The sequence below is a fragment of the Uranotaenia lowii genome, chromosome 2, assembly GCF_029784155.1.
Source record: "Uranotaenia lowii strain MFRU-FL chromosome 2, ASM2978415v1, whole genome shotgun sequence".
In the NCBI taxonomy this organism is placed as follows: domain Eukaryota; kingdom Metazoa; phylum Arthropoda; class Insecta; order Diptera; family Culicidae; genus Uranotaenia; species Uranotaenia lowii.
Window position 1 is genome coordinate 364,006,956 of NC_073692.1, and position 55,209 is coordinate 364,062,164.

At 35.6% G+C, this 55,209-nt stretch overlaps 2 protein-coding genes across 2 annotated transcripts; one reads left to right on the plus strand and one right to left on the minus strand.

The window, feature by feature from the left end:
• Nucleotides 1-1,362: 1,362 nt before the first annotated feature.
• Nucleotides 1,363-8,365, plus strand: LOC129745334 (F-box/SPRY domain-containing protein 1). The gene is made up of 3 exons (XM_055738337.1): nt 1,363-2,127; nt 6,885-7,082; nt 7,159-8,365. The coding sequence occupies exons 1-3, from the start codon at nt 1,644-1,646 to the stop codon at nt 7,251-7,253; spliced, it is 777 nt and encodes a 258-aa protein (XP_055594312.1). The 5' UTR covers nt 1,363-1,643; the 3' UTR covers nt 7,254-8,365.
• A 7,786-nt stretch (nt 8,366-16,151) lies between these two features.
• Nucleotides 16,152-31,703, minus strand: LOC129749184 (uncharacterized). Its single transcript, XM_055744109.1, has 2 exons — nt 31,359-31,703; nt 16,152-17,119 (listed from the first exon to the last, which is right to left on the minus strand). The coding sequence occupies exons 1-2, from the start codon at nt 31,417-31,419 to the stop codon at nt 16,551-16,553; spliced, it is 630 nt and encodes a 209-aa protein (XP_055600084.1). The 5' UTR covers nt 31,420-31,703; the 3' UTR covers nt 16,152-16,550.
• Between the last annotated feature and the right edge of the window lie 23,506 nt (nt 31,704-55,209).

A 55,209-nucleotide genomic window follows, 5' to 3' on the forward strand; every position in this document is an offset into this window, starting at 1 on the left:
TTCTTCAATAAAAATTAATTTAAAAAAAACACAATTCATGAAAAAATTGGTATTTATTTGAAATAAATAGAGACTGTTACCTAAAATTTATTTTTGAAATATATCACCGTGTTCTTTAAAAATTGTTGAGTCAAGTCCTTTGTTCGCCAAGCTTGTCAGGTCCGGCTTTTCCGGAATAATATCTGAAGGCTGACGGGAATACAACACGAAGCTCTGCGGGCCGATCTGAAACAAAAGCAAAGTATTATGAAGAGAACCAGCACAACTAAATGAAATCTTAGAAAACACTTACCATTTTGTTCCGATTTTCACATATTGTGCACGAAGCAAAACTTGTTCCTAAACGGCAAAACAGCTTAACCTCAATAAACGGATTCGTCAAATGGTTACTTTTTTTCGAGATGATTTGTACCGTTTTGTTTAGCTCAATCCAAGTCAACTTCACCTCGCTACGAGGTAGGTTTTACCTTATTTGGATTTACCTTTCTTTCAAGGTGGATTATACTTTTTGATTCAGCTCAATTCAGGTGAACTTCACCTCGCTACGAGGTAAAATTTACCTTTTTTGGATTCACATTTTTTCTCGGTGAATTGTACCTTTTTTCATTCTTCGTTTCAGGTATATTTTACCTCGCTGTGAGGTGAGTTTCACCTCGAATAGGTAGAAGTTACCTTTTTGGCTTTTGCGAGCGTTCACCTCTGCTGTCTCGGTAAATTTTACCTTTTTATTATTTTCCGTGTCATGGTGCCTCAATTCAAGCTCTGTAATGAGAAAGAGAAACAAAAAAAAAAAGTTCATATTCGAACAGATTCGAGCGTAAAAGAAGACAATATTATATATGATTCATGCATTAAAATAATGTAATAAAATTTTGGAAATAATTTAAAACGATCCTATTGAAATTTGAAAAATTCAGCCAAAAAAATATTTTCAAAAGAATCATACTCGCTTTCTATTTATGTGGTTCCCCTTATTATTTGTTGATCCAGTCCTCCAATTTTAATGATCAAATTTTCGCAATTGATAATGCTAAAAATAAAATAAAAATGTTTTGATTAACACACATGACTCATAAAATGATTAAATTTAATTAATATTTAATGTTTTAAGAACTACTTACGATTTTTCGTACGATTTTCCTTGAAAAAAATAGACTTGCACCAAATACAAACGGCATGGCGCCAACAAACGAAACAAATTCCGAACGATAAAATTTTGGGTCTGTCAGTTCAGGCTGCGAACTTTTTTTTTGGGGTGTTGACAGCAACCCAAAATTAAGAACGTCAGACGAACTTTGTTTTGCTGCCCTGCCGTTCTTAATTTTGGGTTGTTTTGTTTCTGAGTGTAAAAAGTTTTGTTCGAAACTTTCGAACACAATCAGCTGTCAAAACAATTTTCAGTCGTCCCCGCATAATTTTTCCCGGAGCAGAAGCAGTGGAGAAAAGTGGAAAAATTATCCTCCAACTAGGATTAGTGAAGTGTTACAAATGTTCAGCTGAAAACATAGCTTGTGCTTTTTATTATCAATTTATGGCATACTATCCGGCGCTTCGCTAAGTTATCGTTTAACGCCGAAAACAGTTCCAGCTAAGTCGGCCACCAGCTCGGGTCCTGGACACGGGCAAATCCCGTCCTCGCTCGAATGGATGACGATTTGACCGAGTACGCACCGGACATTCCGGACAATGTTCTGGAGCTAATATTCTCCTACCTGAAGCTGCAAGATCTGCGTAACTGTTCGCTGGTGTGCAAAAGCTGGAACCGCTTCCTGACGGACGAAAACAATGAAGTGTGGAGGGCCCAGTGCATGCAGAAGCTTTCGCCCGAGGCGTTCAAGACGGATCTTCTTTCGGTGGTGCCGACCTACAAATCGAAGCTGAGGGCGTTCTATCATGCCTGGAATCCGTACGACTGCAGCCGGCATGTGTATATCAAACCGAACGGGTTCACTCTGCACCGGAATCCGGTGGCCCAGAGCACGGACGGATCCCGCGGGAAGATTGGCTTCCAGCATGGGCGGCACGCGTGGGAGGTCAGATGGGAGGGCCCACTCGGAACGGTGGCCGTCGTCGGTATCGCCACCAAAGATGCTGCCATCCAGTGTCACGGATATTATGCTCTTTTGGGTAAGTGTGATGTGAATTATTGGTAGCCCGAGTATACTTTAGCCACAAACTGACCCTTCAAATCTTAGAATACCGAGTCAAATCGAAACGATTTACAGAGGTTTACACAGAATCTGATAAAGAAAAGATATTAACAAAATTCAAAATGCTCCATGTGGTACAAAGAATTGTGGATTCAACTTCGATAATTTAGATTTATGTCTCTTGAAACATCGGTCTCATGAGAACTACAAAATAGACCTTGAAAATCGTAAAAACGATATAGGTACTTATCCTAGAAGGATTCTACTATCATTCCTTGAAACTGAACAGAAGTGAATTTGGGTCTCATTCCCATTTGTGGATGCAAAAGTTATGCCAAGTGCCAAGTTTTCAATTGATACCTTTATGATATCTCGTTCAACGTGGTACCTTTATGATACCTCGTGGCATCTGTGATCCCAATTTTGCTTATAGTGAAACCAAAATTTGGCATAGCTATGCTATCCGCATCCAATTTATGGCTGCACCATAATATTATTTTTTCGTGCAAAAATAATACAAAAGTTTGATAAAAAAAACAAAATACCAAAATTTGTTTATCATTTTATGGTTCTCACATTACATCAGGGGTTTTTTCCCAACATTCTATATTTAAAAATTTTATTATATTCAATTAATTTTTTTCCTGATATGGTTTTGTTTTAGTTGGGTTTAAGTTTCTATAAAATCAACAAAGGAGTTTTTTCTTCAAATGTAAGTTATTTGTTGTAAATATTTTACCTTTAAGCTTTAATTTATATAACTTTCAACAAAAAATCACGTGAAAAAATAAAACCATCAAATCAGCGGTGATAATCTGTTAATACAAAATTATTTGGTACAGAAAAGGGAGGGATTACTTGGCAACTGCTCGGAGGTTGTTCCAGCCAAATTAAAATTTGTTTTTGCCGACAAATTTGCACGAAAATTTATTATTTGACAGGGCATTTACAGCTATGGCAAAAAAAATAACAAAAGTTTTCGTTACAATTGAGACAATGACGTCGGGAACTATACCAGAAAGAGTGTCTCCAAAAACGAATTTAACCGTTCATTTGATCCGACGACCAGTGTTCCGAAAATCACTCAATTCTCATGAGAGACACTGAAACGTTTTCAACAGCGAAAGCAAAACTTAAATTGTCGGTTGGTTTATCTCCCAGCGGGACAAATATTGTGTTCGACAGCGCTGCTCCGAGAATCAAAGAAATAAAATTTGAAAGAGAGATGAAGATGAAGAGTATACAGTTCCTTCTCCAGTTGGAATTCTCAACCGAGTGAGGAGCTACCTGATTTTTAGTTTCTTCCTTCAGTCAATATAACTTTTCTTGCTCAATCACTCACTCGTTTACTGATCGATGATCGTATGCTGTCTGCCTGTTACATCTTGCTTTGTTGTTGCTGTTGTTGGGGAGGACCAAAATAGCCATTCAAACACGCAGGCAGTATGTATATTCATATGTATCTGCCGCTTTGGCAGAAAGTACGCAGGCAGTATGAACCGATGCAAGGCCGCATTGATTGAGTTTGAGTGAGTGAGTGAGTGGATTTTCGGATTGGATCTTGTATCAGTAAGTGTCTCAATCACTTCTGATACACCAGGCAGAGAGCTTGAGAGATCGACATTGATGCGAATCCGCTCTCGCTTTTGAATCTTGTTTACATTGACTTCGCATTGTCGCTCTGCCGACTCTCTAGGGAACTACAGGCAGCAGCATTCGGCTTTGAATTTTTCCAACTAGAAACCTATCATGAGCGTTTCTTCCGAGTGATTTTCGGAACACTGCCGACGACCATCCCGTAATGTTTTGGCCAGATTTGGCAAGTTGCAAAGTCGTTCAAGAATAGTATCTATATAGTAATGGTGGTAATGGCGGTCCAGTTTGTTCCAAAAAACCCTAATCTATCCAACTGCCCTCAGTTGCACCTTATTGAGAAATACTGGGCAATCATGAAGTCTCCTCTTCAAGGCAAAGGGAAAGGTTGTCAAAGACATAAATCAGATGAAGACCTGGTGGAATTAGTTAGTTGAAACAATGGACGAAGAAGATGTGCGCCGCCTAATGAGCCGTGTTACAGGAAAAAGGATCTTTAATTCAATATTGGTTGGGAAGAATGACCCTTGTTGTTAAATTCCCGGAAAAAATCATTTAATTCAATATTAAATAACTAAAATACAGGCAATTGTTTTTGTTAGAATTCTTTCTGAAGCAAGCTTAATTTTAAAATTTGAAAAAGAAAATGGGTCAGATAGTATTTTTTACAGGCAACAAAATGCTGTCAAAATGTTGCGTGTCTGATAACTACACACAAAATTTTCGAGGCCGGAAATTAGCAAAATTTTGCTCAAATTTGACCAGCTAGAAACTTAGCAATCATTTTAGCAAATTTTTCGAGCTGAAATTTTAGCAAACGAGAGAAAAAATTAGCCGCCGCAATTTTTGCTCACTTTTTTAGCAAAAACCGGTAGAAAAGATCTTATTGGATTTGAAATTCAATATTTTTTATTTTTTCGTTGGAAATTCGGGAGAGATATCTGTTTTTAAAATAGAAAACCAAATGTTATTTTCACTTTTTTATTTGACAAATTATTTTTCAAATTTCACTACACTTTCGGCACTTGAGAAACAAAACAGCACTTGACCGCAGTAACTGGACCATCCGCCGAGCAGAAAACAGATGAGGCCAGATCGGCTTACTTCTTAAGTCGGTCATCCTGATGGCAGCAGCAACCTGTAGAAAAAAAAAACCAATGAATTTTTCAAATTCAAATCCGGACTTTCCATTGGCGAAATCGGTTCTTACCTGTCTGCTCCCGGTGTCAATCTTCATCCAATTGTCCATCACATGCAGCGATGTCGACCTGGCTTCCATTCCGTCGTTGTCAGCCCAGTCTTTGCAGGTTCCGCCAGCATCTAATTTGTTCAAAAGCACTGATTCGCGTCGAACTATTTTTTTCTCGAAGCCGGCGGCTGCTGTCTAAACGAAGCGGCTAGGTAGGCTGATTTTTTACTAGAACCAAGCAAAATAATTATTTTGCTATCGCGTTAGTAAAACAACTCTTTTTGCTAATCGAAAGTAACACAGTATTTTTGCTAAGTGGAGCCTCGAAAGTTTTGTGTGTATATGAAGTTAGCTATCAGCAAAAGAAAGTGTCTTATTTTTAAATGAACTAAGCTCTACGTATACTTTTGGCTATACAATTTTGCTTTTTTAAAAGTTTTTGAGGTTGCCCGCTTTTTTCGTGAAAACATTTGAAAATCTCCTCGGGATTTGTACCAGTGACTGTCCTGTCAGTCTCTTATTGAGCTCAGCATTAAACCATGGGCAATCACTCACAGTCTGTTGGGTATTCCATGCTTCCGATAGGTGCTGGTGGCTCCAGGGAGCTGGTGCTCGCGCTAAAATAAAATTATTCTTCTTATAAAGGGTGTCCACGATGAAATTGCCACATTATAAAATTGCTAACTTTTTAACCACTGGGTAGAACTTAAGGAAAATTTGGGTAGATTTAGTTTATAGTACATTGTTTACATCCTGCAAGTTTTAAATTTCTGTGATCAAAACTCGCGGAGATGGAGTCGAAAGAGCGTAGTTCGTTCGTGATAAAATCTTGCGCAATCATCACGAGAACAGGGATCTCTCCACCGCTAAATTGTTGGGAATCGCGAATTCCACGGTGTCGCGAGTGATTAAGCGGTTCGAGGAATGACTCATCACGGATCGGAAGCCCAGAAGTGAAGAAAAAAATATTCCGTATAACACCAAAAATCACAACCACGTAGTTGGGGCCTTCAGCCGAAACCCGAACGCCGTTCGGGATGTGCGTAAGAAGATGCACCTAAGCCGAAGTTTTGTTCAGAAGGCCAAAACCAAGGCTGGGCTTCGAACGTTCAAGGTACAAAAGGCCCCTAATCGCGACGAGAAGCAGAACATGTCCGCCAAAACCCGTGCCAGCAAGTTGTACCTCAACATGCTGACGAAAGTTGAATGCTGCATCATAGGTTGACTTCAAACAGATCCCCGGCAACCTGTTTTTCACGGCCAAGGATAAGATCAGCGTTTCGGAGCATGTCCGCACTCAGAAGATGTCTAAATTTGCGAAGAAATTCCTGGTTTGGCAAGCCATCTACACGTGCGGGAAGCGGAGTGCACCTTTCGTGACCCAGGACACGATGAACGGGCAGGTGAACAGGAAATAGTGTCTCCAGAAGCGGCTGCTTCCTCTCCTGAAGGCCCAAATCGTCTAAAAAATCTTCTGGCCGGATTCAGCCTCATGCTACTACTCCAAGGACGTGCTGAAGTGGTATGCGGACAATAAGGTCAATTTCGTGCCGAAAATGTTCGACCCTCCCAACACTCCGGAGCTCCGCTCCATCGAGAAGTACTGGTCGATTATTGAGCAGCACTTTCTTAAAAGGGTAAGGTAGTGAAGACAGTTGAGTAACTGAAGAAAATATGGGTTTACATGCAAAGTATGATAAGAATGTCTACAAAGTTCCAACTAAAACCAGATTTTTTAATCATGAATTAGCGAAAAACTAAGTGTAGATCTCTTAAATTCCCAGCAAATTTGTAACTGTCAAATTTCTAAATTAATTAAGCTTGATTAGCCGACTAATTGTACCAGTGGTCCTAAAGTAGCTCAATACGGTATCAGGGCTTTGTAACAGTTTGAATTTTTAGTTTTAACGTACAGTCGACCGTATTCACTGAGCGTTTCGTTTTCCCATCAGGTGCCGACGATCAGAGCTGGGGCTGGAACCTGGTGGACAATCTGCTGCTGCACAATGGGGACGCCCACGGGATCTACCCGTTGCTCAACAACGCTCCCAAGTACAAGGTGGGGGAACGGATCCGGGTCATATTGGACTGCGACGACCACACGCTGTCCTTCGAGAAGAACTACGAATTCCTAGGAGTGGCTTTTACCGGTAAGTAGATGTTCAACCTATCAATCCCAGTCGGTTCATTAATATTGGTCTTAAACTATTTGTTGGTATATCCCAGATTTACCGGATAAGGTGTTCTTTCCAACGGTGGCCGCCGTTTACGGCAATACCGAGATCTCGATGGTCTACCTGGGCCCACCGTTGGATGGTTAGCTAGAAGAAAATTTGGGAGAATGTTGTAATACCTACTGTGTGATTGCCCGAGGAATCTTTTTTCCTGCCCCGGTTCTAGTCCAGGAAATCTTCAAAGCTGCGTAAAACAATTATTGTGTTCGATATACCGAGTACTGCTTGGTTCAGTGTAAACTAGAGGATACTCTCGAGCCTTCGGTCTCTTTCTTCCGGGGTATGCGTGTGGCGCCATTTCGCGAGTGGCCGTCGGTTGTTTGTTGCAAATTAGGTAATGAATGTTCTTGCGTCCAATCAAACGGGAAACAAGGGAAAACACAGGATGAGAAAATTGTGTGGCAGAAGCTGTAGATGATCCCGAAACTCAGATTGTAAACCACAATCGTTCTTTGTAGACCTCTATACCTTATGCTAGCTAGAGCATATGATAATAATTCATTGTTCATTTTTTGTGTAAGCTTAACACATTGATGGGTAGATTTTTCTAGGATATTATTAGTGCAAAAGTTCGTACTCTGTTAGTTGCCATAAAAGTATTAAGCTCATGAGATTTCCGTTTCAGTTTCGATTTATGTTTAACTTTTAAGAACATTGCTAGACTAAGACAATTTTACGAGGCTGTTAAATTATAGGTTTTTTTTTGTTTTAGTTTTTAATTTTTTACGATTTGATTGATTTTTGTTCAATCGTACCTTTATAGTCAGTCAGTCCAAAGAGTAAAGAAAAAAGAAGTTACTATCTTATAGTCACAGCAATAAAAGGCAGTTATTATTTGAAAATGCCCCACTTTTAGACACTCCCGCCCCCCCACACACACGAACACTTTCTAATACTCTTTTACAAAATTACACACATCACGAACACGCGTACACTTAACATAAAGAGAATGGATACACTTTACTTATTGAAAAACAAAAAAAAAACTATATATACTCTATTTGATGAATACTTGAAAAAAAAAAAGCCGTGATGCAGTGATATGGGCAATGAAATATCAATTGTACAGGAATATTCTGCGTAACTCGAAGCCGGTAGAGGCGTGGCGTGGCTATGAAAGTGAAAAATACATCAATGTGCAATTGGCAGCGTGCTTTCGACCCTAGAGAAAATCATTCGCATGCCACTTTGCCAGTTATGATTTTAATATAAAATTTCTGCTGTAAGTGATTTTAATCTCTAAAACTTACCGAACGGTCCTACGGATATGTGTGTGCCTCTCATATAAATCAAACTCCGATGAAGTACCCATAGTAAATATAGTAGAGGTAATCATCCTATAGTTTTGTCACTTGCTCATGTAGGAGCAAGGTTGCCTAAAAACAAAATTTGTGTTTTTGTCAAAATGTATTCTGTGATTTCTCCCCAAAATTCTGTGTGTCCCTCAAAAGTGACATCAAAATTCGAATTCAGGCAAAGTGCACAAAATTTAAAAAAATCTGAATGCTGTGAAAAATTTAACAATCTGTGATCTGTGAAAGAGATTCTATGATGAAAATTTGCTCAAAATTCAGTGCAATTTTAGAATTTTCTGTGATTTCGGCAACCTTGTGTGTGAGGGAGTTCAGACAGAACATGCCTGAAGCAATAGCGCAGGAGAAGGTGATAAGTGTGATAAGAAGATTCCATAAAAGTGGTATCCCAATTCCTTTGCACGGCTTCGACGCTAAAACTGGTTCCGAATACGTGGACTTATCGGAGCCTCATGGGAGTTAACTTCGAGAAAAACTCGTCGCAGGAGCTTGCCGAGATCATCTTGTTGCGTGTTTCAAGCTGCGTTAAAAAACCGCAGTTCCATCTACATTTGGTGAGTACCTACCTTTAGTTCCATTGATAGTCACTTTTAAACTGTATACATACAGTGAGGGGCAAAATAAAGTGTTTAAATTATTTTTTTTTTCTATTTCTTTTATTTTTCTGGTTAAAATTCAACGAAAACACATCGTTATCATTTTTTTTATGTTCTTTTCAATTTTTTGTTAATGTTGCGCTGGTAAAAAAAAAGTTTTTCTGATAAAAAAAAACAGTTAATATTCTAAAAAAAACAGGGGCAAAATAAAGTGTCCAGATCGGTACAGCTTCAAATTCATTCAAACTGAAGGCAAACAAGAACGATTTAATAATGGGTATGGCCTCTATCGGCCTTCAACACCTCCTGCAAGTGCTTCGGTATACTTTCAACAAGGTTGTGCAAGTGTTGTGGGTCGAGTTCCTCCCACGCATGCTCCATGGCATCAAAATAAGTATTTTTAATTTGTCACACCATTCTTATCAATCAGAGCATCGAGGATGGCCCACAGATTTTCGATGGCGTTCAGATCAGGACTTTGTGGGGGCCATTCAAGGGGTTTGATACGGCAGGAACGGGAAAATGACTTCATCAGATTGGCCGTATGCTTTGGATCGTTATTCTGCTGTAAAACGAAGCGCTCTTCGAGGCCCGTCTTGATGAGGGATACCTCGAGGTTTTCCCGCAGGATATTGGAATATGACTCAGCTGTCATTATTCCGTCAATTTTTACCAAATTGCCCACCCCACCCCAAGAAAAGCACCCCCACACCATCACGTTACCTCTTCCGTGCTTGACTGTTTCTTAGATATGGCGATCTTGGAGCTCCTCACCCGACTTGCGCCACATATGATCCCGCTTCTTCCGGTTGAATAGCTCGAATTTGGATTCGTCGGCCCACAACAATGTTTTCCAGTACTCGAGCCGTATATCGACGTGTTCCTTGACGAACTTGAGCCGCTTAGCCTTGTTCACCTGGCTGATGAAAGGCCTTCTCACTGCGATCTTTCTTTGGTACTCCTTTGCATGGATGCGGCGACGGGCAGTACAACGCATTACCGTCAATTGGAACTCTTCCTGTATCTGCTGGATCGTTATTATTGCGTTTTTCTTCACTTCAAGAATGATTTTCTTGTCCGTTCTGGCATCTGTCTTGGGCTTCAGTCCTCTTCCTGGGCGATCCATCTCCGATCCGAACGTTTTTATCTTCTTCATGATTTTTGATACCGCTGTCTTGCTGATTTCGTAGTGCTTGGTCACTTCCTGGTGCGTTTGACCGTTATTCACATCAAGAACAACCAGTTTCCGGATGGACAACGGAATGGAACCAGAAATTTATGCGTTCTCCATATTTTACAACTTATTCGAATGTAGACACCTGTTTGAATACTCCAGAGCCAAGCCAGTTGTTTATGAAACGTCAAAATACACAAAACAAACAAATTCGAGGGACCTCGCGATGGAAACTTTTCGAAATTATATCGATTTTTGAGTTGGACACTTTATTTTGCCCTTTTTTTGGAATATTAATTGTTTTTTTTCTATCAGCAAAACTTTCTTTTATACCAGCGCAACATTAACAAAAATTGAAAAGAACATAATAAACAATATTTTAAAAATGATTACGATGTGTTGTGATAAAAAAATAATTTGGACACTTTATTTTGCCCCTCACTGTATTATAATATTTTCATGGCATTGAGACGAGGTTGAAAACAAACCGTAAGCTGACTTAAAGCACATATTTAGTCGCTTCTTGAGAGCGGCTGTTAATACAGGATAATAGATTATGTCGCAGTAAGTCAGAAAAGGAACTATAAAGGATTGAACCAGTTCGAAGCGAGTAGGTCGAGATAGTACGGAAGAGAAGCGACGAATGGTTCTCAGAGTACCGAAAACCTTTGCTACGGCGTCCTTCACTTGCTGGGTCCAAGAGAGGTTGACGTCCAATGTAAATTCCAAGGTTCTTGACTGAGGTTAAAAGTGGTAAAACTTCTCCTCTCAAAACTACTTCAGCACAATAGTTCCAGTTTTACTGAATACAATAGCTTGAGTCTTTTTCGGTACGAGACATTTGTTATTGGACCATTACACGGTTCTTGTCAGATCTTGATTAACATGTTCGATGAGGTAGTCTACTCCAAGGAATATTTAAAGAGGCTCTCGGCACTACCTTATTCAAATATTCCTTGAATCTACTCCGCTCACAGAGCCAGAGATGTACAGCTGGAAATCATCAGTGTAGAGATGTAGAGAGGCATTTCATCAGAGCGTTCGACAGACTATTGATGTACAGGCAGAAAAAAAGTGCATTCAGACAAGAACCCTGTGGACTGCCATCGATGAGCTCCCGTCAGTTGATAGACTCGTACCAAGTCGTACAATTTGTGAAAGACTGCTCAAAATGGATGATATAAGGTCTGAAGCTTCGCTTGTAAAGAAAAACTCGTACTCTAATTTACTTCTTCTAAGTAGGCGATGGTTGACACAATTGAACGTCAAACAGAAGCCTACAAGTACCATGACTGTGCATTCACCTTTTTCTAGACCGCTGTAAATGTCATGGGTAACCTTTGCGAGTGCAGTAGAGGTGTTGAAACTTTTTCTGTAGACTGACACTCAGCAAGAAGAGGAGGTGTAGAACAGTCAAGATTTTCAGTTTTCTGGGAATACAAGACTTTTTCGAATATTTTCAGTATTGCCGGTAACACACTGATAGGGCGGTAGTCTTTGGGTTGCACGGGAGCAGAAATCTTAAGGATATGTGTAACAATAAGAGCCTTTTTCCATATAACAGGAAATGATTTAGTAGCGACTATGGAATTCAAAAGTTCACAAAGGTTGGGAAACACAAAAAGACACAGGAGTTTTACAAACGAAAAAGGACATTAGTGTGACGAAAGCTAAAAGTAGGTCTTCGAGTGACGTGGTTTTGTACCGGTGTTGGATGGTTAGTACTGATAGGTGGTAGCATCTTTCGGTGATCTTCAGAAAACAATGTATTGAGTATTCTTCAACGTCCCCTTCGATACAAGAAGGATTTTCCTTAGGGTTGTTATGTACACCTTTTCGTTTGAGATTACTCCATAAAGCTTTAAATTGAAAGTCTGTGATCGAAATTTTTATCAGCGTAGCTTTTTTTTGTAGTATCTATATACCAATGACCTTACTTTGTAACGGTGTCGTGTATATTCGTTCCATAGATTATCATTTCTTGAGCGATTCGGATTTCTCTGATACAGAGAGTAGGCAAGGTGTCCAACTTTGATACATTGTTTTATCCTGTTAGTAATCCAGGGAGTGCGCTCATCATGCAGAGTAACGGATCTTCCAGGAGCCTGTCGATCGAGGAGGCATCTAAGCCTTATCGAAAGAAATTGTGCTTTGGTGTTAGAGTCAGTCGTGGCTTGAAAAAGTTCTAAGTCTAAAGCTAGAAAATCAGCTTATAGGGCGGTATTCGGATAGGATCGACAGGAGAGGAAACTTTCATCAGTGTTTGGCTGACAGCAAAGAAATCAGCAGCAATATCCCGATCAGAAGAGCATATCAGAATCGTTACTCAAACTTATCTCAGCGAGATATTTATATCTGATTCAGTTATAGTTTTGAAATGAAATTTGTTGTTTGTGTTTTTTCTAAAACAGAATTATATCTACTTTTGATAAAGACAATTTTTTCAAACGCACTTTTTCAAGCTTTAAGACGAAATTAATCGATTACCTATATCAATGAAAATAATAATTTTTGAGGCATCGTTTCATATATATTTTCAAAGCTTAAGTATTTATATTGAATCTAGTACCTTATCAGTGCTAGTACAATAATCAATCTGTATACTTTTGCTTAGAAGTATGAGTCGGAAGAAAAATACTGGGGAGTACTGTTATTTTCTCTGTTTTGATCTGCCTGCATGCTTTAAAAGCTGCTATTGGATTTTCGGAGCCTTCATTTCAGTAGGTACTTCTAGTATTTCTTCTCAAATCCTGATAATCCTATTCCAATTCATTCTAATTTCAATGCATCGGGTAAATTTACAATGTATTTCATTCACGACACTCGAAGTCGACTGCCTGCCCGTCCGCACGCATCCCTTTTAAAATTCCAATAGTCCGATCCCAATTCTTCAAGTAAATGTATAGAAATTCCCATTGTTAAGTTTGAATCCACACAAATGGCTGCCTGATTCCCGTGCGCACGCTTCCCTTTGAGAATTCCAATAGTCCGATCCCGATCGGGCCGATCCTTCAAAATTCCAATACATCAGGTACACTTATATGAATTCCCATTGGCCAATTCTATGGAACCCAAAAGGCTGCCTGTCTTTGCGCGCTGGGCCCTAAACAAGCAGCCGGGAACGAGCTATGCAGGCCGGATCAGTACGAAAATAAACACCCACCTTCTATGAAGCGCAGGTAGAGTAGTAAGCAAGACACACAGCTGGTGGGATGGGATGGCATTGGAAAAATGGTGAGTTCGAGTCTCATCTCTTATCGCTATCTTTTTTTGCATACAAGTCCTATTAGGATATATTGACAGTTCTACACGAACACCACCTTAGCAGGAGGCCTCAGCCCTAACCTCAAACCATGGGAGAACAGAATCGAGTTTTGAGAAGGGCGCACGATAAACGCGATTTCCCGGTACTAATATCGACAAATTCGCCCTGTGGAAAAGCGACCATCTGTGTTCGTGTTTTGATTTTTTTGAGTGTTCAGGGGTGCCAAGTGCATTGATATTTGGATAATGATTTTATTTTTTTAATTGCATTGTTATTGAAAAATCTTTTCATGAGTACTAAGAATTTGCAACTTTCCCGTAGATTTCTATTCGAATATGAAATTCAACGCATCATTTATCTGAACGAAATAACAACTGTCTGTATCGCACACTTAAATTATGTAGCGAATAATGTGGATATGTTTAAAATAATCAGAGCATGTAGGCGATTATTTTTAAAGTCAAAATAGACGGGGCTTTCATTAATTTACTTGTTTGTAACTGTGAATGATTTTGCATTCGTTTAGAAGTTGGAAACAACTCTTTTTTAATCTACCAAGCAGTACTTGAAAATATATTTCAGATGTTTTGAATTCACCTTGAAAATACGTTTGCAAAAGATGGCTTATCTTCATCCATTTAGGGACGACCCGTAATGAATTCAAACGTTCAGCTGTTGATAGTTAAACACTTTAATCAATTCAGAAATATTATGAGTTTAAAACAAGCAAATACTGATTCTAGAAACACTCCTAGCATCACTGGTGAGGCCACCAGCGAATCAATATTTGAGGTTATGGCTGAGGCCAATTTTTCGCCAATACTTTTGTCCGTATATACCCTTATAAGATTTTTAGTTTATATATCCTATCTGGATGAGTTATAATTTTGTTTAAATTATAACAACGGCTGACATGAATTAGTTATGGTTGCATGGACTTTTTGATATAATTTGAGATATTTTAACATCCTACGAGTACTAAATTATAACTCATCCAGATAGGAAAAAATTGGATATCAAAATATCTCATCTTGATATTATTTAGTTTTTCTCTTCTGATCGGGATGTGAAAAGGGTATAAAAGACAAAGTAAACAAAACCGGTTTTCAGTGGATTCAAATAGCCCAATATGAGCTCTACTTAACACAAAAACCGTTTTTAGTTTTTCAGTTTTCGTAAGATTTTTAATGCAGTTTGAGTAAAGGATCTAAAAAATTTAGAGCCATAAAATGACATTATCCTCACACAGATTGTTTTATACACCCTTTACTCCACAACAAAGCAAACGGTCTTGATGCAAAACATTAAAAGGGGAAGAATGCGGAAAGCTTTTCACTCACTCCTATAGCGAGAACCATAAGCCTTTGTCAAAAAATAGGGGAAATTTTATCTCCATCTCACTCACACATATGAGACATACAGTACAAAGCGAAGGGTGTATAAAACATTTAGACGAATTTCATACACCAGCTAGGGTCTATAAACAATTGCGGGCTATTTTTCCATGATAACACCGTTGTATCGATAAAAACATCAATACTGATGTTATGAAATCGCTTGGTACATCTTTGTACCTGAAAATGATTACATTTTCATATGTGATGAAAGAAATTAGAGAAACATGAACTATCAAAGAACGAAAGAACATAAGCCGTAAATATCATGAAAATTTCGAAAAAGATACAACGGTTCACCGACAGGACTTGAACCTGCAATCTCCGCTTCGGTACAACGGCGCGTTAGCCAATTCCACCACGGTGAACGTGATGGAACCGGCGAACACCTCCCTGTGTAACTGGTCTGCTCGGAACCTTGAGCGGCACTGATTGCTTCTTCATCTGACCGTAAGTTGCGGCAAACCCGAAGCAATCGACCATGTGCTCGCTCGGCTAAAATCCCGAGTCGATGGGTGGGGTTAGAGAAACAAGAGAGATCAATAGAGGGAAAGATCACATGCGGGATATACATGGTGTTTCGATAGAGGGTCCAGCAGTTGATCGGCAGAGCTCGATTGCTCGTGTTCGCCGGTTCCATCACGTTCACCGTGGTGGAATTGGCTAACGCGCCGTTGTACCGAAGCGGAGATTGCAGGTTCAAGTCCTGTCGGTGAGCCGTTGTATCTTTTTCGAAATTTTCATGATATTTACGGCTTATGTTCTTTCGTTCTTTGATAGTTCATGTTTCTCTAATTTCTTTCATCACATATGAAAATGTGATAAAAACATATTTAAAATCATCCTACGCACCGTTTTGACCATAAAGACTTGGGAGATTCCTCGTGAATTTTAATTAGCGATTTAAAAAAGATTGCAAAATTTTCAAACGCGTTTTTCTCGAAACGTCATAAATGAACATAGACCCTTTTCACGTGTTGCTGCTGAAATGGTAGTCATTTCGACCGAGAAGAATTTTCATGCCATCAATGTGATTTTCTCGGAAAAAAACAAGTCGATGGAGATCAACACAGGAAATTCCTCCCGTTTCATGGTAGCTGTGCAATACGTTGAGAAAGTGAAGTGCTTCCAGTATTTTAGTAGCCAGATAACGCCTTATGGTGGTACCAAGAAAGACATCTTCCAAAAAGTTATTTCTTTCCATAAGACCAAAACATCAAATCTACCGCTATTAGCGATCAAAAAACTGTCTCTGCTTTTATTTATTCTTTTTCCTTGACTTTTATACAGTAATTCAGTAGTTACATCTAGTTTCATAAGTTACAATGCCTCCTAAACAAAATATACAATCATAGAGAATTGCTATACACATCGCTAGTGAGTGTCTTTTGTTGAGATATTTGTCACATTTTTCAGTTTGTTTGTTTTTTTTTCTCTGGTTGATTGGAATAAGACTCGTTTCCCGTTTCAAAATCTGTACATTTCTTCAGATTTATTTTTTACAAAGTTCGTAACATGAGTTGAGTAAAAATAAAGATCGTTCCCTGGTGTAGTTTCGCGTATCGGTGATCGGAATTCCCCCAACCCAGCCTTTTTGGAGGAATCACAATCATCGATGAGAAGTCGCTGATGTCTAGGAGTTTTAACCACGTGCTTTTTCAGGCCTGGTGATTGCCGCATTTTCGACACCCACCGGAATGCGTCCATCGTAATCGTCCGCTTCATCACTGGCCGACGATCGCAATGGCAACCGGAACCGGCCGCTGAGACTTCCATGACTAGCTACGATATAATTCCGTTTGTTATTAGCTTCGTCAATGATTTTCGCGCTCCAGATGTCTTTCCCGGGTGCCTCCCCATAATCGACTTCGTTTTCGCTGCTCGGTTCCATAATTCTACCGGATCCAAGGAAATCCATGTCACTCCAAGGGATTCGGTACTTCTGAAGGTAGGATTTGATGAGCCACTGCTGTTGTTGATTCAAGTCAATATTGTTCGGGGAAGATTCCGCCGAACTGTCCGAACCTTTCCCGGGAACCGGAACTGAAACGGACTCAGCATTAACGCTTTGCGGTGCCGCAAGCGGTGGCGTTGAGCTACGTTTCCGAAGGTAGTTGAAGCAACATGTGCGAAAGTGTCGGGTCCCGCATGCTGAAGCACACTCCTGACCGCAGGAATCGCACGATATCGCTGCCACCGATAAAAGACAATCTGAAATTGGGTAAAAGCAATGAAAAGTTTCAGTTATATTAGTATGAACGATGTTACAACGATAATTTGTAATTAGAGGAAACCCATAAAAATCTATGGCACGTGATGACGCCAGAAACCATTCATTCATAAGTCCTTCAGGTAGTGTTCCCGATAACTGAAGATTAGCAGGGGATCCAATGATTTACTACAAGCTGTTGGTTGATTGATAAAAAGGTGTGACAAAACGGGAACAATCTAACCTGTAATTGGTAATTATTGCCATTGACCTATGTCAACTTGTTGTAGTGTTGACAGAATAAGGGCAGGAGGTGAGATAGAAAAACATCAAAGGGCTTCTGTTGTGTTTTTGCCCTTTATTTATAAATATTTTCCACCGACGTCAGATGAATGAATCAATCAGCACACAGTTGATAAGAGTAATAAAAACGGTTTGGGAAATTAGGCGAATCAATAGTGGTGACTAGGTGACGAATTTTTCGCAAGCTAAATCACTATGCGTCATACTTTTGGTAGGTACAGAAAACCTCTGTTTGTTTGGTGGATTATCTGTTGTACCTTTTTAATTAGAAGTTGCGTGAAAATCGATTTCAATGTCAAACAATTTTTTTTCATTAATTTTTTTTTTCAACCAAATCATGCTTACGTGCAAATGAAATCTAATTTTACTCGTTCTCTGCCTCGCGTTTGATGTGCGATGTCCTGGGACAAAATTTCATTACATAAAAGCATTACTTAAGATAGGCAATATGTCGAGTTTCAAAGAAAATTTAGAGAAAGGTATCTTTTTTACATGAAATTATCAAAAATAGAGTTTATTTCTTCCTGGAGATAATTTGGTCTGTAATATAGCCATATAGCAATTATATTTTTTTTAACGAAATCAGTTGGTCGAAGTTGATTAACGAAAAATCAAACATTATTTATTTTGAATTTTTAGACTTAATTTGTATTAAGTACAAACTATCGTTTGTTCAAGGAAAGTATCAGATTTTTTTCTATATGCCCTCGTTAAAGATTTATGATTGAGGTTGCCAGATTTTTTTCAGCACGTATCCGGGCCGGACAAATCCAGGCAGTTTTTTTTTATAAAAACTTGGCAAATTCTGGCATTTGTTTTCAAAATTGAAGATCTAAAATCCTGGTAATAAAACATGGGAAATTTAGTCAAAACCCATAAATAAATCAAAAAAAGAATCAAGAAAAAACTGAAAAAGATTTTTTTTTTATCAAAATTCATCGATAGATTTTAAATCGTATTCTAGGCTTCCAAAAAACATTTCATGATTATTTCCATAACACTTGCTCAAAAAAATTCGTTTTGGAGCCATAAATGAAAAATTACACAATTTGTTTTTTTTTGTTTGATTTGCAAAATAAAGTAAATACTTCCGGACAAAATCCGGACTGAACTGTTTTCAAATTTTGTTTAAATATGCGGGCAAACCCGGATGAAACCGGACAATCTGGCAACCTTCCTAAGTACATAAGCACTAAATCTTTGCATATTTATAGCTTTAAACCAGCATTCAAGTACTAAACTACACTATATCAGCACATCAAGTGAAATTTGGCATTAAAACAGCTCTTCGAGTGCTATGGAGCATCATATTATACCACTCTTTTAAAATGCAACTAGCATTTTATCAGCTTTACACGAATGCCACAAGGATGGTAAAGCATCGTGAATAAAAAAAAAATAATCAGCTTTGCCCAATGCTTTTGAAATACAACATAGCTTTAAATCAGAATAACGAATGCTCTATTTTCTAAGCATTAAATTGGCATCACAAAAGCTTGCTTTAATGCTTTTAAGCACTATGTAAGCACTACAGTGGCATTGAGCCAAAGCATATTAGCATTGATTGGTGCTGAATTAATGTAAATTTAGGGCACCGGTTGCTATAAATTTAATTCGAATAGGGCTTTTTTTTTCAAAGATCCAATGTGGGACGGATAGGTCCACAAACAGAGTCACTGAAAAATGTCCGAGCCAAAGATGTCATGAGTTCAATTTCAGATCATTTCCAGCAGAAAAATAAATAAAAATCATGTAGGTAATTCTACCCGAGAGATCTCATTAAAACGCATAATCGAATATCAACCAAAGACAAATTCAGTATGATGGCACAAAAAAGCAGCCAAACAAAAATCCAAAAAAATATTTTTCCCCGTATGGTTGTACCACTTTAAATGCCATTTGCATTTTCCCAGCCTTTTGCCCGCCAACGCTATAGCATCAACCAATGCTAATTAACCAATGCTAAAAATTCAATGTTTACCTCAATTTTATTTTGTGTTTCTTGTCCTTCTAAATGCTCAACTCCACACTCAAAAGGGTTTTGATAAATTACACGAGGCAAAAAATTCACATTTATCCATGGTGCAAGAATTTTAAGAGGTACTTTTGATCAATTTTGATGCCCTGAATCCAGGCCCGTGCGAAGGACTCGTCCATGGGGAGGGAGGGGTTTTCGAAATAGAAATTTAGCTTGAAAGACCAAAAATAACAAAAAAGACACGGTGTGTTTCGTAGACAGACTTACAAAAAAAAACAACAGTAACGTAAATTTTTGCATGGGCTGAAAGTAGAGCTTTTTCCAGTTCATTTCCACCAAATGTTAAAATATTTGGTCGGTGACCTCCCATACAAAATATTTTTCTGAAATTTTTCTATTTGAAATATCAAAAAAAAAATATTTATTTTAAGCGTTTTACAGTTTCAGTTGTGCTAGTTCTTTAATTTTAATTTTCGATAATACTAATTGAACTCAACATTCTCATCCAAATCCATGGAAATTAATCAAAATTATTTTTAACGAGTTACAGAAAATACGCAGTTAAAACAAAAATATTGCCTTTAAAAATATCTCTTAATAATAGAATTTTAAAAGCGGCTGGCAAATCTTGTCAGCAGTTCTGAAGGGTTGGATTATCTGAAATCATAAAATTTATCTGTAATTATATGAATCTATATGTGGTTCCATCTGAATCCATCCTCTTTTGATTTTCTGATTGTGTATATACTGGTGAAATTTTAAATAAACTAGATAAAAGATTAAAAAAGTCACTAAATACTTGAAACCACTTTAACTTTTTGTGATGACGTTTATGCAATCTGGATTTGAAACGTTTGTCATGATTTTAGCTTTAGAAAAAAAAAATCAAATATTAATTGAGTCAACATTGCGCCTTCAAATTAACATTTGAAGTTGCTTCTTCAAATCATTTTTAGAACTTTTCAAGGACAAAAGCTAGAAACAAAGTTATTCTTATTGAAAATTTAGATTTTTGGGCTTCCAAGAAGATTATGTTATCAAAACACAAAAATTTATACTTTAAAGAAAATACAAACTTATTAAAAATTGTTTAAATTTCCAAAAAGTTTGACTTTAAAATTCGGTCAATTAATTTAAAAAAAATACATTAAAATTTTGTTAATTTTTTTGGAAATAAAAATAATATGATATCTCAATTTATCCGAGTTATTGGATAAAGTCATGCTATTTTAGTAAGAACATTTCAAGATTATGAATATGAAAATTTGTCCATGAGGAACAAATTGATGACATGTGATGAAAATGATTCTTATCAAATTCTACTCGCTAATTTTTAATATCTTTTAATTTTATTTCTTTCAACTTTCATCAATGAGGCCTTTTCATGTATTAAAATATAAACAACGAGAAAATATTTCAGCTTTCTCGGTCAATTAACGGATCCAAAACAAGGTGTATCAAGGTAACAGTTGTATCTAAAATTTTTAACATTTTTGGAAAACAATTTTTCAATAAAAACGTCATACAATTTTTTAACTTATTTATTGCATTCAATAGATGATTCAAATTAACGAACTTTTCGAACTATGCAAAACGCTTTAATTTTTGCTTGTTTAATTTAGTTAATTTAGTTAATACAGCATTAAAAATTCGTTTAAAATCTAATATTTAACAAAATTGGGAAAACTGATCAAAACGAAAACTTTGATAAGTTTTTTTTCGCATAAGTCAAAATGACTTACGGTCTTGGGGAAAAAATCTTTGTTTTGAATTTGTTTGAAATGTTTCAAAGTTTTATCAGATAAGTGTAGAATTTTCTTAAATGAGATGAAGCAATCAAAAAAAAAAAAACAAAAATCTTATATATAAAAATGGAGGCGTTTTCTTTATAACACCATCACGTATAAACGGTCGGTCAGAATGAAGTGAAATTTGGTATCCGAGGGTTTTTCGGGTCAGAGATGGTTTGTAGAATAGTTTCAAGAAACTCACTTTTTATGTAAGGGGGGTCCTCATACAAAACCAACTTTAAATGGGACACAAGCCGTACAATTTTGTTACGATTTTCATACAAATCGATTCGCGTTTAGTTAGCGACGTGCAGATGAAATAAAACATTTAGGGGTTAAACCCCTAACCCCCCCCCCCCCCGCACAGTGGGCCAGGAACCACACTTTTGCGGTCAAAATTGACTGCAGGCCAGAGGCTTCGTTGTAGCTCATCGGTGTCTTCGACAAAGTTACTCGACTATATTTGTGCTGTGCCTGTATCTTGCTTCTATAAAAAGTTATATTTTGGCGCCTTGCGGAGAAAAATAGAACTAATTCAAATCCATCAATAGATAGCGCAAATATTGCCGAGTAACTTTGTCGAAGACACCGATGAGCTACAACGGAGGATCTGGCCTGCAGTCAATTTTGACCGCAAAAGTGTGGTTCCTGGCCCACTGTGCTCCGTTCGCACGGCCTTGTCTGAAGCCAAATATGCAACTAGTTTTTTTTTCCTGTAAGCTTTTTTATAAATAACTTAAGAGAATAGGTTGAAGATCATTAAAGAACACACTTTTTTGTACTTACATAAAAAAAATTATGTTGACTTATGCGAAAAAAGTAAAAGAATCTGGATGTGATAACTCTTTCCTATTCTGTAATATACGGTAAATTAAGCTCGCCAGATTGCCCGGTTTTATCAGGGTCCGGCTCGGTTGACAGGATTTCATAAAGGAAAGTCCGGATTTTTTCACCTTATACGAAAAATCGAACAAAAAAAACAAATTGTGTTGTAAATTTTATTTCTTTATGCGTCCAAAACGAAACTTCTTGAGCAAGTTTTATAAAAATAATCATGAAAGGTTTTGAGGAATTCTTAAATTTGATTTAAAATTTGCTTATAAATTTTGATGAAAAAAAAATTCGAGTTTTTCCGTTTGTTTGGATAACGTTCCGCTATTAGCCTACCCTCATTTTGAAGAAATTCCTTGACCAAACTTGATCAAATTTAGCCGGATTTTGATCAAAGATTGCAATACCAAATGCACAGATTTTGCCAGGTTTTTAGATAAAATAGCAAGGATCCCCCCCCCCCCCTCACAGTGGGCCAGGAACCACACTTTTGCAGTCAAAATTGACTGTAGGCCAGAGCAGAGGTGCCAGGTCGTTTTGTCAAAAATCAGGACACCGCCGAGACAAAAATCAGGATTTTTCAGGACACCACTAAATTGGTGAAAATAACATGCAGTTCTGACTAAATTGCATAACTAAAGGCGAAATATAGGCGCTCATGACGCCTGGAATTATGCAAATGAAGCGAAAATAACCTTGGCTGACCTGCAGTAAATATCGAAAAACACTATTTAAATATCATTTGAACCGAAGATTATTATTGCTTAATCTAGTTAAACTATTTTATTTAAGATTTGTTTGATGTTCTCATCATTTTACAATAAATTTAGTTATAAATTAGATAGTTTTAAAAAATCAGGACAAATCAGGAAATTTTAAGGCCATTTTAAAAAAATCAGGACAATTCAAGCGTTTTTGAAAAATCAGGACGGCCTCTCGAAAATCAGGACAAATCCTGATAAATCAGGACACCTGACACCCCTGGGCCAGAGGCTTCGTTGTAGCTCATCGGTGTCTTCGACAAAGTTACTCGACTATATTTGCGCTATCTATTGATGGATTTGAATTAGTTCTATTTTTCTCCGCAAGGTGGCTCCAAAATCTAACTTTTTACAGAAGCAAGATACAGGCATGATTTCTTCCAAAAAGTTGTTCATTATACCTTTCACATTAACTTTGTAGAACATTGTAAGACTCTATTTTGTGTACTTACCTTGCAAAAATAATAAATTCTGCTCATGTGAAAAAAAAACAACAAAAAATCTTGAAACCTTACGGTAAATCTAACGATTTTTTCAAAAGAAGTTTTAAACTTTGTTTTTTTTTAACTTGTTCTGATGTTTTTTAAACTTTCGTTAGTGATGTCAAAAGAACTAATAATGTTTTTTTTTTCTAATTTCCAAAAATTGCAGAATTTAAGTTTTCTATATCATTGTATTCTGAAATGAGAACATCAAGGTAAAATATTATTGTTTTATTGAATGGAAGATAATAAACTTATTCAGAATTAGTTTTGTCTTTATGTGGGTTTGTTAGCTGCATCCGTTTTTCAATTATTGATTTCACTCAAATATGAATCATATTTAAAATTTTAAAAACCATATCGTGGGAGACAGGTTAGCTTAGTACAGGATTTTCGAGCCAAACGGGATTTTATATTAAAGAGTTAATCAGATATTTTCCAGACATCAACAAATAATGCTCAAAATCTAAACTATTAAGTCTTGCTTTATTTATAACCGGTATCCAACAATATCACCAAAACTAGAGATGATAGACAAAATCTGACAATGATTCACGTTCAGGGCAAAATTTTAGAAATCAATCATTAAATCATCGGCACCAAAAATGCTGTTGTCAAAAATGAGTTATCAATTAAATTTTATAAATAAACTAGCTGACCCGGCAAATTTTGTTGAGCTTTTGAATTTTCACGAAAATAATGATCATGGTTATAGATTATCTATATATATATATAAAACAGGGAGAGAGACAGACCATACAGAAATGTACGAACACGCAAAACTCTTCACTGGATCATCCGATTTACATGCCATTTTTTTTGTTGTGTTTGTCTTCACGCGAAGAATAACACAACGGAGAGATAATTTCGAAAATGTTCTTGTGGAATTTGAAAATTAATTTTTAGTTTTTATTCGTATCAAATAAAAGCATGGCACCCAATTTCCATTTTTTTTTTTCATTCGAATCACCCAGAGTAAAAAGGCGCCAAAAGCAATCAAGGCTTACTGATGTGCATCCATATGGGGTGGGGTATGGGGTGAAAAAAAGAACGCAATAAGCCGGCATGGAGTATATCTATTTTCGAAAAGTGTCATTTTTGCTTCAGCATCAAGGCAACTTTAACATTTTTTAAGCTAATTTACCTAAAACTAGCCTGATTGCCCGGTTTTACCCGGACTTGACCGGGTAATTGATAAAACAAAATTTGAAGAGCCCGGTCAAATCGTCCAGCCCGGTTGTCCGGATTTTGATAAAAAAAAACCCGAATTTTCCGGATTTAGTCATTTCATTTGCCAAATAAAAAAAAATCTCTAATTAAGTTAATTTTTTTTAAATTTTGCGTACTAAAACAAAATTTTTTGAGCAGGTATCAGGTATCAGAATGGGGGTAGGCTTAATAGCGGCACGTTATCCAAACATACGGGAAAATTGTGCCTAGCCTTTTTTTTATCCAAGCTTTCATCATTTACCTGAGAAACCTGAAAAACCTATAAAAGGAAGAAATAAATTCAATCTATTTAAGATGGCATAAAGCCTTTTCACTAGGGATTATTAGCATTAAAGCTCTTTTCTACATTCGGTAAGGAATGATAGAATGTTTTTTAAGTTTAATTTCTTAAACTCAGATTCGCTTAAAGCGTAAGATCCCAGAGTACGAAAACGTAGTCTGGCAAATGAGGGACAGTTACATATAAGATGGAAGGGATCTTCCACATCTGATTCACAACTACCACATACTGGAGATTCAGCACGCTGAATGTTGTGCATGTGATAGTTGAGTTTACAATGACCGGAGAGTGCTCTGATCAAGATGCTGCAATGAGATTTATTTAAAGTTAATAAGTAACTCGATATGATTGGAGATGGTTTTTCTAAAAATAATTTAGTTTGACGACAAGTGTCCAACTCTTCCCAGTATCGTTCATGCTGGTTAGAGGACCAAGTTTGAATTTGGTTTCTGAACCAACATGGTGATATTGGGACAGCCGGCTCTGGTCCGTAAAATTCCTTTTCCGACCCAGCTCTAGCGAGTTCGTCGGCGCATTCGTTTCCAAAAATTCCCTTATGTCCGGGTACCCATAGAAGGTTTAATCCATTGCCTTCAGCAAGTTCTTCGATTGCTTTCCGGCATGCGATTACCAGTTTTGATCTAGAACTGGAAGCACTGAGTGATTTGATAGCTGCTTGGCTATCTGAACAGAAATAAATTGTTCTGAACATAATCTTCTTTTGAAGTGCAATTTGCACTCCATACATAATAGCATATAGCTCAGCTTGAAAGACTGTACAATATTTTCCTAGAGGTTGAGCATATTCTATGTTCAACTCGTGACAGTAAATTCCTGCACCTGCACGGCCGTTTGATAATGAACCGTCAGTATAGAATACAATATGAGAGGACATTTGGTCCTCTACGAAACCTGATAACCATTCTTGAGGAGAAGGAAATTTGACTTTAAACCCCATGTAGGGAAAACTACTCGAGAGTGTTAAATCGTTTGGCGCTAGATTAAACTTGTTTAATCTAACTAATTCAGGCCACACATTTGTATGACTCGATGATCTTTCGATATTTCCTGACAGCCAGAGACCAACTGCCTGTAGACGAAAAGCACATGAGAAGGCTTCCTGTTTTAGGAACAAGTGTAGAGGTTTGATAGAAAACAGAGCCTCTAGTGCTGCAGTAGGAGTTGTAGTGAACGATCCGGACATCCCCAAAAGACACATTCTTTGAAGGTGATTTAGTTTAGTCCGAACTGTTGCAACTTCTCCTTTCTGCCACCACACTAGACACCCATAGGCCAGAATTGGTCTTACTATTGTGGAGTAAATCCAGTGAATATGTTTGGGTTTGAGTCCCCAGTTTTTTCCGATTGCACGTCGGCATTGTCCGAAGGCCATGCATGCTTTTTTGATTCTGAATTCGATGTGATCAGACCAGTTTAATTTGGAGTCAAGAATGACACCCAAATATTTAACTTGATCAGACACGGTGATTTCAGAACCATAAAACAGCAGAGGGCGCACCCCGCGGGTGATACGTTTTTTAGTAAATAAAACAATATTAGTTTTTAGAGGATTAACTGAAAGTTCTACATGAGAACACCATCGTTCAACAGAGCGCAGAGCTTGTTGCATTATATCAAATAATGTGCTTATGCACAAACCTCTTACCAGCAGAAGATAATCATCTGCGAATCCATAGGTTGGTATTCCACGGTCATTGAGTTTTCTCAACAAGCCGTCTGCAACTAGGTTCCACAAAAGAGGTGATAGTACACCTCCCTGTGGGCAACCACGTGTGCTAACTTTTGTTATTGAAGCCTGTCTTAAAGACGAATGAAGATTCCTGTTACTTAGCATTGCGCTAGTCCAGTTAGTTATAACACTAGGCACTCCATGAAGTAGTGCCGCATCCATTATTGATGTAAACGAGACATTATCAAATGCTCCTTCTATGTCTAGAAATGCTCCTAGACATGATTCTTTCTGTGAAAAACTATTTTCAATATTATGTACTACGTTGTGCAGAAGAGTTAATGTTGATTTTCCTGTTTGGTATGCATGTTGTGTCGCATTAAGCGGATGTTGGACAAGGCATTCTTGCCTGATATGATGATCAATTAAACGTTCAAGTGCTTTTAATAGAAATGAACTTAGACTAATAGGACGAAAGCTTTTGGCTTCGTCGTATGATGATCGTCCCCCTTTAGGGATGAATTTCACGGCTATCTGCCGCCAAAGTTTAGGAATATATCCATGAGCAAAACTGCTTATCATTATTTTTCTTAATATGTGTTTGAAATGATCGAAACCTTTTTGAAGCAAAACTGGAAATAAACCGTCACTTCCAGGAGATTTGTATTGAGCAAAACCATCGATTGCCCATTTGATCGATTCTGTAGTAACTATTTTCCGAGCAAAATGCAAGGAATCTAGACTTCCAGAAAAGAACTCAGGCTCTATCGATGAATCTTGATCAACACATCCTGGAAAGTGAGTATTGAATAGACAACTTAATGTTTCTTCGTCGTTTGATGTATAATCACCACTAGGGGTTTTAAGGTATGAAACCTGATAATCTTTTGATTTGGCTAAGACTTTATTTAACCTACTTGCTTCGTGCAAGCTTGAAATGTTTGTGCAGTAGTTCTGCCAACTTGAGCGTTCGGCAGCTCTTGTTGCTTTCCGGTAAGCTCTGCGAGCCAACTTGAAGGCATCAAAACCTTCCGTGCGCCTTCGATTCCAAGAGCGTCTGCAGTTTTTTCGTAATTTACTGAGATTTGAGTTCCACCATGGTGTACTGTTTTTGTTGAATTTCAACGTTCGTAAGGGACACGCTTTTTCATAAGAATTTAAAATAATTTCGGTGGTTTTTGCAACCACTTCATCCAACTCAGAAGGAGTAGTAATTTCAGGTGTATATCCATGAAATTTAATAGCAATATGCTCCAAGTATAGGTCCCAATTAGTTGTTCTTGGGTTTCTGAATGTAATTGTTTCTAAAAACTCACCTGAGTGTTCAAAATAGATAAACCTGTGGTCAGAAATCGATTCTTCGTTAGGCACATGCCAATTTGAAATTTCCTGAGAAATTGTTCTAGAACAAAGTGTGATGTCAATCACCTCTTCTCTGTCACACCTAACAAAAGTTGGTTTATTTCCTACATTTATAATTTCTAAATCAGTGCTGCTTAAATATTCCATTAAATTTAAGCCTCTCAGATTGATATCTGAGCTACCCCATACAAAATGATGGGCATTGGCATCACAGCCAATTACAAGAGGTATATTTTGTGATTCACAGAATGAAATGACATTTTTTAAATCATCCGTAGGGGATGATTGTTCATATGGTAAGTATGCTGAACAGTAGACGTATTTTCTATCAGGCAGCGAAACCTGAACGACGCAAATATCTCTTGTTGTTAGATTGGGTATAAGTGTTGCATTTAAAGAATTGTTTATCAATATACATGCACGAGGCATTATTCGGGAATTAGTCATTCCAATTACACTGAACACAGTAAAGTTTGGTTTGAGCAAATTCCCTAAGTAAAAAGTTCCATTTCGGAAATAGGGTTCTTGGACCAAGGCGATTGATGCAGTTCCATTAAGGATTAAACGACATAAGTTAAGTGTAGCGGTTCTTTTGTGCTGCAGATTTATCTGTGCAACCTTAATAGAAAGCATTTCTATCAAAGAATTCCACACATATTTCCATCACACACAAGAACCTCTGCACCTTCATATCGACGCATGAAGCGGGGTATCCCATACAGGATGAAAATTTTAAAATCGTGTGTATAATCTGAATCCCACGAGTTGCCAGGAAAAATACGGCCCTTTGCACCAGTGCCTGGCTATAGTGCAGACCTTAAAAACGTTCTGCTTAAGATAGGATTATTATACACCCTCCTACCCCCACTTTGGGGCCCGCAGGCACAGAACCACCTTGAAGCGGGTGTTTACAAAATTAAGGAGAATACAACTCGTGCATGCACATTAATAGCAATAAGCACAATTGGTGAATCCTCCCTGAAGAAACTTGGCTTGGAACCAAGCCAAGGTTCCCCCCTCCCAATGTGATAGTCGCATTTGAAGAATGACTAACGCATATGGGAAGTACTGGATAAGTCGCCTTTTACGACGTGGACCAGTATCCCAGTGGTAGTATTCTATAAGCCGCCACCACACAGCCAAAAACTTTTAACATAATTATTATTTACGGTTTCTGGATGCTTAAAATACGATTCAAAATTACTGATGTGTTTCGAAAAAAAAAAAATTATTTCAGTGCTTTTCGTTTGATTTTTTTTTTTTGAGTAGTTTCTGAATTTAGCCCAAATTTGCTTGGTATTGTCCGAATTTTGGATTGACAATTTTGAAATCAAATGCCCGGATATTGTTAGGTTTTTAGATAGAATAAATTTGCCTGACCAGGATACGCGCGGGAAAAATTCTGATCTCTTTTATTTACTCCGTTATTTTGTTTTGTTTATTTTCCGGTTAAATGAAACAAAATTAAGGATATAAATAGGGTTGACTTTGTTTTTAAATAAAATTCATAATTTGATCCAACACTCAGTATTAGAAATCAAGAACAGATAACTGGTTCAATAACATCTTCAAATACAAGAAGCTTGGAAAATAAAAAATTTAGTCTCGACGAAAATATGATTCAAGATCCAAAACAGAGATAATGGAAACTGAATTAGATTTGCTAAAACTTTTTTGAATTTCATTTCTGATTTTGAATTCATGATCTCAAAGTAAAAAAAGATTTCATAACCGTTTGATTTGAAATTGCTGTGAATAAAAATTCCATGTACATACACATATATTGAATGTTCTAATTTTTTTTGTTCAGTGCTTAATCATCCATGATTAAGATGATAAATCGATAAATATGATAAAGTTAAAGTCGATATGAAAAAGATGATTTTAAAAATTAAGAGGAGATTATCTAATACAGAGAACATATCAAATGCATGATAGATAACGAAAAACAGAATGGTATATAAAAATTTGTTGATATTGATATATTGCAGCATAAAAAAATCGCGAAATTTCATACCATGAAAAGTGTTGTGCCATTTCTACAAATGTGGTACCTATACGATAAAGAAAATTTTAAACATGGTTTTGCCGAAAAATGAAAGACAGTTGATCAAAACTGCTTAAAATGACGACACATTTCAACAAAACACTTTTTGGCACTTATCTTGGGGTTTATAGAAATTGAACATATCGGTGTCAAGGATCCTCTGTAAATGTAAAAAAAATGTAAAACGGAAGAAAATAGATTTTTAACTTTATTCCAGAAGATTTTCGCTTTCCAGTTTTGTTGGAAGTCAATCTTCTTCGAAAATTTTTGCCTCTGGAGTTAGGCACTACCATAATATGACAGAAGTATTACGAAAATAGTCAAAAAACTGTGTCGATTCACTCCGTTTGAAGGTAACAATCCAGTTTCATGAGCGCAAATAATTATTAACCTATTTTCTGCTTATTTACATGTTCATTTTTTTTGCGAAATTCAAAGGCTTAACGAAGTTTGCCGGGTCAGCTAGTATGATTATATATTTTCATGAAACTGGATTGGAAGCGCAAAATGGGAAGAATCGGCGCAGATTTCGCACTATTTTCGTAATATTTCTATCAAATTATATTAAGTGGCCCTTAATACTGCCATGATATGCCGAAGTAACGTATATGCCATTTTTTTGTTTTCTGCAATAAGAGGTTTTTTTTCATTTTTTTTCCTCATTTTATACTTCTTCGGGATTTTTCATGAAATGTGATACTGTATTCAGATAACATTTTATGAAAAGTTCCGGAAGAGTGGAGAATGAAGAAAAGGAGAAAAACACTCTTATTGGCAAAAACTATAAATGGCATATACGTCACTTCAGCATATCACGGCAGAAAGGAACTCAATCAAAAAGAAAGTTGTAAGTATTTAACTTTAAATATTCAAACAGCTATTTTTATTCACTCTCTAAGCTTCCATCATATTAAACGTGAATTAATGCGTTGTTTTTCGCATTTTTATACATTTCAGAAACTTTAACTAAGTGATGAAATGTAGTGCCAAATTGTTTTTGAATTATTATCTTGGTAAAATTCATCCCGAGCAAATTAATTTTGAATTTGCTTAAACTTTATGAGCTTCTGAATTCTTTTTTTTTTTCTCTTTTTAATTTAGGATGACAAATATAGAAAAAATAACCAATTACTGAATAAGTATCAGTATCTTTTATTTGATAAATTTTTTTAACATGCAGTACCTTTTTTATTCGCCTGATAGAATAAATGAATAATATTGCCATAAATTATCAAGGTGATATAAAATCATGTGATTTGAAACTTGAGCTTTTCAAAAAATAAAAAAGGGTTTGGGCCTTTAAGTGTTGATTTTAACAGGTCACCAACATATGTGAAAATATTCTTATTCAGAGGGACGACGATGACGGTTGGATTGACTTCCGAGGTATTTAAGCGGCCCACGTTAACCCCATGACTAACGATCTCCTACTTATTTAAGAGATATCTTCGATTATTCGTGCTTATTTTTCACTAAATATCACTTACAAAGCAAAACAATCGTTAGACACGCCACTGGTTGATGGGTCATTTTGGGGTTCGGTTTCATCTTTCGGATAGCTACTGGTTCACTCTGTAACTCGGAAGGTATCACGAAATGTTTTTCTTCTTCTGGTCACAATATCCGTCAGCATTTGTGTAAACTTTCGGGCTTTCTGGCACTCACTGATAAAGACTTTGTGGTAGATTGAACATAAACTTCCGGAAAAACGGCTTTTCACCAAACCAAATTCAACACATTCTATCACGTTTTTCCCTCGAAAATCGTCGAGTTTTGGGACAACTTTGCCGTTCCTGTCCGGTGGTCCTCGGAAGACTATGACCGGTTCCGGTGCCGATGGCTGCATTTATATGTAAAATTCCGAAGTTCGCGCTTCTTGTGCTGTGCTTTGACACCTGTCGGATTTGAGGAAACCCGCCCGATGTCGGGGAAAGCACCAACGACGACAACGACGTCACCGTGGATTGGGGGCACCATGCGCATTTTCGAACCGATTTGCGATACCTCTAGTCGTTTGAATTGTTTTTGTGGCAGTTAGGCGGTTTTATCATATCGTAATGAAATGATGCTCACCGTATTTATTAGGGATTTCCCTTTTGCCTGATGTTTTTTTTCCGATTGGATCAATGACCAATCAAGGCATGGATACCGGAGCCAGTGGCTGCTTTAGGATTTATAAAAATATAGTTTTTGAATCATCAAAATTTAGAAACACAATGTAAAATATAGCATCATGAGTTGTATTTTTTAAACAAAAATATAAAACCTTTAGTCAACGGTTCGAAACTTTTAAAGAATTGAAAAAAAGGACGTCGTTTTGATTTTTGTGATTTTGGCGCTTTCAATTCGAACTTTTAAAAACACTTATTTCATTCCAAACTTAACTTTTTTGATTTTTTTTTAGATTTTCATTGCTCGTTCCGATTTATCAAAAATCTTTGTTGCAGCTCAAAATCATCATCTTGTTCTGGTTTACTTCAAATTTGAACCCTGATGTTTAATTTTTTAAGAAATCAAATCTGTTTTTCTCATCTTTTTGAATATAGAAATCTCATTGAAATTGTCAACATTCTTTAAGGTAACATAAAATAAAAAAGGATTTGAACTTTTGACTTAGAGTTACGATGCTAAATACTCGTGGCCGTGCGTGATCATGGATTGCATATCTCCTCACATCAACTTGTCGAGTGAAAGGGAGTGCAATTTTCATCGCCTGCTCCACTTAAGCTGTGCGGGGAAAGATTAACCGCACTGCAAACAAGAGTGAGATATTCAACACATTAATGTGAGCAGAGCATTCAAATCCGCTGTTGAAGAGAACTTCCTTCTCTGGAGAAATCTGTTGCGCATTGTTCTGATGAGAAATCTGAGAACAAACACTGTTTTTTTTGTAAGTTTATGAGGAATGACGTCGCTACCGTTGACAGTTATTTTTGCAAGAAAAAAGAAATCCAAAACATCACTAAGCAAGATTGCCACAAGTACAGATGTATATTGAAAAACAGAATTATCTAAAAAAGTACAGATTTTTCATTATTTTTTGGTACAGATAATGCTTGCACAGAAAACAGATTTTTAGAATTTGGCTCAGATTTGTACAGATTTCACCATTAAAAAAAGACCCCATTGAACATTTCATTAAGAGAAAAATTTATTCGGATTTATGTGAAAGTCGCCAACTATAATATCACAGTTGAAAGTAGTTCCTGGATTATAAAACACACTGATGAATTTTGATTAAAAATATGTTCTATAGAATATTAAGAGCACAAAAATGTCAACAATAAAATTTAAAAAATACAGATTTTCCTAATTTTGGCCACCTTCAAACTTGAAGTAATACACCGTCTCAGCCGAGCTGGGTTTTACAGACTGAATAAACGTGGACAACTTAAGATTAACATGAAACACCCAATATCAAAATGAGAATCGAAGTCATGCCATGAACGGACCAGCGATCACCGTCTTACCACGCTAACCACTCCACCAACGAGACGTACAATTTTTTTTGGTGTAGATTTTTGCTTTTTTTTTTTCAAATGAGATTGAAATGTGGCAACGCTGTTATCGGGGAAGAGATTTTTGTTTTTTTGTACGTTGTATAGTGGGGATAATTTTTTTTTTCTCCAATGAGCGCTGGAATCGAAAAGTTATTCTTTCTCTACTTAAGAAATCTTCGTAAGATTTGTCAAAAATTGGATGAAATTTTAGCCGCGCCCCACTTGCACTTATGTAAAACCATCACCCAAATTCGGCAGCGCTCCCATCGCCCATTTTCTGAGGTGTATGACTGACTAGTGTTGCGCTCTTGGCTAGAATTCTGTTTCCCTTACTATTTATCACAAATATTTATTCATTTTTACATCTTCTGTCTTTGTAACTGATACAATTTTGAATATTTTTACCGTTTATAGTCTGTAATACCAATATTTCTGATAAGGTATGAATATTTCATCAAGTCAGAGCCGTTGACATGGTATATTTAAAGCCGCAGAGCTATTCAATGCACAAAATGCCAAAAATCTATACAAATCTGTACCAAATTTTTAAAATCTGTCATCTGCACGTACAGAATCTGTACCGGAAATGAATCAAAAATCTGTACTTTTCTAGAAAAAGCTGTCCATATGGCAACCACGAGTTCGAGTCGCTTACAGCCAGCGTTATTCTGTTATCATACAGATTATTTTGAAATTTTCAAGCCAAGAATCTATTTATTATAGATAATTGGAAATTAATACAGATTTTCTGCAAATCAGATTTTTTTCAAGATGTTTTGATTATATTTTGAGTAAATCGATAAAAATCTACTTCGATGATCAAAGGGAGTTTTGGCAACCCTGCCGTAAAGACAGTGGCAATATTTTCATCGGAAGAAAATTTTGCATTTTTTTTTAATTTTCGCGTGTTTAAAAGTAATTTTGTGTCTCGTTTTTTCCGTTTTAGTGTTCTTCATCTATTGCACATATAAGTTAGTTTGAATTATTGTTGTAAAGTGTAGAAATTGTTTGCTAAACTACGAAAGTTATTTCTATCGTTCCACTTTCCATATTGTCCCCCTTCTTCGATACAATCGTGTGCCTTTTCGTAATTCGTGCTTTGCGTGATATGTCATTTTGCGAAAATGATGGTGTGAGTCTAGGATAAATGGTTGGAATCAAATTTTGGTTCCCCGCGACGCGTTAGCGTTAGTGCCAAAAATGAAACGCTCCCAGGGGAAAACAAATCGATGTTATTTTTTTTTTTTTTTGGAAAAGACAAATGAAAAACTACGGCGGATTTCTGAATATTCGAAATCAAATCAACAAAAAAGGATCTTTAAAGTAAAAATTAGGATGTTTGTTTGCCTTTAGATAAAGTACGAAACAGCTAGGATGTTTCAACGGAATATTTAATTATTATTTATTATTGATAAATGAGGTGATATAAAGCCTTTGTTGCTAACGATTGGCGAAATTACGTATAGATAGCACTAGTAATGATCACCACTCCCGACACCTGGTGAGCAAAATTTGTCTATCTTAGTTGAGCTCACCGACATCTTGTGAGTAAATTACTCTCTGCCTTATTGACATATGGCGAATGTTTTAAAAATTAAGAGTTCAAAATTTAACTGAATCATAGTACATTTTTTAAAGTTTCTTTTTCTCTAAAAGAAATAGCGTTACTTTACGGATACAGCAGAATTACAATATTTTGTCAGATAAAAAAGTGATTTTTGAGTTGGCTAAGATAAGTTTCTAATTCCTCATAAGGCAGTGTTTTTTTAACGAGAGAAAAGATCTATGATTTTATGAATACAAAGTAAAGAGTTAGTTAAAAAAAACCAGTAGAATGAAAATTCTAACAAATTAATAAATTACATTCGGAAAAGAAACTATGTATCGTTGTTGCTCCAGCTTGTAAATTTGCGCAATTAAACTTTTACAATGCTCATTATCACGTTATTTTTCAGCAACTTAGCGATCAAACTGCAATTGATATTTCTTAAAAATATTTGTATACGAGCTTAAAAATGTCATTGACCATTAAAAAGTGTTATTTGTACAGAAACATAGATGTAGAGCAAAAGTATTAAATTTCCTTGTATTTTAACATCCATATTTTTGAAAATCTAGTGCTATGCCATAGATCGTCGAGGTAATCGAAAAAAAATTTCCAAACAGTATAAAACACATTCTCGTACCTCATACCTAAAACCAAAAACAAATATTTTGTTTTGAATCATTCGCTAAGCGCTCATCTTTTCTAAAATGCACCTTGTTAAATGATAGAAAAATAGAATTCGTTTGAGCAAAATGTGTGTAAACTTAACACGCTTATTTAAAAATATGGAAATGCTGGAGAATAGAATAATTAATATCAAATTGAAAAAAAATTAAAGCTTCCTGAAAAATTGGATGTTCAAAAAAAAAGTTCCCCTATTCAAAAGTAGCCTGAATTATTTTTATCTGGAATTTTGCAGTTTGTCAAAAATATTAGTTATCAACATGAGGAAAATTCAAGTCGGCTATATTTAATCCACTACGTACATTTCAATATTTATTATAATCGATGATACAATACACATACAACACAATAAGTTTCAAAAATTATTTACTAGAAAAGGGATCAAGATAGCGGAAATAAGCAAAGTAAAAAATTCTGTGTTTTCGATCAAAAATTTATTAAATTATAATACATACAGATTGCTATACATAGGCTAAAGCTATCGAAAGTTTTCAAAGGACTTCCAATAAACTTAACAAATAAAAATCAAATTCAAATGATTTCACTGAAAATATTTAGGAGCAAAGGAGAATAGGATTAAACACATTAGATCGCACTAGTCAAAAGTGTTTCCTGATCAAATCCCTTCAACCACAATTCCAACCATAAATTATTTGCTAGGATGCAGAGGTGACCTCGGTCCTAAAGCGCGAATTCATAATTCTGTCACTCCTTCTTCTCTCTTTCCTATCTATCTATTGACTACTAGGACGTGGCCGGCGCCGTTATTGATGATAAAAGAGAGAGCATCAGTTCTGTGCATTGAGAATGATGTGCTAGTCCCAAGCAGCATTCTTTTGACCTTTGAACACAATTGATGGCCTCGGTCAATCACGGAGTAGCAACCATTGGTGATGTAGAATTCATTCTACTGAGCCACGCTTGCGATCATGGAATTCGAAATGCTTAAAATGCAATAATAACGTGATCCTGAAAATACAATCGTACCAAATATAAATACTTTATACGTTACAGAGAAAATACGTTTGAAAAAATAAGTGAAGCATTTCGGGTTAAATGATTAAAGGTGGATGTGAGTAGTCAATCAAGCTAAGCTAAGCTAAGCTAAAAATCTACTTCGATGATCAAACTTTTAAGTCATCTTCAAGTCATTCGCAAAAACTATCTTGTGCGATTTTCCTGAAGAATTTAATGAAGGCTATTTGAGCCATAGTTTGCTTCAATAATGGAGCTATGACTGTTTTCACCCTCAATCTCCCTCTATTTTTCAATTATTTCCGAAAAAAAGCATGTTCGGGCTTGTAAATTTTGGATAAAATAGGAGATATCTTGTGTGATTTTTTTCCGAGGAATCGAATGGAGGTTGTTTGAGCTACCGCACGCTTCGGAAAATTGAGTTATGGCTGTTGACCCCTCAATTCACTTACATTTTTCAAATAGTTACACTGAACCCAAATTCACTCTTAAAATACACATGATTTTTCATTTAAAAATAAGGATCCAGTGATTTTCTTCCATTCAAGTGCGACATATACATTTCACTTGGCAGTCACTTAAATTTCAAGTGAATTCATCCACATTCACTTCAGTCGTCACTTGAATTTGAAGTGAGAAAAAATGTTCACTTCCCCATCACTTAAATTTCGAGTGAATGTCGGGTTGTAATTGTGTTTATTTTCAGAGTTCAAAATGGCAAATTCTAAAGAGCAGCGTTTAAAGCCTATGTTGGATTTGGATTTTCCCAATTCTTTACTAGGCGATTTTGGCGGTATTTTATGTTAAACGTGATGTAAGAAAAAGTTATTTAATGGTGTTATCGTGTTTCAGCTTGTGGGTTGGACTGGACAGATTTTCTGGTTTGCAGCAGAGAAGATTTAGAAGTCGCACTATCCGCAGTCGATTTGCCTTGGGATTACGATGGAATTTTCCAATCAATAAATTTATGGCGAAAGCGTAATGTAAGTATTTGAAATCGAAGTGGTGTTCTATAATTGTTCTTTTATTTGAAAAGGCGAGAGATAATTAACTAGAAACTTACTTAGAAATTCAGATTAATTTCACTCGAACGTCATAGTGTAATTCACTTGACCGGTCACTTAAATGAATTCACTTGACCCATCACTTAAAATTCAAATGAAATTACGTATGGCGAGAATTCACTACAGATGTCACTTATTTTTTAAGTGAAAATTATTTTGCGTGTAAGAAAACGCATGTTCGGCTTTGAAAATTTTGAACCAAATGGAACGCATCTTGTGTGATTTTTTTTTCTAGGAATCGAATGGAGGTTGTTTGACCAACCGCACCCTTCGGAAAATATAGTTATGGCTGTTTATACCCTCAATTCCCCTACATTTTTCTATTAGTTTAGAAAAAAAAGCATGTTTGGTGTTGAACAAAATTGGATTTTTTCCTATCAACCCAACGATGCCTATTTTAGCCACCGCACGGATTGGAAACTGGAGTTATGATTGTTTTACCCTCAATTTTCTGAATTATTTGAAAAATGTTAGGGAATTGAGGGCAAAATAGCCATAACTCCTGTTTTCAATGCGTGTGGTCGCTCAAATAGGCTTCTTTGGACTCCTCGGAAAAAAATTACACAAGATACGTCTCATTTGGTTCAAAATTTTCAAGTTCGAATATGCTTTTATCTGGAGTAATTTTCAAATGTAGGGAAATTGAGGGTAAAAACAGCTATTAATCCATTTTCCGATGCGTGCGGTGGATTTTTCGGAAAAATCATCCAAGAAACGACCCATTTGGTTCAAAATGGTCAAGTCCGAATATGCTTTTTTCTTAAATGATTGAAAAATGTTGGGAAATTGAGAGTAAAAACAGCCATAACTTCATTTTGCAAAGTGCACGGTGGCTCAAAGAGCCTTCGTTCCATTCCTCGAAAAAATCGCATAACAAAGGTCTCGTTTGATTCAAAATTTTCAAGTTCGAACATGCTGAACTATTTTAAAAAGGTAAAGGAATTTAGGGTAAAACATCCATAGCTTCTGTTTCCAATGCGTAATTTAATAATTAATCCAATTTTAATAATTTAGCACTTTATATTGGCTTCGGAAATTCCCGGGATCCGCGACGGGGGCCAGTGACGGGGAAGCTTTCATATCATTCATATTTTCAGATCTTCAGTGCAATATAAATTTAAGCGCAATATAAATTTATTTTTTGAATTTTTAAAGTTCAAAATATTTGCCTTTTTTATATTTCATAACTGACTTCTGAAATTAGATTTTTTTTCCCTAATTCTTACTTATATTTTTGTTTTGCATAGCATAGCATAGCATAGCATTGGGTGACTACGCACATCTTGAATTGGCTGATACACGAAGTACAACTAACAATCGAGCCCAACACTGGATGAAAAAATGAGTATATGGGTTCAATACTCATTTCAAGTGTTGCTATTGAGAATCAGTGCGGTACCATTATGCACACCGTGACAAGTCAATGTAATCATATAGGGATAATCTGAACAGCGAAATGAACTTTTCAGGTGCAAGAGAACTCATGCGACCCTACAAACAAGGATGCTGTTTCAGATAGGAAGAGGGAAGGATATTTGCTTTTATAGGAAACCCTACTCGGCAAGTGGGATTGATGTGTTAAAAAATTTAAAATGTGACCGAATACACAGATAAATAAATTGGAAAGAGCTCACCAATTTACGGGAAACCTGATTCTTATATCTTGCAATCTTAGGTCCGCTCCATTCCTGTACGAACATGATATTTTCTCCTCAATTTTTTATCTACCGGAACCCCTGTGTGTTGTAACTTGGTACCAGCCATCTGGTCTGCAGAGCCTTTTCTCGTACCCTGGACAACCTCACCATTGTTCATTCCATTTCCGTATCCCAGTGTAGATCCTTCAGCAAAATCCTCTCGGCAAGCAACCAGGATTATTCTTCTTTCAAACGTCATATCTTCCAATTCTGTTTGAACTTGTATTTCAGGGCTCTTGAAAATTTTCCTCACAAACAAACACTCAAAAAGAAGAAAAAAATATTCATAGAAAAATCAACATTTTAATCGATCCTAGTCAACAAAAATCCTGACAAATATTTTGACAGTCTGACTGCCTGAGAGACCAATTGCTCGTATGTCATTCAACGGAGCTCTTCTAAAGCAAAATGGGATGTCTGAAGAACTTGTTGCAAATAATGCAAGCAATTTTTAAACCAAAAAGTTAAAGTGGAAGCGAATACTTAGCTTGGGACAAACGGTTGATGCTTCAGGTTCAAATCTTCCTTCGGGTGCCCACCCATGCTGTAACCATCACCCATGGGTGATGGTTGGACTACATTCTGATGAGAGGGCACCGGTTCCTTACGTATTGGCCGCTTGTTTGACTGGCTGTACCCTCGGAGCGGTTGGCCGTGCATGATGAATCGAGAAAATCCTCTTCCATTGCTTGTTCCATTGTGGGTCTTTTTCATCTTGATTATAAATTTTGATTTTTTGTTATTTATTTTAACTTCACTTTTCAAATCAACGAAAATTCAGAGCTTGAAAAAACACGTCATGCTCAGGCGACGACTGCTTCGATCCACCTTTCTTACTTATATTTTTGTTTTGAAAGAATAAATTTTAAAGAATGATTTATAGAATGGAATTTGATGATATTGGTTGTTAAATATTTTCAATTATCTAGTTTTAAGAAATTTACTAATTTTGATTCTCCGGTCTGAGTAAATATTTCGATAAGTATTTCTAGTTCTCTCCGTCTCAAAATTTTAGAATTCTATGATTTCTGAATCATCAACGATTTGAAAAATATGCACAATATTTACTATTCATATAAGTTTTAATATCTCAGTTATTTGTGGAGCAATTTTAACAAAATCTACCTAAAAATATAGCTATGGGTAAGTTTCAATATGTTTCAAAGTTAAGGAAAAATTGGTTGAACTGTGTATATGTATGTATGTAATGTATGAAAACCCACCAGTGGCTGATTGGTCTTTCGACCCGAGGCGGTACGGGAAGTCTCGATCGCACATTCAAATATTGTTCATGCTTAACTCATCAACAATAATTGCAGCACTACCAAGGGGTCCGTTACCACTGGTTTGGGACCGTTTTGACTAATCTTACTCTCTTCCAACTGTTCGAAACAAATCTAGAATCTTGAAAAGGTACCTAAGTAACCTACTCATGATTCCAAGTTTGCCGAGATACTCCGGCTGGCTTGAACCCACAATCCATTGTATATCAGTGTTCAGTTCGTTTGATGTCCTGTCCCACCCCCCACTTATCCCCAGTAATAGAGTTAAACTATTATACATTTGATAATATAATATCATCAACAAAAATTATCAAGGATACTTATCTTTGCTCAGCATCTTTAGTAATCTTCTAGGTCAAAGCAAGCCGTGACAAAGACGACGTTTTGGTTACCGGTGCAGAAAAAAAACACAACTCGTTCCAAGTCATTCACCACTGTAATTTGATTCAAGTGAAAATATAATCACATCCTTCTTCTATATTTGAACTTTATCACTTTATACTTCCCATTCGAAAAACAAAAGACATTTCTCTTAGTTCCAATCATTTCCATCAGCATCGCTTTTCCCACCAATACTTAACCCTTCGTTTCATAAAGTAACAAATTTGCAACAATTAATTAAAGCTGTTGTAACTTTTACATAAAACCAAATAGTCAACTTTTTTCTTCATGGCAATAATATTTCTAACTTCAAGATAACGTTGAATTAAAAAAAATGACTTTCTGAGTATACATATACGAACTAGACCAACTTGAATTTGAAAAATATGAAATATTTAAAAAGGCTTATTTTTCAGAGTTTTGACCTAGTCCAATTCACACTGCGAAAAAAAATTTTGTCTGAAAAAAATATTTTCGCATTTTCAGTAATGCAATTAACACAATTGAATACAATTTGAAGATTTTTTTTTTATTTTTTGCCTGATATAATGGCCTTTTATTAATTGTTGCAAATTTGCAACATCATGCAACGGTAGCACTTTTAGTTAGGTCTATGGGCGGGCTACAAAGTGTGCTTTCTAATGTTTCATCGTTTAAAAAGTGTATATGTTTCCTGATGAAAGTATCATTATTTTTAATGTTATATTATCATGTTGTCGAGATATTTTTGAAATAATGCAGATAAATGAGCCTCTAACTGAACAAAATGGCTGACAACTGTAAAAATATTGGGGAAAACCAACAACAAATTCTTTTGGCTAAATCATCAACCATTCGTTTCATAAAGTTAAAAAAAATAATAGCAATTACGAATCCCAGTTAGAAATCCTGCATAAAAGTTGAAAAATATTTTTTTCTTTTATTTTTGTAATGAATTTTATTTTTAAAGGGTCACATTTAGAACAAATTTGTGACTTTTGAGTAGTTAAAGTATTTATATTAATAATTTGAATTTTGAATTTTTCAAATGCAACCAGCGAAGATTTTAAATATAATCTTATAATCCCCGGAAAAGATTTTATTTGTTCGAAAAAAATATTTTCACATTTAAAGTGAATTAATGATTAACATCTTTTTTCTACATACTACTTATGTCATAAAAACGCATGTTCTCAATATGATGCAATGTTAAACCCTAGTTTTTAACCCTTTGTTTCAGAATGTGCTTCAATTACTTTATATCGTTTGTATAGTATTTATGTTAACAGTTTTAATGTTTTCAGAACGAATTTGATATGGAAATTATGTATGAAGGTGACATGAAAATGGCAGTTCCTTTCAAGTCCTACTTATAATTTTGTTTACCCTTCCAGACGCGTACCATATTCAACAAATGTTGTACGGGTAAAACCATTTTAAATGTATTTTATCCATCGGTTTTCTTTATAATGGAATATTAAACATATTTTTTTTTCTTCATTACAGATTTTTGACTAAAGATCGCAAATTGTTTCTTCAACAATTTGCATTTTCTGATTTTCTAGTTACTTGATTTTTTAAAACTTTGTATACCATGCACAATAATCGCTTTTTTATATATTTAAATGGTTTTAAAATTCAAACAATATTGTCAGCCGAAAATGATTTTTTTTAAATTACTACATATTGCGCTAAAGAACTATGAGCACAAAGATTATCATAAAACCTTTCACAAAAAATGAAGTTACTTAAAAAGAACTGAATACAAGTCCAGAGCTTGAATGTTATACCAACAACAACTTCTAACTTTGAAGTTCAAAGTGTTGTTTTTGAAAAGGTTATGTTTTCAAAAAAAATAGTATTGGAAGGACGTTCCAGCTTTCCAAATAGCATCTTCAAGCAAATGTAAAGAATAAGTCACTAGCTGGTATACTATCGCATTGCTACCCCCAGCTTAATTCTGTGCCGAGGTGGTCAAGCCGCTAGCGAATACGCTAGTGCGAGTCTGGTTTTGGTATGCTAGGCTTAATGGGTTCGGTTCCAGGTATCGGCAGAACACTTTTGGGTTCGAATGACATAAACGGCCAACAGGTAAGATGTGCTTTATTGAAATCTCATACAGTTGCGTTCAAAAAAGAAAGAAATTGCATGAAGCTGCGCACCCACTTCCAGCTTTGACAAGCTGCCATTTCTCTATCGGTTTATATTTTTTCATGAAAATTTCAAACAATCTAGTTCATCTATCCAACTAACACTCCACAAAATTTGAAGTCTTTACAATAACGGGAAATTAAGATACGGCTATTCCCGTAAAAAAGGGAAATTGGGAACTGCTTCACTAAATTTGCTGTATCTTTGACAATTTCCATTGAAAAATCTTGAAATTTGGTCCAAAGATGTAAAAATGTTTGATCTAATACCAGGCCAAGTTTTGTCAAGATCGATGAACGTGATCAAAAATGGTGCCGGATTGAAAATGAGGTTCATTATCGCCCAGCAGACGATTTCATTCTTTTTTGGACGGATGTTTGTATGGAAAACATCGTAATCTATGTATTCTTGGTTTTTCTTTCACAAAACCAAACCTTATTACAAAGAATGTTGTAAATTGATAGGAACTTCACTCTTGCTTTGTTTTGAAATAGAAATAGAAATAGAAACAAAGCTGGTATTGAAACAAAAGAGCGAATAGAATATTCGCTTTAATTGTGGATCAAATTTTGCTTGCGTGTAATTAGCAGGTCATTACTGAAAATCTGTTCTTTTTATTTTGAACCCTGTTGGAACATTTTCTCTTTCGAAACAAAGTACGAATGATGTTTTTAGCTATTTACAACATTCATTGTAATAATTTTTTGTTTTAAGAAAGAAAAAACAAAGAATACATGGATTACAGTGTTTTCCATACAAACATCCGTCCAAAAAAGAATGAAAAGGTCTGCTGGGTGATAATGAACCTCATTTTCAATCCGGCACCATTTTTGATCACGTTCATCGATCTTGACGAAACTTTGCCTGGCATTAGATCAAACATTTTTACATCTTTGGACCAAATTTCAAGATTTTTCAATGAAAATTGTCAAAGATACAGCAAATTTAGTGAAGAAGTTCCAAATTTCCCTTTTTTACGGGAATAGCTGTATCTTAATTTCCCGTAATTGTAAAGACTTCAAATTTTGTGGAGTGTTAGTTGGATAGTTGAACTAGATTGTGTGAAATTTTCATGAAAATATATAAACTTAGAGATAAATGGCAGCTTGTCAAAGTTGAAAGTGGGTGCGCAGCTTCACGCGATTTCATTCTTTTTTGAACGCAACTGTATATAAGAATGTTCAATAGGGTGTCCCAAAATTGCATAACTTCTGGGAATCTGGGGGCTCACCCTCCGAATGGTAGATTAGGATGTGCACAACAAACTTTTGTATGGAGCCGACTAAAAAAAATCATGTTTAGAGGTTCCGCAAGCGCGATTTTAAAAACAAAGTCCACTTTCAAAAGATTTGATTTTAAATAAATTCTGAGTCCAAAAATTTTCATAAAATTTATATATTTTATATTTTTTTAATTTTGTTTGAGTCAAAAATTACACGTAAAAAATACAAAATGAACCGAATTTGTATCAAAATGTAAAACTAGCAAGCTATTTTCAAGAAAAAAAATTTTTTGGTCCAAAAATTTTGAATTTAACTGACCAAAATGTGTACCAAGCGTAAAATATTTTTGATACCAATGCCATCAAAAGATGCGGATTTTTGTGCACTTAAACTTTGCTGAACAAAACATGTGGTTTGTATCAACGTGTGAACAGCTATTCACGATTTAATGCTTAACAAAAATCACAATTAAGGATATTTTTTTATTTAATTTATCAAATTTGTCTTAATAAATACCTACTTTAAAATCAAAATACTTGCAAAAAAGACTTTGATGGTTTAAAGGAGTCATCAGAAGGCCATATGCCGAATTTGAGCAGAATCGGACAACAGGAAGGGGTTGCACTGAATCTCAAGTGTGAAAGGGATTCTGAGACATAGTGTTCTAAAGAAGCATAAAAAACTGGTTTTTCATCATACATTTTTGTCTTTACCAACCGATTGCTTGATTATGAAGGTTTTATTAAAATTTCAATTAAGACTAACATTTCACTTGAAGACTGCAGCTCGATAGGACTTAAAACAAAAAAGTTATGGCTGTTCCAAGATTGTATTTTTGTGGCAAATTGTCGTTGAACACACAATGAGTACTTTTTACTCATTGCGTTTTACAGGACAATTTGTAACCAAAATACAATCTTTGAACAGCCATAACTTTTTTGTTTCAAGTCCAATCGAGTTGCAGTCTTCAAGTGAAATGTTAGTCTTAATTGAAATTTTAATAAAACCTTCATAATCAAGCAATCGGTTGGTAAAGACAAAAATGTATGATGAAAAACCAGTTTTTTATGCTTCTTTAGAACACTATGTCTCAGAATCCCTTTCACACTTGAGATTCAGTGCAACTCAACTGCAACTTCAGTACAAACAAAATTAAAAAAATATAAAATGTATCAGTTTTATGAAAATTTTTGGACCCAGAATTTATTTAAAATCAAATCTTTTGAAAGTGGACTTTTTTTAAAGATCGCGCTTGCGGAACCTCTAAACATGATTTTTTTTAGTCGGCCCCATACAAAAGTTTGTTCTGCACATCCTAATCTACCATTCGGAGGGTGAGCCCCCAGATTCCCAGAAGTTATGCAATTTTGGGACACCCTAATGTTCAATCAGTTGCCCAGGCCAGGTTGACGGATGCAGAAGTTCATGTAGTAAACTAGGCCACCTGATTGACTCGTTCTTTCAAAATATACTTTCATCAACACACGCAATACCATATTTATAACGCAATATATATTTAATAACATATTTAATTCATTCGAAACCATGGTGTAAGCTGCATTGGAGATTTGTCGAACTAATTAATCTAAATAATGCGTATAAGAACATACTTAGGCAGAAACTGCGGTGAATCCGTGCACCCATGGTGGATAACTAACATACATAGGAACCCCAGCAAACATTTTTGTAGGTATATTTCTCAACAAACTTTGCTATACGTTCCATATACATTATAAAATCATCTTATATAACTCGAAAAAACAGGATTTACGTACTAAAGTGGAGGCAATATACATACATATTTTTAACTTCTGGCTTAAGCGATAAGAGTTGTAAAAATTGGACGATATACAACACCTTTTACCGTACATCCTGACAGTATGCGAGAGAGCGCAAGTTTTGCTCTCAATGCATGCAAACCGTTGCCAGCGACAATATTTGCTGCTTCTCTCATTGGCCAGTTTATTCAAATGGACCCTCTGATTTTTAGAAACCTGGTTGCACTGCTTATCGCAAAGAGAACAACAAGGTTGTTTTCTCATTTGTATCCCGCACGCGGGAGACAAATTTGCAAACAGGAAGGACTTTTGTCATATACGAGTCGGTAGACTTTAACTAACCATTTTTACGATCATTTACTTGGTTTGGTAGGAATTACGATTCGCATAAACATTGTTAACGAGTTGAGCTGACATTTCTTATGCGATGTTATGTTTGCTGGGAACTACCCCTGCTAAACTTTCAGCTCCAATGGTGTCCAGGCATTAAATTTTGGTAGTTCTTGAACTAAAACTATGATTAGTGCAAGATAAATTAAGAGTTAACGTTTATTTCTAACTGTCTTGTGTGAGGAACGGAAAGGTGTAACCGTTTCATGTTGTTGCAAATTTGCAACAATTAATATTTTGGCTAAATACTCGAAATATGTGAAAATAATATTTTTGCGTTATTTTTCCCTTCATGTACTCATCATTGCGCACTATTGAGAATTTTTTCAAGAAAAAATAAAAAATCATGAAATGAAGGGTTAAAATATCACAATTATCAAGAAATCCAACATCGGAAACCACAGATTGACCGATGAAAAATATCATCCCCTGTTTTTCCTCTAAGAACCCCAAAAAAAAAAAAATCAAATATCCGACTTATTCTTCAAAATTCAATCTTCATTATTTCGAGCTTGTTCTTGATTTGAATACTGCTTCTCGTCCCCATGAACGAATCTATATGTTCTCACTTTCTCCCATAATTTCAAAGCTTGCAGCCAATAATTCACATTTTTCATCATTCCTTCAGTAGAACAAAAACGTTCTAAAACATGTTATTCACATTATTATAATTTTAAAATTTAATTATAATTTTGAACGCTTTCCCCAAGTCAACTACACACACAGAACAAACAAAACCTCGCTCGTTTCTCCCGGCACTTCGATCAGCTCCTGTAATCAAACCAAGCCCCCAACTAAAAACAAATACTTTCTTCACAAATTCCTATCGATCACTATATTTTCTGTTACAGAAATTTTCGAAACTATAATATTTCTGTAAATAAATTTGATAGAAATTTTATCACACGAAAAAAAAACACGTGCTGACGGTTCAGCACCCGCCTACTCTTTTTCTAAGGAAAAATTGGTTGAACTTTGTAAAAATTACAATCTGAAAAGTTCTGAAAGTAAAGTTACAAAGCCCCTATAGCCCCAATTTTTCGAAAAATTGTCCAAAAAATTTCTTATCTATGTATGAAGTTTTCAGTTGAACAAAGGCTATTTGTTATCATAAAACTAGGCTTCTGTGCAATTTTCCGTGAAAAAGAATAAGAGAGAGTTGAAATGGTTGAAAACTTCAAACTTCGAATCACTTTTTCGAATACTTCTGTGTGTTCAAAATATCTCAAATTACTGGTCATGTGATGTTTCGAGTTTTCAAACTTATTATTTTATGAACTCCTCAACTTCTGATTACCTAAGTTTTCGAACTTTTGAATGGCCGCATTTCTTATTATCTGATGTCATCGATTTATAAACGTTTAAATTGATCAATTTCTGAGTATCTCAACTAGTTTCTGAATTTCTTGGAGTCCGAATTTCTATTTTTTTTAAATAATTTCATAGCTTTTTAAAATCTGTATATCATATAGTAAATATAAGTATGAATTAATGTTTTTTGACATTCTGACTTTCGGGTTTAAGGGTCTTGGAATTTCTTGTTTGTTTAATTTGTGATTTTCAAAATTTATGATTTTAAAAAACTTTTTTTCTTTTGTATTTATGGATATTTAATCTTTAAATTATTTGATGTTAACTGACATTTTTTTCATGTTAATATTTTGAATTTCCAAATTTCTGAACGTTTGAGTTTATGTATGTATGAGTCAATGACCGCTGTCCCGAGCAGACTTTTATGGCAAAATTATACCTAATTTTGGTATCATGCTATGAAAGTAAAATGAGGTATCATTTTGCCCGAATAAAGGTGGTACAATGCCAAAATTTGGGTCTCACTTTTCATATATGGATACCTCAAACATGTCAAGTGTAGGCTTCACTGAAACCTCAATGATACCTTGTTAAGCCAACGTTTCAAAACAAGTTTTGAGGGCATAATAATGCCACTTTAAGGTATAATTCACAGCCAAAATTTGGCATCGTTGTGATATCAAATCCATTGAAAAAGAAAGCTGCCAAACGAGGCATCATTAAGCTTCCATAAACACCAAAATTTGGCCTCACTGTGCTATCTTTTAATCAAAAACGATACCCGAATTTTGATAAACGACACCAAGTTTGACATTTAGGGTATGATATCAAAATTATTATTCAGCCATAAAATCTGCTCGGTATATATGATAAAAATTGCCATTAATAATGCAAAAAAGAAGTGGATCATGGTTCAGACAAATAACGAGTATCAGAACTCTAAAATGTATGTATACATTTTGGCGTTTTAATTTAGTTATATGTCTGAACCATGAATAGATCCACTTTTTTGTTGCATAATTAAAGGCGATTTTCTTTATATATTTATTCAGCTATTTCATTTCTTATTCGAGTATTTGACAAAAAAAATTATAAACTGAAAATCAGCACAGAACACATTTCACATTCGATTTTAGTTGATATATAATCATATCTCATAAAACAATACGAAATTTTACTAGAAGGGCATGATAAATAACAAAATTTGGTACAATTTAAATATCTGCTTAGGATTGTATGAGCGACATTGATGACCGACCTTAGAATAATTTAGTCTAATGATAAAAACAGTATAATTTATTGCATACAACAAGATACTTTGACATGTGTAAGATATTTTGATATACTTCACGATTCTTATTCGTTTTTCGCAACACACCTTAAAAATAAATTAACATTAAAAGAAAATATTAATAAACTACACATGTAACCATAATTTAAATTTAATATATGCCCAATTCAATTCTAAATAATTCATCAAAGTTTAGTTTAAAAGTAAATTGCATTGCTTTGTTTAAGCATGAACCCTTTACAAGTATACCAGGTAAAAAAGTGATGTAAATAACACCTTCTCTATGTTACTTGTTTTGTGATCGCCTTATGCATTTTTTTTCTTTTCAAAGCTTAATTGATATCGTTTTTATCTCGTATGTTGTACTTCTGGTAATGATAAATTTATCAGATTCGCCTAGAATCATGTTATTCCTAATTGTTCCTAACACAAAAAGTCAGTTAATACAAAATAGGAAATCTGAGCAGTACAAATTTATTATTGACAGAAGATGAAATTTCTAGGCTGTTTAGATAGTCAATCTCAATGTGTGTGTGTGTGTTTGTGTGTGTGTGTGTGTGTGTGTGTGTGTGTGTGTGTGTGTGTGTGTGTGTGTGTGTGTGTGTGTGTGTGTGTGTGTGTTTGAGTGCTTAGCTCTAAATAACAAATCACCCTCATTCCACTTGTTCAGACAGGTTTTAGTTAAGACACTCCTTCCTGGACTCCTTCCTGGCTAATCCGCTCATATTATGAGACAAAATATTATTTGTCTGTTCCTTTGGACCGAGAAAGCGCTGTGCAAAGCAAAGAGAAGAATAATTATGTAGAAAACACAGAGAACCAAATTCATTGGGTTCCAGTTGATAGAAAAAGTTTGTCAACGTTGTTCATTCGGTTATAACTTTTAACTTGAGCATTATGCGACAAACAGCTCAATTTTTAAACTTTTCGTCGTTTGATCCAATAGCCGCTCGAGGAATGGCTTTCTATCCTAATCCACTTGGCCAATTGACATCGCCTATCAGTTTCAATAACTTCTTCCAGTTGCTTCTGTGAGGCACCGATTCTGGAATCATCCGAAGGGCAGATAGCGTGTATTCTTGGAATTGTTGAGAAATTAAAAAAAACTGTCTTAGGGTAACGGACTTATTTTGGACCAGAGGACCTAATTTAGACCACCTTGTCTCACTCTCTTATAAAGCAATTAATCATAATTTTTTTTACAATTATAGTTGAAGCACGGTCACTTAATGTAATGCACCAAGTTTTTTCATAATTAGTTCCTTTATAAGAAAGCTAGACAAGGTGGTCCAAAATAGGTCCCCTGGTCCAAAATAAGTCCGTTATCCTATTTATTGTGAAAACCTGGAAGAGAGAACATACATTCCTATTGTATTGTAAAACCGTGACAGTTACTGCCCATTTACCTTGCAACATCGAAATAGACTGGGCCACAGGCGTTATTCTCAGGCGACGGATTCAATCAACTCGGAGGCTAGTGTTTGATTGCAGAGTTCTCATGACACAGTCATTACATAATCAAAGTTTCCTTTTAGTCGGGATCTAAAAATGAAGAAACTCAGAGAAATTTATTCTATTCTAGTTGTTACCTTAAAAATAAACTTCAGAGCAATCATCATCACATGGAGCAGGCTCGGTCGGTGGTTCCGGAACGGGGAATATTCCACGTTCTATATCCTCTGCACCATTCATTTCTGGGGAAGAAGCGTTGTTCAGTCCATCGGTTTCCTTCGTGAATCAATACTCATGGCGCATCCGCTTGCCTATAACGCGGTGCAGTTGCATCGTCGAGTTTTTTTTACAGGAGTTGTGATTGCGGAAGTGCGTTAAATCCACCGGAGCAGGGAAGAAACATGGACCATCAGATCGTCTGGCACTTGCGCTCAGCTGCATCGATTCCGTTATCAGAGCAGCAACCTACGTCACCATAGTATCAACTTAACACAGAATCACAAACACAATTGGTAAAATACCGACAAATTCATCAAACCGAACCAAAACAAGACAACGACGTCGGAACAAAACAAAACTGTTGTTTTGACGTTTCTCTTCTTTCTGCCGAACTGGGTTGCCAGCTTTTATTTTGTAATCTGTAACAAAGAATATTTAAAGCACTGATCTGGTGGTGTATGTGTATGTATCATTAGAGCAAGTTCACTGGTGTTGGGGAAAGTGATAGAAATTTGGACACTTGAAGCACATTTTGAAAATTTTACCATGCAAAAATGTTTTCAAGATCTTTGGGCGTTGTATTTATTTACAGCACTGTTTCTATTCCAGCCGTATGTGATAGAAAAATTGCTATTTTTGCATCACAGCATGCGAGAATACAACACCTGTTGTAGAAACTCTTGAAGGCTATATATCTTGAAATGTTTTAGCATTGTAAAGTTTTCAAAATGTGCCAAAAGTGTCAAAATTTCTACCACTTTCTCCCAACACCAGTGAACTTGCTCTTAGGTCTTGAATTTTTTTCATGTAAATATTGTTCATGAAGAATTCTTGATTACAATAAATTTAGCTATATACAACCTTTAAACTATACAATGTTCAGTTAGCTTTTAATTAGAAATTAATGAATTCTCATTTATAAACGAATTATTAACAGCATTTTTTACTCTTAAGTAAAACATAGCGAGAGGTTGAAGAGCGGAGGGGGCAGGGGGGTTTAGAGAGAATAATGGGAGGGGGGTTGTTTAAAACAAAAAGTTAAAGAAAATAATGATATTTCATTTATTTGAATAAAGACTAAATTATATTAATTTATAATGATTTTTAAAATTTCCACATCATACATCGTATGAAATTTCGTTACAGATCCCGGAACATGGGACCGTATTTGAAAATTTCACATTTAATTCTTTGAAGATAGACGTTAAAAGCATTACAATGTTTCATCCATGTCCAAAAGATGACCATAATATTATAAAACTTTACCAATATGTACTTCTAATCTAATTAAAAAAATAGGAACAAATTGACAAAAATAAACCTTAAAGATGATAATATTTTAGAATAACAACCTTGAGTTAAGTTATGACATTTTCTAATGTATAATATATTTCAACAAATTTTGTCTTCTCTTCACTCTAAACACTTCATTTGAGTCTCAGTTTAGAATTCTTAGTTTAGAGGTAAAGTTTTATTTAGTTTTACAAGTTTTTTGTGCCGAGTGGGGAGAGGGCCGTAACAGTCATAGCGACTCAAATGTTAGAAATAGTATAATAGAAGGAAGGAGGTTTATATGTAAGTTCAGTTTTCGGAGTAATGATACCTTAATGATGCTTGTTTTTGCAATCACTGAAAAATCAACACTAAACATGCGCGCAATATGCCGGTAACGAACGATTTACTGTGTGTGTTCAGTTTAATTTAATTTTGATAATTTAATTTTGAACACCTCAATGAATCTAATTTTTCAACCCAGAAAATTGAATATCAAATCATGCTATCATTTTGATTTCTCTTTTCTACTCTATCATAATAAATGAAACCCTAATGATGTCATGTTTTAGTATCTTGGAAAATACAAAACCAAATAGTGCTTTCATTTTGGTCTCAATGCCTTACTTAGGCATTGATTTGGCATCATATTTTATCATATTGATGCTTTAATGAAACCTAATTTTGCCATCGGGAGAAATGCGATACTAAATTATGCTATCATTTTGGCATTGATAGCTCATTTTGGCTACTGTTTGCTATCGATTTAGGCATCAAAGTCTGCTCGGGGTAAGTTTTGTATAGAATATTCCCAATTTATGATGTTCAAACCTATCTGTAAATTTTGTAATCTGATGTAGCGCAACAAGTTTAAATTTTGTGTGGGAAAACAATATTTTTCATTGAAAAATCACTAGGTAAGTACTGAATGTCCGAAAAAATATTACTTTAAATGATAAACATTCCTGGGTTCTTTCACTAAAATTCATACGAACGAATCATCAACCTAATGTACCTCAAATAAGATAATTGATGTTGCCCGAAAAAAAATAATTCCAAAATATATTTTTTGATTTTCAGAGTCTCTGGTTGCTAACTAGGAAGCTGGTAAACCTTAGGATGAAAATAATAGAAATCAAAAATCCACTTGTTCATTGAACCTTGGCAAAAACATTTCATGAAATTATAAAAAAACGTTATCAGGCAAAACCAGCAATTTTTAAATACATTTCATTCCATTCGAAAGATTATAACTTTTTCCATACCAAGCAGCAAAAATGAAGCTTTAGAATAAATAGGCAAAAACACGAAAAGATATTTTATTACAAGCTTAACCAATTCTCTGGTTGAAAAAAATAATTCAAATAAATACCAAAGGTATCGACAAAACATGGGAGCCAAAGCCAATTTTTGCATTGATCTAATGGGAAATCAATTCTTAGATTTAAGTATTGCTGAACATCCAATCAATCTGAATATTTTAAATTATAATAATTTTTTTTAACTTTTTTGGTGAGATTCAATTTGTTAGTTATTATTTATTCAATTTTTATCTTTCATGGAATTCACAGTATTCTGTCCGTAAGCCACACCCCTGCCCAAACGATAACCAATAATTAATATTTCAATCGGCTTCCGAATAACTAGTTAACTGATTGTAGGTGACAAAGATTTGCATTGATAAGGTATCTGTTGCTTGTTCCATGCATATCGTCACCGATACTGGGAAGTTTTAATGATAACTGCCAAATACTCCCACTCAAGGATGTGGATACGATGACGGCAACGACGAATGATAAAGACGACGACGACGACGACGACGCGTGAAATCCCAATCGAATTATCCCAACAAATGATAAATTCAATTAGCAAAGCAGCAGCACCTTTTTTCTGTCCAGCTGAACCCGGGTTTATCGAAGAGGTTAGGTTTTGGGGGGAAGATTTAAACAAACAGCTTCCTAAAACCACAGGAAGACTGTTGAAGTGTTTTCCGCAGACAATATCTATGATTTTCTGCTACATATCCTACTGGAAACAAGGACGAAGGAGAAGTAGTCGAAGCGTTAGTAATAATCTGAAATAGACGATTATCATACATAGTTGAATCCTGAAGATGCTGTCTGAATGACTTCAAAATAATTCCCATTCAAAACGGAGCAACATGGATTTAGTTTAAGTGATGCTTCGATGCTTTTTAATTGGATTGTTGGCGACCTAAAAAAATATCACTTCTGTAAATTCAAGTCTACTAACTGCATCCTTACTAAATATTCAAATCGATCCCGGGTTAAAAATGTGGGTTAGACGAGTAGCGGTAAAAATTCAAACTCTTTTGATATTTCCGGTCTGTCTTCCGGTACTGACAATTTCAAGGGCAACACAACCGAAGGAAAGAAACACCTGTTTGGTATAAATAAGTAAAAGCCGCCTGGAAACTTTTTACAACTTGGAAGGACCTACTCCTACCTGCCTAGCCATATTATTGATTCAATCGATGACCGAGAGATGAGTTAATAAAAATGCTAATTTTGCTTCCGGGAAACCGGTGTGATAGACTCTTAGAAAGTTGCTGTAAACTTATGTTAGTTACTCGAATGCGTTACCGTATGCTATCGAACTCTATTAAAAAAAAACATTTTATCGCAAAACAGTTTTCACTGCGGAATTTTTCATCATGGCGGGGGAATCGGAATAAAAACAGGAGGAAAAAAGTATCCGGTGAAACACGGCAAAAGTGTGAAACATTCGGTTGAGTTTGTAGATCACCTAAAAGGATTCAAAGTGCGTCGAGGCGAAATTTTGATCTCCTTCAAAGGCTTTGCACTCTTCCCCAGTAGACTGAGTCGATTTGGGGTCATTTTTGAATTTCTCAAACCCTGGGGTCTTGAAAGCTTCGTTTTGGTCCAAAACTAATCCATGATTTTTTGCAGAATTTTTAAGTAACGTTTACATGAGTAAATTTGAATATTTAGGTTGGTATGGGAAGATTGAATATTTTGTATTGAAAAATCAACATCATTTTTGTTTCTTGTGTGGAACCGAGCCTGCTAATGGTTTTTGTGCCAATTTATAAATTCTTTAAGGAAAATTTTCCGCTGAACAACTTTGTCGAATATCATAAGAAATCAGCCGAAGAGGTCCA

Excerpts from the sequence above, each read along its gene's own strand:
- LOC129745334 (XM_055738337.1), top strand. The coding sequence starts at position 1,644 with ATGGATGACGATTTGACCGAGTACGCACCGGACATTCCGGACAATGTT. Across the intron at positions 2,128-6,884 it reads CGGATATTATGCTCTTTTGG|GTGCCGACGATCAGAGCTGG; the intron begins GTAAGTGTGATG and ends TTTTCCCATCAG. Across the intron at positions 7,083-7,158 it reads CCTAGGAGTGGCTTTTACCG|ATTTACCGGATAAGGTGTTC; the intron begins GTAAGTAGATGT and ends GGTATATCCCAG.
- LOC129749184 (XM_055744109.1), bottom strand. The coding sequence starts at position 31,419 with ATGAAACCGAACCCCAAAATGACCCATCAACCAGTGGCGTGTCTAACG. Across the intron at positions 17,120-31,358 it reads TCTAACGATTGTTTTGCTTT|ATTGTCTTTTATCGGTGGCA; the intron begins GTAAGTGATATT and ends ACCCAATTTCAG.